The 72,089-nt window shown below is 43.5% G+C and overlaps 1 protein-coding gene across 1 annotated transcript; it reads left to right on the plus strand.

The window, feature by feature from the left end:
* Positions 1-11,468: 11,468 nt before the first annotated feature.
* On the plus strand, positions 11,469-59,831 carry LOC126482406 (mediator of RNA polymerase II transcription subunit 15-like). The gene is made up of 6 exons (XM_050106527.1): positions 11,469-11,657; positions 17,960-18,047; positions 40,395-40,446; positions 40,525-40,636; positions 43,250-43,320; positions 59,524-59,831. Exons 1-5 carry the CDS (start codon positions 11,575-11,577, stop codon positions 43,266-43,268), a joined length of 354 nt encoding a protein of 117 aa, XP_049962484.1. The 5' UTR covers positions 11,469-11,574; the 3' UTR covers positions 43,269-43,320; positions 59,524-59,831.
* The last annotated feature ends 12,258 nt before the right edge of the window (positions 59,832-72,089 follow it).

A 72,089-nucleotide genomic window follows, 5' to 3' on the forward strand; every position in this document is an offset into this window, starting at 1 on the left:
ACAGAAGCTCTCCTGCGAACCATGCAGAACTAGCGCTAGCTTAGCCACAGCCTGGGGGATGTTTCCAGAATGAAATTTTCACTCTGCAGCGGAGTGTGCGCTGATATGAAACTTCCTGGCAGATTAAAACTGTGTGCCCGACCGAGACTCGAACTCGGGACCTTTGCCTTTCGCGGGCATGTGCTCTACCATCTGAGCTACCGAAGCACGACTCACGGCCGGTCCTCACAGCTTTACTTCTGCCAGTATCTCGTCTCCTACCTTCCAAACTTTACAGAAGCTCTCCTGCGCACACTCTGCTGCAGAGTGAAAATCTCATTCTGGAAACATCCCCCAGGCTGTGGCTAAGCCATGTCTCCGCAATATCCTTTCTTTCAGGAGTGCTAGTTCTGCATGGTTCGCAGGAGAGCTTCTGTAAAGTTTGGAAGGTAGGAGACGAGATACTGGCAGAAGTAAAGCTGTGAGGACCGGGCGTGAGTCCTGTTTCGGGAGCTCAGATGGTAGAGCACTTGCCCTCGAAAGGCAAAGGTCCCGAGTTCGAGTCTCGGTCGGGCACAGAGTTTTAATCTGCCAGGAAGTTTCATATCAGCGCACACTTCGCTGCAGAGTGAAAATCTCATTCTGGAAATATTCTAATATGGCTTGTAATTGTAGTACATTTGTCAACACCTAGGGTGACAGCACCATTTTTCTGTATGTGTGTATGCTTGTTTCTGTTTCACATAGTTGGCCCACATGGTACAAGGTAGGTTTGGGGTATGATCGGGATAGAGCTTGTAGATGGACCCACCACACGTTATGTCAGGGATAGGGCACCACGCGTTATGATTGGGATAGCATTCGAAGGTCAGTCCGTTCGCCATATGTGTGAGTGTCTGAAGATAGATTCACTGGTAGTAGGTTCGGAGTATGGTCTGCCGCTCCCCCTCCCCCCTGCATGGAACTAATACACTGATCGACGCTATGAGACGTTTTGTTGACACAACAACTCATCGAGAGTGGTGGTTTGGACCTCGAGTAAGTAGCTAAAATGCGTTGCAGTTACGGAAAACCTGGTAAAATTGCGAAACCGATGGAGAATAAGTAAAATATGTGAAAATACGACAAGAAATGAGGATGCATGAGGGTACTTATATGCTCGCCTCGTTGTATGAAAACAGTTCCAGTCCACTGCCAGTGGGATTGATAAGTGATGGTGCATACTATTCGTGTTCTATGCGTTTAAGTCCTGCAGAACACCCCTTGTATCTCATGTGGTCATACACTGTGCGTCACAAAAATGAAAGATGCTGCGTCCAAGAATTTGGAGATCTGGATGACTACCACCTAGGGCACTGAAGCATACACATCCGGTATGAGGTTCAAATGGTTCAAATGGCTCTAAGCACTATGGAACTTAACAGCTATGGTCATAAGTCCCCTAGAACTTAGAACTACTTAAACCTAACCAAGCTAAGGACATCACACAACACCCAGTCATCACGAGGTCCGGTATGAGGACTCGGTGCCCTGGGTCTCTTTGAAAATGGAACATCAAGTCTTATGCTACCCTGTTACTGTGGAAGGTGAGATTAAATGTAGTGATCATCATCTTTGGACAGCTGCTTCGAAACATTGCACAACTCCGCAAACTTTTCCTGTTTCCATATGTTCTGATGTCTTCCACATTTTTGTCCAAAAGAGACACTGCCTCTGTCTTTTATTTGAGCCATTCCATGTGTTGTTGGAGCAAACTTATTTTATACCACGTGATGTTCAACTTTCTGTGAGAGTGAATGGGTCAAAACATGTTAATGTTGGTTTAGCACCTGACACAAATCTGAAAATCATGGTAGAAAAACAAAATGTATGGATGTGTACACAGTTGTAGTCATACACTGCTTTGATGTACGACAGGGACAACGTATCGAACTACTTACGAAACAACAAGGAAAGAACTCTCTGTTGTGATTGATAGTCTGTGGGATATGATCTTCTCCCAGTTCAGGTGACAAAACTTTACACAGGTCCATCGAAGTGACTTCAATCACTGTCCACCTGCTCCAGTGGACCAATAAACATACATTTATTGGGATCACCACATATGGTCGATGTCAACACATAGATGGTATTTGTTTCCAATATGTCGGAAAATACAGACACTGTAAAATCTTATTGAGTTCTCTACCGGGTGGCGTTAGCGAAGTTTTTATAATTAGCAGTTTTATTCTGTTGGATGTTGCAAAAATAACGAGGAGAGAGAGAAAAAGAGAGGGAGAGAGAGAGCGAGAGAGAGGGAGGGAAGGAGGGAGAGAGTCACTGTGCTGTCAAAGAAAACTCAGACACCATTACATTGTCGTATTTCTAGCGTGGTAATTATAAGAATTCGAGAAAGGAGATTAGGACGTGTGCAGGGTGATATTTATAGACTGTCATTTGATTCGGTAAATTATATGTGTTATGCTTCTGAATTTCCTTGTGTAGGCAGTGTATACTCCGCACAGTTGCAAACTTCCTCCTACCTAGTTAGTGACTGAAGGTGAACTCGATAGCCTTCTAACTGTGGAACAATGTTGTCTGAACATTATCGGGTTTCGAGAGAATTAGCAGGGTTCTGTGATTTGGCTGGGGTGACAGTTCTTCTCGCTCTGGCAAACGCCAACTATTGTGCAAGAATGATGTAACTTAAATAAAAGACGCGAGGGCTTTTTGACTGTAATTAGGCCCTTTATTCCTCGACGAATATGTAATGATGATGATGTCCTCCTCGCCGTGTCCGGCGACAGCGACTCCGTCAGTCTTCTCTGTCCTTGTTGTGGTAGGCTCGGATGTGGCTCGCGAATCCGAATTGCGCTTTGAATATCCTGTTGCATGAAGCACAGTGAAGTTGCCCAGCAGAGTTGTAAGTATACGTGTAGGCAGGCTTGAGCTGAGATTTTCGGAGCTCTCTTTTAGCATCCAGGTTCATTAGACGCTTTTGCTCGAATTGTTCGATGCTCTTATGTACAGTTGATCGCCACTCCGATCGGCGCAATGCTAGCTCCTCCCAACGGTTGCTTGGAATGCCACAGGCTGCAAGGTGGCGTTTAATGGTGTCTTTATATCGCAGGTGTTGACCACCTTTCCTCCTCTTCCCGCGCGAGAGCTGCGAGTAGAACACCGCTTTAGGTAGCCTACAGTCATCCATGCGTACCATGTGACCACTCCATCTCAGTTGATGTTTCATTATTAAAGCTTCAATACCAGCCAGTTTCACGCGGCGCAAAATCTCCATGTTTGGGACACGGTCTTCCCATTTGATGCGCAGAATTGATCTCAGACATCGAAGATGAAATTTATCTAGCTACTTAATGTCAGCTTTGTAACAGCACCAGGTTTCCGAGTCATAGAGTAAGGTGGAATATACTACTGCTTTGTAGACTGCAATTTTTGTTTGTAGTTTGAGATCATGCGATTTCCATACTCGGTCATTAAGCTTACCGAAGGCTGAGGCTGCGCTGGCTATACGCGCTGCGATTTCCGTTGTCAGGCTGTTGTCACTTCTAATTTGGCTTCCCACAGGTATTTGAAATTTGACACATTTTGCAAGGGTTTGTTATTTATCTGGAGTCATCTGCATTAAGACCTCTAAGTGGCTGTTTGAGAACTTGCGTCTTAGTGATACTAATGGCTAAGCCAAATCTTCTGCAGGAGGCATTTAGCAGATTTATGTAAGTCTGAAGAGTTTCGCAATAATTAGCCATCATGCATACATCATCCGCGTAGAGAATCTCTAAGATGGATAGTTTGGTTACGCGACTTTTTGTTCTGAGGCGAGGGATGTTGAAGACACTTTTGTCTGTCCTTGTGTCGAGACTAATTTGATTACTACAGGCTTTGGTCGCGTCTCTCATAACAACTGCGAAGTAAAGTGAGAAGAGTGTGGGAGCCAGAATACAGCCTTGTTTTACACCACATGTCACGGGAAACTGTTCTGAGAGCTTGTCCTCATGGTGAATTTTTGCCATCATGTTTTCATGAAACTGCCGAATCAAACTGACAATTTTGTCAGGGCACCCAGTTTTCTTTAGTATGATCCAGAGAGCTTCCTGTGGGACACGATCAAAAGCTTTTTCCAGGTCTACAAAGCACATGAACAAAGGCCGATGTTGCTCTAAGCTTTTCTCTTGCATTTGTTTGACAACAAATATGACATCCACTGTGCCTCTGTTTGGGCGAAAGCCACACTGGGTCTCTGGTAGCAGTTTTTCTGCAAAGTGTGTTAACCGGGTGTTAATTATGTGGGCAAGGACTTTTCCCGCTGCTGAGAGAAGAGAAATGCCCCTGTGGGAGCTGCAGTCTGATATGTCACCCTTGCCTTTATAGATCTTGAAAATACAAGCATCTTTCCAGTCTTGTGGAATCATTTCATACTCCCAAATCCTTAAGATAAGAGCAAACAATGGTTTCTTGGTGTTTGGCCCCCCATATTTATATAGCTCTGATGGCAAGTTATCTAATCCTGCTGTTTTGTCATTTTTCAGCTTAGCCAGTGCTGAAATGAATTCATCGTAGGAAGGGGCATCCGCAAGTTGTTCCTCAACTGGCAGGTCTTCAAGTGCTTCTATGTATGAAATATCGGTTGTCTGATGGTCGGGATTAAGAACGTCATTAAAATGTTCCGCCCACCGAGACAGGATGTCACTCTGTTGCGTCAGCCATATGTAATAACGATGGCGTGGCGGGAAGGTTTTGTTACTGGGAAGATGTTGCAGGCCGCGCGAAACGACACCCAGCTGATGTGAGTGTGGACATACCATAATTCCTCGGGCTAGTATACACCTATAAATGATAATAACGCTACTTGTCGGTAATCGTATGATGTTGGAACATAAAGGTACTGTGGTTAGAGTTCCGACATATCACCAGACGTGTATGGCAAGTGATCAGATCACTATTCCTGTAAGAAGTTACGTATGTCTAACCGTAAGGCGAGGATAGCTTTGACATGGGTAACTATCATTTCAGCTCAATGACGAGTGCATCCGACCATAAGGGTTGACAGATTGACTTTGACTTGGTAAACAGCTGCACAGTATAGCAATGTAAGGGTTCAGCTTGACCTGCTACAGTGTACAAACAGGGCAGGGAATACAGCTGTAACATCATGGACACACAGAACGTACTCACATGTTCTTTGTCGCACTGTCGACTGCAATGTTTATTGCAGTACACCAACCCGTATCACTGACGTCTTTCCAATCCTTTAGTTCACTGGAGCGCTGTTGATCATCACACAGTGCCTGTGCTTTACAATACTTGTTCAAAACAAACTTGTTGAGATGCAGCACATTCTGAAAGTGCTGACTGAAAATGTCTGCTGCTGTTCTCGAATTTTATTTGCTCGAAGGCTTAAATGTCAAATAATTTGCTAGAGCTGAGAATCAAGACACATAGTCAGTCTGAGTGTGAACATACCGTGATTTTTTCAGACACTGTGCACATGTAAACGATAATTGCATTCCTCGTGTGAAATGTGTGTGTTTTGGAGTCTAAAGCTACTTTGGTCACTGTTCCGACATGTGTAAAGAAAATTATGTGGGTAGGACTATGTCTGTCCTTAAGGGGGGTACAGATTTGATGTGGAAAACTACGATATCAATGCGTCAGTAGCGGTAACGGGTATGAAAGATTTTACATGGAAACATATCCAGTCAAGGGCGATATAGATTAACATGGGAAATTGATATTTCCAGAGCCACAGTTATCAAAAGGATGTATTTCTGACAGTTCTCTCATTGTTGAACGTCAACAGATTGGTGCTGTGATCGTAATATTTACTTGTAATTACACCGATAAACATGCCGCTGGTGTCCAAGGACAACTCTGCTTGGTACCTGTGCACATGAGAGAGGTAGCCAGTGGCCGGAATGAATGTACATTTCCGGCATACAGAGCGAGCCGCCGCTGAGCCTGCCAAACCAGATAATTGGGGTACAACTGTGCAGTTGACCTAACCATGTCGTCCTATCGACGAGAGAGTATCGATCTTGTTGTAGTCTCATCGCCACTGCTGTGTCTTCGTTGACACTGTAGAGTCTCTTGCTATGGGAATCAAGGGAGAGGATGTTGTTTGGTGGCTGTTATCCTCTTTCTACAACATAACTACATGCATATAATAACAGGATTCTTTATTAACATGAATAGTAAGTTACTTATCTTTAAGAGAGTCCGTGTATTGTGGTACAAGCTCTTCTGTAATAGTCCTCTTGCAGACAATGTCGGTATTCTAGCTATTACATACTTTAGTGTAGCTATGGGTAAGGTACGCATCCCGCTATGTACACTACTCTGGTCGCAACTTACTGACAGAGGCCAGCTTGGAGTGCGTGCTAGTGCGCCAACGACTGAGCGGCTGACTGAGCGTGCGACTGCACTAGTGACAGAGACAGTGAGCTAATAACTGAGACTGAGGCCCACCAGTCAGTGGCGGCGATCTAAATACTTCTGCCTGAGAGGACGTTGATGGCCTGTTGCTTTCGAGTCTGCCTTTGGCCTCTCTCCTGATAGGCACTCTTCATCCAGCGCCTACTACCGATCTTCTTGCTAACTCTTTGCCACCCAGTGTGCTGGCTACAGCTGACGCCAGCACATTCATATCCCTGCGAATTATCACAGGAGGATAGGCAGGATTCTGAATGTAGAGATGAGCTGGGAGCCGTGGCTGTGGAGAACAGTGTACTCCTGACCATACCCCATCAACTGGCTTGTGAGGCAGTGAAACATCTTCCTGAAAACTGCTGCCAGGGCACATGTCCAGGCCGGGGAGTGTGTCCTGGAGAGATGACGACGATGTGGCGATGGTGGGTTCAAATGGTTCAAATGGCTCTAAGCACTATGGGACTTAACATCTGAGTTCATCAGTCCCCTAGACTTAGAACTACTTAAACCTAACTAACCTAAAGACATCACACACATCCATGCCCGAGGCAGGATTCGAACCTGCGACCGTAGTAGCAGTGTGGTTTCAGACTGAAGTGCCTAGAACCGCTCGGCCACAGCGGCCGACTGCGATGGCGGGTCCAGGTCCATTGCGTCGGAGAGCAAGGACGGCAGGGACGAGGCCGCATCATCCATCTGCTCCACATGGGGTGCCTTGGTGGCACCAGCAGGCGGCTGCTCAGGCCGCTTGGTCTGGTGAGGCTGTGAATGCAGAATCACAGGGAAAATGACATGTATGAATTTGGTTCTGTTGGCGGCGCTGCAAACTATCGGGACCTGCAATTAAATACATAAAAGAGCCAATGTGTTCCTGGATCGTGCCTCTTTCCCAGCGCCCACAGTTGCCTTAAACCCTGAAAAGAACAAAGATCGCGTGGCACAAAGCGATACTTGCAGGCCATTGGTGGCACTGGATGCTGCGTTGGTGGAGCAAAGGGAGGTGCGAAGCTTGGCCATCTGTTGCTTAACGGTGCATACAAAGGGTTCTGCTTCACTGTTGGACTGCAAGTGAAATAGAGAACTTGTTTGATAACGAATGCCATTTCGCTCACAAAACTGTTCAAAATCATGTGAAATGAACTGTGGCCTGTTGTCTGATACAAGTACTTCCTGAAAGCCGCTTGAAGTGGTCGTGTGGTTTGAGGCACCATGCGCGACACTCTGACGTCATCTGTTCAATGCGGGCATCCATGACCTGACAGTGCTGTCGCGCTAAACTGTTTAGTGCGAACAGTTCCCCAATGTTGTGCGTGGAGCAATCACAACACATCCTTTTGCAGCGCTCTGGAATAAGCACACGCGATTAGCCACTGGCATTTTGAACTAGAGGTTATGCTGATATGCAAAATATCGGCGCAAAACTGCTTCTGGTTATTGTTCAATGAACGTGGCCAAGACGTGTGAATGTAATGCAACAAAGCAAGGCGTCTGTCTTGTGTATCAATTCTGCGCGAAAGCACAGGAAGAAGTGTCGACTTGCAAATCTACCGGCTTGGCAGGGTCAAAATGCAGTAAACATCTGCCAGTAAACAAACCATTTTTGAGTTTCTGAAATGCTTCATGAGAGTCTTTAGTCCACACGAAAGGTACATTTTTGCGACGCAAGCGATACAATGGAGCCGCGATCTGAGCGGAATTCAGTATGAACCGAATGTAGTATGTCATCTTGCCTAGTACTGATTGCAGTTCACACACATTGCGAGGAACGGACAGGTCACGGATTGCAGACAAATGAGATTGGGGGGAGTGCACACCCTGACGGTTTATCACATGACCTAAGTGCTGTAGTTCAGTTTGGAAAAAAAAAAAAATCACACTTTTTGAGACGACACTTGAATCCTGCTTCCGACAACACTCGAAAAAAGAGTATTCAAATTCGCAATTTGTTCCTCTGGTGTACGACCTGAGACGACAGGATCGTCATTCAGTCAGCTTTTCCAAGTAACGTTCAAAAATGCCGGGTGCAGAAGCACTGCCAAAGGGCAAACGCAACTACTTGAGCAGTCCTAAGTGTGTATTGACAACACACACTTTCTGTGACCCTTCATCCAATGGAATTGGCAAGTAGGCATCATGCAAATCTATCTTAGAAAATTAACGTCCTGCACCAAGCCTGCTCATGAGTTCCTCAGGACGATGTAATGGATAAGTGTCAGCTACTATCTGTGGGTTGACTGTAGACTGGAAGTCAACACAAATGCAAATGTGACCAGAATGCTTAGGCAAAAAACCGAGAGGACACTAGCGTGAACGGGAGCAATTACATCATTATCTCGCAGTTTGTAAGTGGCAGGCAAACTACACTGTCCAAGTACTGGAATTTCTCATCCATTGTAAGCAGTGAGGTGCTTGCTAGATTCAGAAAGGCGTGGAGAGCCTAGCTGTTCGTATGTGGCACGATTAAGCAAAGTTACTGAGGCACCTGTGTCTAACTGAAAGTTCACCCGACAGCCAGCAATTTGCAAGGAGACAAATAGATTGTTTGCCCACCCAGTTAGCCGTGTGGTCTAACATATGGCTTTCCAGACTGGGAAGGAGTGCCTGGTCCCCGGCACGAACCCGCCTGGCGGACTTGTGTCGAGGTCCGGTGAGCCATCCAGTCTGTGGATGGTTTTTAGGCGGTTTTCCATCTGCCTCGGCCAATGCGGGCTGGTTCCCCTTATTCTGCCTCAGCTACACTATGTCGGCAATCGCTGCACAGACAAGTTCTCCACGTACACGAACACCACCATTACTCTACCACACAATCATAGAGGTTACACTCGTCTGGTGTGAGACATTCCCTGGGGGGTCCGCCGGGGGCCAAACCACACAGTAAGCCTGAAAGAGTGGTTCGGTGTGGGGCGGCAGAGGGGTTAAGTGGACTGCGGTAGTCATCGTGGGGTTGTGGACCACTGCGGCTGCGGCGGGGACGGAGCCTCTCCATCGTTTCTAGGCCCCCAGTTAACGTACAATATAATAGTTTGTTTGAATGTCGTCGCACAACACTAGCGCGAGAAGGAGGCACAACCTTAATCTTACTTTTGTCAGATCCTGTTGTAGGTTTTGAAAACACACCTTTCACTACATGTACACGAGTCTGATTTTTCTGGGAGCAGGCAAAGCTGGCGTTTTTGTGCCGTTGCAAACAAACCGCTTGGACATAGCCTTTTTTTTCCACACGTCTAACACGTTGCGTTACGTGATGGGCAATCTTGTCTTTTATGGCGAGCAAAACATCTAAAGCAAGACTTCACTAAATTCACAGGCCTGTTTACTTGTCTACTTGGTTGTCCGCGCGGCTGTGTACGTGCTCGTTGAAGTGGCTGCTTGGGACTGTCGTTAGCAATGGCCGCCTGGACCCGATAAATCGGGGCCTGGTCAAACTTATCAGTCACTGTGGCACCCGAATCATATTGCTCTAAGGTTTACAATACTTGGGGACGTGATGGATCAGAATACTTTAGGGTCTGTTCCCTTATTCTACTATCTGGGACATTGAATGTTATAGCATCACGTATCATGAGATCACTATAAAAGTTGCCACAACTACATTGTCTGTTAATTCTGTGTAACATTGATGGTATGTCTGTTCCAGCTTTTTCTGCAAGCGAAACAAATTATACCTTGCTGCAGCTTCTTGGACTTTCTGATCATAGTACTTGGTTAATGCAGCGATTACTTGGTCATAGCTGAGTTCGTCAGGAGACTCAGTTGGGAATAGTTTTTGTATTAATCTGAACACTGGGGATCCCACAGTCGAAAGGAAGTATTCTAACTTTACGGTATCTTCAACATGATGAACTTGACAATGTGCTTGGAACTGAGTCAGGTATTCAAGCCATTCCTCTTCTATGTTGTTTAACTGTCGGAACGGTGGTATGCTGGTCGGCAGCATTTGTTGGGCTGGTTGGTTGGTTGTGCAGTTGGCACAGCTCGTGCAGACAATATTTGTTGTACCGTCGTCAGCAAAGCAGCAGTTTGTTTGGTTCTGAAACTGAAAAGCTTGTGTTAGATCCATCACACTGGCCGTCGGCAATTGAAGCGGGGGCAGGGGATAGAGGGGGCGGGGTAACCATGTTTACCCAAACACGCTATAGCAAAACGCAACCAAGCCACTGAAAAGAGAAATTCGATTAGTTCTGCGCACCGTGCAGAGTGGCCGCGTAGTTTGAGGCGCCATTTCACGGATTGCGCGGCCCCTCCTGCTGGAGGTCCGAGTCCTCCCTCGGGCATGGATGTGGGTGTTGTTCTTAGCATTAGTTAGTTTAACTAAAGTGTCAGTCTAAGGACCAATGACCTCAGCAGTTTTGTCCCTTAGGAATTCACACACATTTGAACATTTGAACATCAGTTCTGTGGCTCCCTCCCTGGAATACATGCAAGACACTACAACAACTGAGCAAATAGAAACGAGCACCCCTGCATGCTAAAACACAAGAGAAGCAAATAAAATTTTCTGCCAAATTGACTAACTTCGATCGCAACTGAATTATCCTCGTCGCCACTGTTGTCCTCGTCCATGTGTTGTGGTACAAACTCTTCTGTAATAGTCTTATTGCAGATAATATCGGTATTATAGCTATTACAAACTTTAGTATCGCTATGGGCAAAGTACATGTGTCGCTTTGTAGCCGTGTATGATGTTGTACATACTGTACCAACCTGACTTGTCCTACATCGTTTGTGCAAAATATGTACCTAAACACGATTTACAGGACTAATAAAGAAATACAAATAACAATTTATGTGTTGCGTCAATTATGATAACATGTTTAATTAAACATTAGCGTATTTTATATGTATGTTGTTGCTAGCGATATGTCATTTTATTAAGACAATATAGCCATTACGTATGAGACAATTTTTATTAATATTTTATTAACCCCCCCCGCCCCCCCCAAACACACAGACACGATGGCTTATAGCACCATTCACAGCACGAAATTTTCGGTACACCCATAGTAAAATAAGTTTTAGCGACTTTCTAGCGACTTTTGATATTGAATGTAGCGACTCGGGTTCTTTAGAGTTGGCAACATTGGGTGGGAATAGTCAAGTAGTGCAAATTGCAAAACCTAGCCAGTTGTGTACTGTGTAGTGTGCTGTTTCCGTTCGCGTAATCTTAATTGCATCATGGACGTGGTCCAATTTTTAGAGAGAGAACAGACAATGTTGTGGCGCTCGCCAGCGTGTCGACTGTGTACTATTATGCAACTGTGAGTTCATTTCGCCATCATTTAATAACTGTGTTTCAGTCTTCTGAAACAGTAGTAGGCTACTTCATATTATCTTTCTCAAAGTTTCGCCTAAGACTGTATTCGTTTAACTTTTTGAACTTGGATAACCTGCTACCTACAACCCCTGCTTCATCCGTAATATATGCTTTAAAATTGGTTTTGCCATGGCAGGCAAATTGTGCACACTTTATACTCTCAGCAGTTTCTTCATGTGAAGATAATTTTTGTTTGTTATTGACTGAAATCACAGCATCAAGCTTACCGAAAGAACTATTGCATTATTCAGAGCGTAGTGAATGATCTTACCACAACAAGTGTTGTAATTTTATTCTAAAGGAACATTTGTAGATTTTAAATGTAGAGAATGCAATCGATGTACCCGACTTAATTATTTGCCGCGGCCATTAAAATATTCCACACATTATTTAAGCCGAATCAACCGAGCATGACCTTGCTGTCAATGATCGTATTACAAAATTTTGTTAAGTTGAACTATTAATCTGTTTTTCCGCCGGTCGTTGTGTTGTGCCAGCAGTGAAACTTGCATGACATATTGTATTTATTTGTACGATGTGAAGGATTTGTGTGCATTTTAATACCACAGGGAAATACTTGTGTTCTCTGTGTCTTTTCTTCCCACGCGCAAATGATCTGCCAGTTATTTTAAACAGCAGAAGTCTACTGTGTTGACCACATTACTATAGCTACGTAAACTAGAAACTTGTTAGGCCTACAGCCTGTGAATGCTAGTCTCACCGTTAGGACTACTCTGCAAATGAGCTTAAACCTAATTGAACTGCCAGCTGTATCTTCCATCTGGTAAACAAATTGGCTTGCTCCTTTTATGCATTGTAGTATGCTCATAAATCCAATATCATTGAGAGATGGTCATTGGACCTGTATCAGCAGTATGAACACGTAAAAATCTGCTAGTGAAAAATTCTAAATAACAGTGCACTAACCTACATCCTCATATAGCTGTTCAACCCTTGGTCTCCCTATACAATATTTCCATAAATACTTAAATTACCAAGTATTTCTTCATACCTGATGCTGTGTCCTATCAACCTATCCAATTTTCTGTTTTTTGTACCTCATCATTAGTTATCTGATGTACCCACCTAACAGCATTCTCTGGTGACACCACCTTCCAAAATCTTATATTCTCTTCTTGCGTGTACTTTCATTGCACATATGCGCTTCCGTATAAGGCTAAACTCCAGGTGGGTAGTTTCGTACATTCAAGGAAATTTTATATTTTATGGGAACAGTCTTTTCTTGCTATTGCCAGTCCACGTTTTGTGTCCTCTTTACTTCTCCATTGTCTAATTTGCTGCCTAAATAGCAAATATTCAGTGTCTTATTTCCTAATCTCAATACTGCAATGCAATTCACACTCCGCCACCCATTATCCTTGTTTTATGTCGAGTGAAATGGCAAAATGGTTAAAACTTGCATTTGGAATTACAACAGTTTAAACCCACTTCGGGCCATCCTTGATAAGTTTTCTATGATTTCTGAAAGTTGCTTCAGCCAAATGCTGGGATGGTTCCTTTGAAAGTGCATACCAGATTTCCTTCACCTCCCCTAAATCAACCAACCTTGTTTTACTTTTTTATATTCCTCTTGTAGCTTCTTTTGAAGAATGTACATTCTGTTCAACCGAACTTCCTACTCATTACTCTAACAGCACACCTTGAAGTTTTTATTAGTTCTCCCTGAACTTTAATTTCATTTCCAGATTTTAGTAGAATTTTACTTCGGCAGTGGTGGTGTAGTTTGATGATGTTAGCAATGACTGGGCATGAAGTAAATAATTAATGCTGTTCCTGCAGTGAACAGATATTTAGGAAATCCACTTGTGATGGAATTATATGGGATCTAATGGCAACAAATAGACATGATGTCTTTGGGGTGTCCACATCAAAACCACTATCAGTGACCATGATATTGTTATGGCAGTGATGATTACCAAAACACAAGGAACAACTAAGACAAGCAGAAAGATAAATATGATTAGTAAAAAGAGAGAAAAATCAGTAGTGCCATATGCAATGAGGAACTTTATGCTTGCAGCACAGGGCAGGAGCATGTAGAGGAACTCTGGTTCACATTTAAAGGAATAGTTGACTATGCACTGGATATATATGTACCCAGTAGAACAGTTCATAATGGGATGGAACCTCTATGGTATACAGCTACTGCAGAGAAACTTCTGAAGAATCAGACGTTAGTTCATAATAGGTGTAAAACAAAGATTAGGTCTATAGATAAACATGTTAGGCTGTGAAGAAAGCAGTGTGGGATGCCTTCAGTTACTACCATGGCAGAATATTGTGAAGTGATCTTTCACAAAACTCAAAGAAATTCTAGTCCACAAAGTTAGTGTCCAGTCCCTAGCGAATGTGACATGAACTGAATGAGGGTAGCAAAGCAAAAGCAGAAATGCTCAACTCCATTTTCAAATGTTCCTTTACAAAGGAAAACACAGGAGAACTGCCCCAGTTTAATCTTTGTATCACTGAAAAGATGAATGAAGTAAGTATTAGTGTCAGTGGTGTTGAGAAACAGCTGAAATCATTAAAACTGAACAAAGCTTTGGGGCCAGATGGAATCCCTGTCTGATTCTATACTGAATTTGTGACTGAGTTAGCTCCTCTTCTAACTATAAACTATTGTAGATCCTTCGGCCAGAAAACTGCACAGTTCTTGGAAAAAGGCACAGGTCACTCCTATCTCCAAGAAGGGTTGTAGAATTGATCCAAGAAACTACTATCCAATATCCTTGACACTGATTTTTTGTAGAATTTTAGAACATATTCTGAGGTCAAACATAATGAGGTATCTTGAACAGAATTACCTCCTCAATGCCAACCAGTCTGGATCTCGAAAACATTGATCATGTGAAACTCAACTCTCACCTCTTATTGTCAAAAGTCCGATCCCACGCGTCGGCTTTGACCCGTGACGTAAGGGTGTTGTCGTGTGTGACGGCGCGGAGTTTGAGTGTGGCTGTCTCCAGTTCTGTTTTATCTTATTTTATTTACTTTTCTGATCTGTTCGTTCCGTCTCGTGAAATTTTTTTTTTTTTTTAATTGAAAAACACTTATTACTTATTTTAATTATGTTTCCTTGAATTTCTGTTTTAGTTTATTATATTTATCTTTCTGATCTGTTCATTCTATCCTGTGAGATTTTTTTTTTAAAAAGACAAAAAACACTAATCAGCTACTGAAGCATCTTTATCTTCTATGGGTTGCAGGGGTTACGACCCCTGGGGAAGTGGGTGGGTATTCATGTGTGTTTGTTTTTGTTTCCACCATATTTGTGACGTCATGGGTCAAAGCAGACGGGTGGGATCGGACGCTTCCGTATTTCCCAAAAGTACAATCATGTGGGACATCAAGTGAAATTTGTGACTGTATTGAGCACTTTTGGGAGGGAGGACACAGCATATTATTTTGGATGGCGAAGTAACTTCAGGTGTGCCCTAGGGGATGTGTTGGAACCCTTGCTGTTCTTGCTGTATGTTAATGACCTTTCAGATAATATTATTAGTAAAATCAGACATTTTTCAAATAATCCAGTTATCTGTAATAGAGTACTATCTGAAAGAAGCTGCAAAAAAATTAAGCCAGATCTTGATAAAATTTCAAGTGGGTGCAGAGATTGACAACTTGCTTTAAATGTTCAGAAATGTAAAATTTGCACTTCACACACACACACAAAAAAAAGGAAAAACGCAGTATCCTGTGACTATAATATCGATGACTCACTGTTGGAATCATCTAACTCGTGCAAATACCTGGGTACCACTTTGTAGGGATAGGAAATGGAATGATCACATAGGTACAGTTGTGGGTAAAGCAGGTTGGAGACTTCAGTTTACTGATAGAATACTGGGGAAGTGGAAACAGTCTACAAAGGAGATTGCTCACAAATCACTTGTGCTACCGATTCTAGAATATTGCTCACGTATGCGAGACCCTTACCAGATAAGACTAACAGGGGATATAAAAAATGTCGTGTGGCTAGGGCCTCCCGTCGGGTAGACCATTCGCCAGGTGCAGGTCTTTTGAGTTGACGCCACTTTGGTGACTTGTGCATCGATTAGGATGAAATGATGATGATTAGGACAACATAACACCTAGTACCTGAGCGGAGAAAATCTCCGACCCAACCGGGAATTGAACCTGGGCCCATAGGATTGACATTCTGTCGCCCTGACCACTCAGCTACTGGGGGCAGACACAGGGGATACTGAACATATACAGGAAAGGGCAGCACAGTGGTCATGGGTTTGTTTAATCTGTGGGAAAGTGTCTGAGATACTGAAGGTACTGAACTGGGAAGCTCTTGAAGACAGACACAAACTATCTCGCAAGTCTGTTGAAGTTTCAAGAACCACCTCTAACTGCTTACTCCAGGAATATACTACAATCCCCTACATATTGCCCACATACGGATCAAGAGGATAGGATTAGAATAATTACTGCGCGCACAGAGGCATTCAATCAATCTACACTCCATTTGTGAATGGAACAGGAAGAAAGCCTTATAACGGGTAGAATGGGACATACCATCTGGCGTAACCTCACGGTGGTTTGCAGAGTATAGATGTAGATGAAGGTGGGAGACAGGTTCTTGGTTGTACCTTTATCTGCTCAATAAATAAGTTATGTTTGTGAAGTGAACATTTCATAACAAAATGTTTGCATTCATATGAATATTATCTAATTCTCAGAATTCAGCAGTTGTTGCCAACATCAGCACACTACGCTTCTGCTGCCATAAGTAAAACTAACCCAAATTTCTCATTGGGATGCTTTACAACTTGGTCGAAGCAGAGATTGAATAACCTGTGGGATAGAGTAAAATCTCGTCTCGTCCTCTCTTCAACTACCAACTCCCTTTCATGACTTTTCACTCCTTGTTTCTGTAAAAGTTGTAGAGAACTTTACGTGCCTGTATTAACGTAAGAATTTTACTTGTAATTCACAGGTATCCTTCTTACAACTGGCGGCGAAAAAAAAAGTCTAAGTGATGACAAAGAGCGCACTCGCATTTAAGAAGCCCTGCTTGGTGTTTAAATTGAAATCCTCTGGCTGGCGTAATCTATTGTGAAAACTCACAGCATTGCTGTGGGATAGTTGGCCACAAGCAACCATGCACACAAGAAATGACCCTTGTTCCTCCATTTTAAAATTTAATTGCCAAAGTTTGGTACTTTATGCCATGCAATAATAGCCCTCAGTGAGACAAATGGGTTAGTAACAATATATTTTATGGAAGTGATATCTTGAAAAATGTGCTATTTGAGACACACTGTCAGCTCAAAGGAAATGTGCTGCCGAGCATCCAAAGGAAGATGGCTGAAAACATGGAGCAGACAAAGGCAGAATTTACAAGTGTTTTTCTGTTGTACTGTTTCACATGTCCAGGTCTGGAAGTCAGTTCAAGGAACAGTTTCTAATACATAACTCTGAAAGTACATGATCAACAGAAAAAGCTAGACTGTAGATTATGTAATCAAAAATTCTCAGCTTTGCGATAATGATAAGTAACAGATAAAGACTAAAGCTAGTAACACATGCTTGATGCAGAGAAGACTGTACAAATTTATAGAAAAGCAGAAGTTCATGCTGCAGCATCCAATGTGTGCAGTGAAAATTACTGTTTCAAACAGTAGTCAGTGTTTCCTTGTTTGCCTGATTTAAGTGGTGTTGGTAAACATTTTCCTTGCACTGTGACTTGAGTTGGGACTGCAGGCAATTTGCTGTGGTCTCCATTCTTTCTCTTGTGTAGTTTGCTGAAGCTATTCCCTGTGCGTAGTGTTCCTTGTTTCCATTTATTTTACTTTCTGTGTTAGTTTCTCTGTTTGTCTTGGCAATCAGTGTACTAAGTTTCAGAAGGCTCTTGTGCTTCCTACATACTGGAGTGTAACACTAAGACTACAATGTAAAAATGTCTTCCACTTTTTTGCCATGTGTTTGTATTTTTTGATCAGTTATTCCAAGCAGTTGTGCAGTATTACAGTATATCATATCTATGAAAGTGAGTCTCTGTGTTAGCCAGCCAGTGTGGCCGAGTGGTTCTAGGCGCTTCAGTCTGGAACCGCCCGACCGCTACGGTCGCAGGTTCGAATCCTGCCTCGGGCGTGGATGTGTGTGATGTCCTTAGGTTAGTTAGGTTTAAGTAGGTCTAAGTTCTAGGGGACTGATGACCTCAGATGTTAAGTCCCATAGTGCTCAGAGCCATCTGAACCATCTTCTGTGTTACAGTGAACATACGCTTCAAAGGTATGGTACATTAACCACAATGAGCAGTCCTGAAATAGAGAACTATATGTTCCAAAGAGCAACATCACAGGTAAGCAGTATGTAAGTAGATTTAATGTGTAATACCATTCATTGTTTCAATTGAAAAGCTACAAATAATGTCTGTGGTACCATTAATATTTTGTGAAGATAATTTTCCTTGACAATATTGCTCACTAATTTTTAGCTGGCTAAAGATACGCCACAGCATACTGTTATTCCACTGATACACTGTCTGATCGAAAGTATCAGGATAGTCACATGTAATGTGAAATTGACCAGCAGATGTCATGAGAGGCAGACTTGCCATTATAAAGGGAGACAGGGAGTATTGTATTGGCAGTAGGGAAGCAGTAACTGCAGACGAAGTCAGTCAGGAGAACTCGGCAATATCGAATATGGACTAGTCATTGAATGTCACCTGAATACTAAATCCATCAGGGAAATTTACAACACAATTAGACTGTGGGTAACGTGTGACTTTGAAGTGGGGACAGGAATAACAGTTGTGAAATGGGAACATGAAAACAAACACAGCTAAACCAATACAGGCAGACTTTGTGTACTAATGGGCAGGGACTTTCAAACTATGCAGAGTGCATTTGTGAAAAAAATGCATAAAATTGGTGTAAGGACTCATTAGTCAGTTCCGAAGTACTAAGAGAAGTCAAGCTAACACAGTGACAACTATGGATGAGGATTTAAAAAGAATTGAGTAGAATGGTTGAGCAGCTCTTCATATGTAACAAATTCGTTACCGCTGCTAAGCAAAGCTTGAGGTGGTGTAAAGAGCCATGTGTACTGCTAACGTGAAGTGCAGGATGGGTGATGTAATGGGACAAGTATCTATCTTGTTTTGGGTGTGTTCTTCTTTTTGCACTAAAGAAAATGTTAATGTGAAAGGATATGAACACATTTTACAGCATCGTGTACTGTGTAAACGATGATTGTATCAGCATGACAATGCACTCTCTCATAGAGCAGCATATGTGAGGCAATGCTCTGTGGACAACAGCATTTCTGAAATGGACTTGCCTGCCCACAGTCCCAACCTAAAGCATTTGAAATACCTTTGGGATGTGTTAGAATGTTGACTTTGCTCCAGACCCCCAGTGCCTAGTATCACTGTCTTCTCTGCTTCTGGCTTTTGAGGAAGAACAGGTTACCATTACTCCTGACATTCTGGTGCTTCATTGGAAATGTCTCCAGCAGATTAGAAACTGTTGCAAAGATGAAGAGTGGACACACCCCATCTTAATTTCCACTAATAGGTAGATGTCTGGATACTTTGGATCTGATTGTGTATTCCTTTGGGATGAATTCAGTTGAATAACAACCTGCCTGTGTACACAAATTGAATTAACAGCAGAAAGTCTTTGATATATATAGTAGACAAAAGTGGTGAATTTTTCAATATGTTGGTTATCAGAGCAGAAATTTGTGTTTTATGCACCAGAAGAGGAAAAGAACAACTCAAATAAGCCATGCTTTTCATTGAATGATTTAGCTATTATTATTATTGTTGTTATTATTTCATTTTTTACCAGTTTTGGAAAGTTGGAAGGTTGTGGAAAGTTGGATTATGAGGAGAGACTTGCAAGCTAGCAAAGGTAATACAAGGCATGAAAATCTTCTTGAAGTATAACAGGAGCAGTTACATATATAAGTATTGTTACAAAGGAAAAACCCAGAACAATTAAAAATGACAAATGAGAAGGTTGTGAGAAAGTTTCCTGAAGATGGATAAATGAATAAAAAAATGTGAGATGTGCGTGAATGAAAGAAATGATATTTAAAAACAGTGGTATGTAACCACCAAGAGGCCAAAAATCTGTGTGTGTTGCGTATGAAACTGCCACATCTTTCCATTTCTTTTTGTGTACAGAACTGTTCCCGATTTCATATACCTTCAGTATGTGACACTGCCTTACTTTCCATTTCCCTTTACCCTACCCGATTCAGTCAGTTGCACTCCCCTTTGCAGATAGTTACTGCTAACCTGAAAACTACGGCAGGCTGCTTATGCAACAGATAGGTGTTGAACTTACTTTTAATTCTGTTCGTAATTCCTTCCAAGTGATACCATACCGCATTTCAGATTTTCAGACACTGCTACCAACTGATAAAGAAAAGGACTTAAGTTATGCAAGTGGTTGCTTAAAAAGCTCATAGGTGGTGAACTTAGCCAGACATTGTGTTTCATGAGTGAGTAATAAATCTTGGTTTTACTTTTTGGCCATCTGAAGCAAGAGACTAATCGCTACTGGTCCTCTGAGGACCCTCGTGTTGAGCATCCAATTCCTTTGTGATAAAAAAAGTCCGAGTTTGCAGTGTTCCTGGTTATTGAGTTATTGTCTCAATATTTTTTGAAACTACTGGCAATAAAGGCATTTAATTCCAAATTTTCAAAAACTGCTTTCATGTAGAACAACATAGCAGGCAGTACTGGTACTGCTGTTTCCAGAAAGATGGAGATGCATGCTAAGAGTCTCATCAAACACTATCTAGCATTTGTGAAACCACACAATAAGCAAAGGTTTGTCACTCCCTTGTTTGTCAGACTTGTCTGTATGTGTTTTTTACCTGTGGCGATACTTAAAAGGAAATATGTATAAAGTAATGCTATAACTGTAATTCACTGGAGGAAAACATGCTGTAGAGTACTGAAAGAACTGATATTACAGTTCTGCATTAAGTGAATTTGCACAAATACAAAACGTGTAGCGGAGAAGGGTGACGATTTTTTAGCATAAACTATAATTTTTTGAAGTATTTTTCTGATTTTAAATAATTCAGTTTTTGTAGTGCTAAATGCAGTTATTATTTATATAAGACAGTTTCTATCTTGAGTGAGCTGTATTTTTATTGATCAGTAAGCACATCATCTCACAATGAGCGATGGTTTCTTGTCATTGGAGCAAATTATTAGTAGTTGATGGCAGTAGGCCCTTGAAACTAGAAAACTGAGGGTTGTAACTTAAATAGTGGCAACTATTTATTCAGAACCGATACAAAAGAGTTACCTGTTTGCACCTTGTACTGTTCTTCAAAGTAGTCACCAGCGTTTTGTTGAACCCGTTGCGAGCGATTTGGAAGGCGTAGTATACTGTTAGCAGAGCCTGTTCTGCTGATGGTGCGAATGGAGAGGTCTAAAGTCAGGGTGATTCTCGTGTATGACTGTGATGCTATTATCCTAACACATTATGTTCCTCCATGGCAGACCGTTGAAGCACAGTATTACTGTCCGTTTTTGGAGCATCACCTGCGACCAGTATTGCGAAAGAAGCGGTGACACTTTCTGCGCAACCCACCCATCATTTTGCATGACAATGCGCAGGCACATACAGCGCAAGCTGTGGCTGCTCTGTTTGGTCGATGGAACTGGGAAGTAGTGTACCATCAGCCATACTCCACAGACTTAAGTCCTTGTGACTTTGATTTGATTCCAAAGATGAAGGAACCACTTTGTGGCATTTGCTTCCGAACTGTTCCAGAGATTCGACAGGCAGTAGACAGTTCCATTCGCACCATCAACAGAACATGCGCCCCCTGCGGGTTCGGGGGTTAGAATAGGCCCGCGGTATTCCTGCCTGTCGTAAGAGGCGACTAAAAGGAGTCTCACATGTTTCGGCCTTATGTGATGGTCCCCTCTCGGGTTTGACCTCCATCTTTCTAAATTTATCCGAAGAGCGAGCCAATTGGGGAAGGGCGCCTTACATGGTGCACTGTATCCGTCGTGCAATTAGACCTTTAGCCGGATTTCTCGTCGTTGCAATGGTGTTCCGCTCGTTTTCGATCTCTTGGGCGAGGATACGTCCCTGGGTGCGATTACCACGCTGCCCTCTGCAGTGTTTCTTTTCACTGCGACGACGACCTTGGACATTTTTGCACCTAAGATCCAGCACGGTAGCCAGCCCGTTGTGGTGGGGCCGCCATGTACCCTCTTGGTTGTAGCCCCCTGACAACACAGGGATCGCTCTACTGATGCCTGCGCCGTTAACTCCCCACGTATGCCAAGGAGTAGATGCCTATCCGCCTGGGGTATCGGGACTCCCGGCAACGGCCATCCTGCCAGGTGGCCTTTGCTGTGGCTGGGTGGCGCCCGTGGGGAGGGCCCTTGGTCGGAGTAGGTGGCATCAGGGCGGATGACCCGCAATGAAGCGTGGTACATCATCTCTCGCTGGCGGCCAGCAGTCTCTAAGCGTTCTCGGGCTCAATTTAATGCTCAGAAGTACGATCCGAAAACGTTCCCCTCCCTGGCCACGCCGTGGGAAGAGCGTAAGTCTCAGGATGGAGGTAAGTTATTCGCCCCGATTCTTAGTTTGTACGAGAGCTGATGGGGAGTCTTTTCTCTCTACAAAGCCTCAGTTCTTCGTCGAGCATTTAGAGGACAAGTCTGGGGAGGTGGAGGGCTTGTCTAAAATGCGCTCTGGGTCGGTACTGATACAAACGGCATCCTCCGCCCAGTCACGCAGGTTGCTTGCTTGTGACAAGTTGGGGGATGTTAACATTACTATTACACCACATAAGAGTTAAATATGGTCCAGGGTGTTATTTTCCATAGGGACCTCCTTTTGCAGTCTGATGACGAGCTGCGCACCAACTTAGAACGTAGAGGTGTTCATTTCGTCCGGCGCGTTCATCGGGGTCCGAGGGACAATCAGGTTGCTACCAGTGCCTTCATCTTGGCCTTCGAGGGTGATACGTTACCGGAAAAGGTCAAGGTGATGGTCTACCGATGTGACGTCAAACCCTATATCCCTCCCCCGATGCGGTGCTTCAAGTGCTGGAAGTTCGGCCATATGTCTTCCCGCTGCACTTCCAGCCTCACATGTCGAGATTGCGGACGCCCATCTCATCCCGATACTCCATGTGCCCCGCCTCCCATCTGCGTCAACTGCGGGGAGCACCATTCACCTTGCTCGCCAGACTGCAAAGTCTTTCAGAAAGAGCGCAAAATCATGGAATATAAGACCCTGGACCGGCTGACCAATACTGAGGCCAAGAGGAAATATGACAGACTCCATCCTGTGAGAATGACATCTTCTTATGCAGCTGCTACAACACCTGTGCTAGCCCCATCAGTTTCGAGACTTCCAGCCAGCTCGATAAGCAGTAAGCCTCCTCCTGCCCCCTTGCCAGTGGGGGGCTCTACCCACCGGGTTGCTCCTGCGTCACCTACCTCAGGGGCAACACCATCCCCCCCCCCCCCCCCCCATCAGGGACGTCCGTCCCTGCTTCTAAGCCGGAGAAGTATCCAACTTCTTCGGCTTCTCACGCTCGCAAGGGGTCCCTCGGGTCCCTCCCTTCCCAGGTTTCCACCAGTGGGAAGGCTGACGACCGACAGTGGCGTAAGTGCCCGCAATCAGCTGGTCGACGGGCTTCACGATCCTCCTCAGTCCCGGAGACTGAATCGGTGAAGCCCTCCCAGCCAGTTAAACCCAAGGAGCAGCGTGAGAAATCAAAGAAGAAGAGCTCTCAGCCCAAGGCACTCGCGGTGGCAGCCACCCCACCGCCACCTTCCAGATCTGCGTCTGAGGACGAGGTGGAGATCCTGGCGTCCGCTGAGGACCTCGATCTCGCCGGTCCCTCAGACGCCATGGATAGCACTAGCACGGGTGCTCAATCGGAGGCAGCAGGTGACCCAGCGGCGTAATCTGCCTTCCCAGTCCCATCACGCCTTTGTCCGCCATGGGCACTACCATCCTCCAGTGGAACTGCAGCGGTTTCTTCCACCATTTAGCTGAGCTCCGCCAACTTCTCAGCCTTCGACCTTTCTTCTGCATTGCTCTCCAGGAAACTTGGTTTCCAGCGATGCAAACCCCCGCCCTCCGTGGCTATCGGGGTTATTATAAGAACCGAGCAGCTTATGAAAGGGTGTCTGGTGGCGTCTGCATATATGTCCTTCACACTCTGCACAGCGAGTCTGTCCCTCTCCGGACGCCTTTAGAGGCTGTCGCTGTACGCGTGTGGACGCCACAGGCTGTTACCGTCTGCAGTCTTTACATTCCACCGGATGGTGATGTCTCGCAGCCTGTCTTGGCTGCACTGGTCGCCCAATTGCCGCCACCTTTCTTGCTATTGGGCGACTTCAACGCCCATAACCCTCTGTGGGGTGGGTCAGTGGCCACAGGTCGGGGCGCCATCGTTGAGCATTTATTGTCGCAGCTCGATCTCTCGCTGTTAAATGATGGTGCCTTCACACACTTCAGTGTGGCGCATGGCACCTACTCCGCCATTGACCTTTCCATCTGTAGCCATAGCCTCTTACCATCTGTCCAATGGAGTGTGCATGACGACCTGTGTGGTAGTGACCACTTTCCGCTCTTTTTGTCACTACCACAGCGTCACTCTTCTGGGCGCCCTAGCAGATGGGCTATGAATAAGGCTGACTGGGATTTGTTCTCCTCCACTGCCGCTTTTGAGCCTCTCTCTACTGATGACATTGATGCGGTGGTTCAATCGGTCACCACCGGCATCGTTACTGCCGCCGAATCTGCCATTCCCCGTTCTTCTGGGTCTCCTCGGCGGAAGGCTGTGCCTTGGTGGTCGCCTGAGATCGCTGAAGCGATTAAAGATCGCCGGCGGGCGCTCCAGCGTCACAAGCGACGTCCCTCCTTAGCGCACCTTATCGCCTTCAAACGGCTGCGTGCGCCAAGGCAAGAAGGAGTGCTGGGAGCGGTATGTGTCCACCATTGGCCTCCATGTCACTCCCTCGCAGGTCTGGGCCAAGATTCAACGCGTCTACGGCTATCGGACCCCTGCCAGCGTCCCTGCGCTCTCACTGAATGGAGCCGTGTGTACTGACTCCGACGTCATTGCAAATCGCTTAGCAGAGCATTTTGCTATGAGTTCCGCTTCTGCGAATTACCCCCAGGCCTTCCGCTCCATTAAAGAGCGGCTGGAACGTCGGAGCCTTTCGTTTCGCACCAACCACCCGGAATCTTACAATGCTCCATTCAGTGAGTGGGAATTTCGCAGTGCCCTAGCTGCTTGCCCTGATACCGCTCCTGGGCCAGATGGCATCCACTGTCAGATGCTGAAACACCTTTCAGTGGACTGCCAGCGGCGCCTTCTCGATCTTTACAACCGTCTTTGGGTCGAGGGGGAGTTTCCGTCGCAATGGCGGGAAGGCATGGTCATCCCCGTTTTGAAACCTGGAAAGACCCCTCTGGAGGTGGACAGCTACCGTCCCATTAGCCTCACCAACGTTCTTTACAAGTTGCTTGAATGGATGGTGAGCCGGCACTTGCATTGGGTACTGGAGTCTCGGGGCCTTCTGGCTCCGTCTCAGGGTGGGTTCCGTAGAGGCCGCTCCGCCACCGACAATCTGGTGAGCCTGGAGTCGGCCATCCGTACTGCTTTTGCCCGCCGTCAGCACCTGGTCGCTGTCTTTTTCGACATGCGGAAGGCGTACGATACGACATGGCGTCATCACATTCTTTCTACGCTTCATGGATGGGGTCTTCGGGGTCCTCTGCCGATTTTTATCCGCAATTTTCTGTCGTGTCGTACCTTCCGCGTGCAAGTCGCGGCCTCGTATAGTTCCTCCCACGTCCAGGAGAACGTTGTGCCACAGGGCTCTGTTTTAAGTGTCTGTCTGTTTTTAATAGCCATTAACGGCCTTGCTGCGGCCGTGGGAAATTCTGTCTCCGCTTCCCTGTATGCTGACGACTTCTGCCTTTACTACAGCTCTACTGGCATCGCAGCTGTTGAACGTCAGCTACAGGGCGCTATCCGTAAGGCGCAGTCTTGGGCTGTAGCGCATGGGTTTCAGTTTTCGGCAGCCAAGACCCGCGTTATGCATTTCTGCCGGCGCCGAGCAGTCCATCCTGAGCCGCGGCTTTATCTTGCCGACGAACTCCTTGCTGTGGTGGAGACCCACAGGTTTTTGGGGGTGGTTTTCGATGCCCGGTTGACTTGGCTGCCTCATATCCGGCAGCTTAAACAGACGTGTTGGCGGCATCTAAACGCTCTGAGATGCTTGAGCCACACCCGCTGGGGTGCCGACCGCTCTACCCTGTTGCGGCTCTACCAGGCGTTAATCCAGTCCCGTCTGGATTATGGGAGCCTGGCTTATGGCTCAGCATCCCCATCTGCGTTACGGGTGCTGGACCCAATTCTCCACAGCGGGATATGCCTTGCCACTGGTGCTTTCCGCACCAGCCCTGTGGACAGCGTACTAGTGGAGGCCGGTGTACCTCCACTGCGGGTACGACGCCAACAATTACTGGCTGCTTATGCTGCCCATGTTTTTAGTTTGCCCGGGCATCCAAATTACCGTGTCCTGTTCCCGCAGTCGGTCGTCCATCTGCCGGACCGTCGGCCCCGGTCGGGTTGTCCGATCGCTGTACGCGTCAAGGAGCTTCTCTGCGGGCTTGGGTTTTTCCCTGCTCCACCTCCTTTCCAGGCGCCTCTGCGTACACCCCCGTGGTGTGTTCCTCGCCCTTGCCTTCGGCTCGACTTGGCACAGGGCTCGAAGGACTCGGTCCCTCCAGAGGCCTTCCGCCGCCGCTTTTATTCCATCCTTGCCACGTATCAGGGCTCTGGAATTGTTTACACCGACGGTTTGATGGTTGCTGGTCGTGTCGGGTATGCGCTAACTCTAGGGGACCATTCCTAACAACGGTCCTCGGCGGCTGGCTGCAGCGTTTACACTGCTGAGCTAGTCGCCATCTTTCGAGCCCTAGAGTATATCCGCTCCTGCTCAGGTGAGTCCTTCGTGATCTGTAGCGATTCCCTGAGCGGTTTACGAGCTCTCGACCAGTGTTTTCCTCGTTCTCGTCTGGTGATGGCTATCCACGAGTCCCTGCATACTCTTGCGCGTTACGGCCGCTCTGTGGTCTTTGTGTGGATCCCCGGTCATGTCGGTATCCTGGGCAATGAACATGTTGACCGCCTGGCGAAAGAGGCCACGTGTAAACCATCTCTGGATGTTGGCCTCCCAGAGACTGATCTGCGGGCAGTCCTCCGCCGAAAAGTTTTTGCGCTTTGGGACGCTGAATGGCGCGATTGGATTACACCCAATAAACTCTGTGCCATTAAGGAGACGACGACTGTGTGGCGGTCATCCCTGTGAGCCAACCGCAGGGACTCCGTCGTCCTTTGTCGGCTCCGCATTGGCCACTCCCGGCTAACACACAGTTATTTACTGCGCCGGGAGGACCCTCCTCTGTGTCGCTGTGGGGCAGCTTTGACAGTGGCCCACATTCTGTTGGCCTGCCCCCTTTTAGCTGTGGTCAGGCAGACATTTGCACTGCCTGGTACGCTCCCTGCCCTTTTAACAGACGACTCCACTTTGGCTGACTTAGTTTTACGTTTTATTCGGGCAGGGGGATTTTATCATTTAATCTGAGTGTTTCTGTTTTATTTTATTGTTTTGTGTTGATTCTGGCCTTTGGCCTATGATTTTCAACTGATTTTTTTAAAATGTGTTTCTAAGTGGTTGGCTTTTCCTTTTTTATTTCTATGGTCGGCCAACCACCATCACACTCTGTGTGGTTTTAGTTCGTTTTGTCTTGTCCTTGTCTCAGTTTCTCTTGTTTTGTATCGTCTGTGATCTCTTCTGTTCCTCGTTTTTATTCTCTGTGGGTGTTCTTTGTCTTTGGAAACAGGGACCGATGACCATAGCAGTCTGGTCCCTTTACTCCCCCCAAACCAACCAACCAAACAGGGATTGCTCTGCTGATGCCTGCGCCATTAAGTCCTCACATATGCCAAGGAGTTGATGCCAGGTGGCCTTTGCTGTGGCTGGGTGGCACCCATGGGGAGGGCCCCTGATCAGAGTGGGTGGCATCAGGGCAAATGACACACGGTGAAGTGTAGTACATCATCTCTTGCCGGTGGTCAAACAAGAGTAGAGTCTAAGCATTTACGGGCTCAGTTCAACACACAGAAGTAAGACCCCAAATCGTTCCCCTCCCTGGCCACATCATGGGAGGAACGTCAGGCTAAGGACAGCAGCGGCTCTTATTCGCCACAGTACGTTGTATGTTAGAGAGCTGATGGGGAATCTTTCATGACTGTGAGGCCTCAGTTTTTTGTTGAGCATTTAGAGGACAAGTTTGAGGAGGTGGAGAGCTTGTCCAAAATGAGATCTGTGTCAGTCTTGATCAAAACAGCATCCTATGCCCAGTCATGGGGGTGACTCGCTTGTGACAAGCTGGGGGATGTTTCTGTAACTATCATGCCCCATAAGAGCTTAAATTTGGTCCAAGGTATCATATTTCACAGGAACCTTCTTTTGCAGTCTGATGATGAGCTGCACACCAGTTTAGAGTGGCGAGGTGTACATTTCGTTCGGCATGTCCACTGGGGTCCGAGGGATAATCAGGTTGTCACCGGTGCCTTCATCTTGGCTTTCGAGGGTGATACATAACCTGAGAAGATCAAGGTGATGGTCTACCGCAGTGATGTAAAGCCCTATATCCCTCCCCTAGTGTGGTGCTTTAAATGCTGGAGGTTCTGCCATGTCTCTTCTCACTGTACTTCCAGCGTTGCATGTCAAGATTGTGGACGCCCATCACATCCCAATACTACATGTGCCCCACTTCCCATTTGTGGAGACCACCATTCGCATTGCTCGCCTGACTGCAGGATTCTTCACAAAGAAAGGAAAATCATGGAGCAAAAGACCCTGGACCAACTGACCTACACTGAGGCTAAGAGGAAATTTGAGTGCCTACATCCTGTAGGTATGAATCACCTTACGCCGCTGCTACAACAGTTCTAGCCCAATCAGCTCTGCCAGCCCCCGTCACCTCTCAGAGCTGGAAAACTACACCTGTCCCCTTGATGGTGGGGGCACTTCCGCACTTCCATCCCTGTTGCTCCTGCACTACCTACTTTGGGAACTACACCCCCCCCCCCCTCTCAACCATCTGGGACATCAGTCTCCACTTCTGCGCCAGAGAAGCGTAAGTCTTCTTCGGCTCCTTTTGCTAGGAAGGGGTCCCTTGGGTCAGTACCTTCCCAGGTTTCTGCTAGTGGGAAAGATGACACCCGCCAGTGGCTGAAGAGCCCACAAGCAGCTGGTCATAGGGCTTCACGCTCATCCTCAATCCCGGAGACTGAATCAGTGAAGTCTTCCCAGCCAGGGAAACCCACGGAGCAGTGAGAGAAATCCAAAAAGACCTCTAGACCAAGGGAATTGTGGTGGCACCCACACCACCACTCCCTACAAGCTCTGCATCTGTGGATGAGGTGGAGATTCTGGCGTCCGCTGAGGACCTAGATCTCGCCGGACCTTCATACACAATGGATATAGACTGCTTAGCCAATAATTCGGTGGCAGCAGGGGACCCTGAGGCGTAAACCTCATTGAATGTTCCATGCCTTCCCAGTCTTACGATGACGTCACCCTCCAGTGGAATAGCGGCGGTTTTTTCCACCACCTGGCTGAGATACAGCAACTGTTAAGCTTTACAACTGTTTTTTGCGTTGCCCTCCAGGAAACCTGGTTCCAGGCAGTGCGGACCCCTGCCATCCATTGCTATAAAGGATATTACAGGAACCGTAGTGACTATAATCGAGTGTCGTGGAGTTTGCGTTTATGTCTTAAACTCAGTCTGTAGTGAACGTGGGCCCCTTCAAACCCCTCTTGTATCTTCCTGCAGATGATGCAGTGCCCTTGAATGTCTTAGCTGCACTGATTGATCAACTCCATAAACCTTCCAACTTTTAGGAGATTTTAATGCCCATAACCCCTTGTGGAGTGGCACTGTGCTTACTGGCCGAGGCAAAGATGTTGAAACTTCACTGTCGCAACTCTGCCTCTTTACCGGGGCCGCCACACATTTCAGTGTGGCTCATGGTGGTTACTCGGCCATTGATTTCTCAATTTGCAGCCCAGGACTTCTCCCATCTATGCACTGGAGAGCACATGATGACCTATGTGGTAGTGACCACTTCCCCATCTTTCTGTCACTACCCCAGCATCAGGCATAGGGATGCCTGCCCAGATGGGCTTTAAACAAGGCGGTCTGGGAAACTTTCACCTCTGCTGTCACTGTTGAATCTCCCCCACACGGGATCATCAATGTGATGGTTGAGCAGTTGACTACAACAATTGTTTCTGCAGCAAAAAACGCGATCCCTCGCTCTTTAGGGTGTCCCCAGCGAAAAGCAGTCCCATGGTTGTCGCCGGAAGTCGCTGAAGCAATGGAGCATCGGGGAGCTCTACAGTGGCAAAAGCGGTACCCTTCCCTATAGCACCTCATAGCCTTTAAACAGCTCTGTGCACACATTTGCCAACTTATCAAATGATGGATGCAGAAGTGTCGGGAGAGATACATCTTGACCATTGGGTGCCACACGTCACCTTCCCAAGTCTGCGCAAGGATCAAACATTTTTCCGGGTACCAGACCCCAACAGGTCATCCTGGTGTTAACATAAATGCCGTGTTATCTACCGCCGATGCAATCGTGATTGCCAAGCACTTTGCTTGAGCCTCTGTGTCAGAGAATTAACCCCCCCCCTCCCCCCCTCCAGCCTTTTGCACTCTCAAACAGCAGCCGGAAGGGAAAGTCCTCTTGTTCACTACATGCCACAGTGAATCCTATAATGCCCCATTTACAAAGTGGGAGCTCCTCAGTGCCCTTGACATTGCCCTGACACTGCTGCTGGGCCATATCGGATCCACAGTCAGATGATTCAACATCTCTCATCTGACTACAAGAGACATGTCCTCATCATCTTCAACCGGATCTGGTGCGATGGCGTCATTCCATCGCAATGGCGGAGAGCACCATCATTCCGTCGCTCAAACGCGGTAAAAACTCACTTGATGTGGATAGCTATTGGCCCATCAGCCTCACCAACGTTCTTTGTAAGCTGCTAGAACGTACGGTATGGTGTGTCGGCATTTGGGTTGGGTCGTGGAGTCCAGTGGCCTACTGGCTCCACGTCAGGGCGGCTTCAGTGAGGGTCGCTCTACCACTGATAACCTTGTGTCCCTTGAGTCTGCTATCCGAAAGCATTTCCCAGATGCCTACACCTGGTTGCAGTCTTTCCTGATTTACAAAAAGTGTAGGACACGACCTGGCGACATCATATCCTTGCCACATTATACGAGTGGGGTCTCAGAGGCTCGCTCCCGATTTTTATCCAAAATTTTCTGTCGCTTCATACTTTCTGTGCCCAAGTTGGTGCCTCCCTTAGTCCTCCCCCTCCCATATCCAGGAGAATGGGATCCCGCAGGGCTCTATATTGAGTGTATCTCTATTGTTAGTGGCCATTAATTGTCTAGCAGCAGCTGTAGGGCTGTCCATCTCACCTTCTCTGCACGCAGACAATTTCTGCATTTCGTACTGCTCCACCAGTTCTGGTGTTGCTGAGCGGCACCTACAGGGAGCCATTCACAAGGTGCAGTCATTGGCTCTAGCCCACAGTTCCCAGTTTTCGGCCGCAAAGTCATGTGTTACCGTATTTACTCGAATCTAAGCTGCACTTTTTTCCGGTTTTTGTAATCCAAAAAACCGCCTGCGGCTTAGAATAGAGTGCAAAGCAAGCGGAAGTTCTGAAAAATGTTGGTAGGTGCCGCCACAACTAATTTCTGCCATTGAATATATGTAGCGCCACAAAGGCATGCTTTGTAGGCACAAAGATAAATACTGGAGCCAAAACCTCTGTGTCAGTAAATAAATTAAAAAAAAAAAAAAGTTGGAAGACGAGCTTTTTTCTCTGCCCCGAGTTTTGACCACTGCATTTTCATACATTATCCAACGAAGTAAATACAAATTCTGTATTGTTCATCTTCAAATGTAGCAGCATTTCAATGTACTACAAAAATCCGACTGGCAAGACTGTTTGGGATGTTTGTCAATATGGGTAACTCTACGTTCTGAATTTTTTCCTACCTGTGAGAAGAGATGGTTGTTAATAGGAACTTTTATGAATCGTGAATCACATGCAGTATTCTCTTCACCATAAGAATAATACGAATATAAACATTTTGCCATGTATTGTTTCACGTTTGCTGCTATCTCATTTACGTCCTGCCTGCCTAATAAACTATGAAACTAGAGTGAGACAACAGCAAACGCGGAAGAATATACATATCATGTCATGTTTATATCCCTATTATTCTTATGCCTAACAGTGATCGTCAGAAATGAATTGACTAGATTTTTAAATTTAAGATGACTCTAATTTCTGTGCAGAATGTAATGTACTAAACAGGCGCCTGCAAAGATTTTCAAACTGAGAAAAATTTTCGCTAAACTCTCGTTCAGAACATCTTCTATCATACGCAGTCTATTATTTGGTTCTTGTTGATCATTATCAAAGAAAGCAGCAGTGGAAGTAACAACAAATAGCAGTCTCTTGCCGTTGTTTCACTAATGAGACGATTCCTCTCTTTTTTAAAAAAAAAAATTTGTAAGTGGCGGTAGCGCGCACAAAAGCAAGTCATGCCACGAGCGGCAACAGGCTGTAAACACTCGTTATCAGAATGCGATAAACAATACATGACACAGTACAATGAATTTTCAGCTTAGAGTGACGCAAACATCTACAGCAAAGAGAACAGCACTTATCAGATCAAAGAAAAATAAGCAATCAATTCAAACCAGACGAAGCACATGAAAAAGGAAGGGTACCCGTATAAATACGGGCAGAGCGCCTGACGCATAGCAATGGCTACCTGGTAAAGCTTAACTGCTAAGCTTATGACTCGAACCAAACTACTGTAGCTGTATCGTCATTCATTTGACCTAAATTGTGTCTATATTACAATGGACCAACTTTGTTTCGATTTAGAGGTGCAGCCTAAAACTTTTCTCTCCCCTTGAATTTAGAGTCTCAAATTTCAGGTGCGGCTTAGATTGGGGAATTTTTTTTTTCCTTGATTTCGAGTCTCATTTTTCAGGTGCAGCTTCGATTCGAGTAAATACGGTAAGCACTTCTGTCTGTGACATACCGTTCATCTGGAACCAAAACTTCACCTTGATGATGATCCACTCACTGTAGTGGAGACATATAGATTCTTAGGTCTGGTTTTTGACGCCCAATTGACTTGACTTCCTCACCTTCATTAGCTTAAGTGGAAGTGCTGGCAGCAAGCACCTCAGTGCCCTGCACCGCCTGAGCAACACAACTGGGGTGCAGGTAGCTCTACATTGCTGCAGCTCTACAGAGCCCTTTTACAATCCCGCCTTGACTATGGTAGTCTGGTTTATGGCTCAGCGGCGCTCTCAGCATTGAATTTACTTCACCCAGTGCACCATTGTGGTGTTCGCCTAGTGACAGGATCTTTTAGGATGACTCCGGTGACCAGTGTCCTGGTGGAGACCGGAGTCCCTCCATTGCAGGTCAGGCGTGCACAACTGCTGGCCAGTTACGCTGCACACATTCGTAGTTCTCATGCACATCTGAATTACCATTTTCTTTTCTCACCCACGGCGGTTCTTCCAATTGCAGTTTGTGTCCGATCCCTTCTTTCCGAACTGGAGTCCTTGCCTTTACCACCTATACTTGAGGTCCATTCATGTACAGCTTCACGGTGTACACCTAGGATGTAGCTTTGCCTGGACCTTTCACATGGCCCTAAGGACTCAGTTAACCCCGCGGCTCTCCACTGCCACTTTCTCTCGATTCTTGACATGTACCGAGGCCATAAAGTGGTTTACACCAATGGCTTGATGGTTGATGATTGCATCAGCTTCGTGTATGTCCATGGAGGACATATTGAACAGCGTTCCTTGCCCGATGGCTGCAGTGTTTTCACTGCTGAGCTGGTGGCCATATCTCGTGCTCTTGAGCACATCCATTCATGCCCTGGGGAGTCGTTTCTTCTGTGTACTGACTCCTTGACCAGCATACAAACTATTGACTAGTGCTACCCATCTCATCCTTTGGTAGTGACCATCCAGGAGTCTTATCTATGCCCTGGAATGGTCCAGTCATTCAGTGGTGTTTGTGTGGACCCCAGGTCATGTCGGAATACCAGGCAACGAACTTGCCGACAGGCTGGCCAAACAGGCTACACAGAACCCGCTTATGGAGATTGGCTTCTCTGCAACTGACCTGTGTTCAGTACTATGCCGCAAGGTTTTGCGGCTTTGGGAGACGGAATGGCATAACCTCAGTAAGCCCAACAAACTGTGTACTATTAAGAAGACTACGAATGTGTGGAAGCCCTCCACATGGGCCTCTCGCAGGGACTCTGTGATACTCTGTTGGCTCCGCATTGGCCACGTTTGGGTGACCCATGGCTACCTCCTGCGCCGTGATGACCTATGACCCACCTCAGTGTCAGTGCAGCGCCTGACAGTGGCCCATATCGTGGTGAGCTGTCCTCCTTTGGCTGCCCTGTGACGGACTCTTCAGATACTGGACTTGTGGCCATTAATTTTAGCTGGCAACACCTCATCGGCTAATTTAGTTTTATATTTTAAATGTGATAATGGATTTTATCATTCTATATAAGTTTTTGCGTATGTCCTTTGTCCACTTGTGTTCTCCACTCTAATGCTTTTAGGCTGGATGTTTTAATGTGCCGCGGAGTGGCTGGCTTTTCATTTTTATTCTCATGGTTGGCGAGCCATGGTCATATGCTCTCTTGTTTTCATCCCTTCTACCTGTTCCTTGCTTATCTCTGTGGTTTTCGTTTCTTGCTTTGTCCATAGCAGTGTTGATTGTCCTTCTGTCTTTCTTCTGGTTCTTCTGCCACTGTTATTGTGCTGTACATCTCTTTTGTTCTTTCCCGAGTGTAATTATTTTACTGGGAACAAGGAACTGATGACCTCACAGTTTGGTCCCTTCCCCCCTTCCTTTAAATCAACCAACCAGCCAACCATCTGTACATAGCCCCTGCTCCCAACCTCTTGTCTCATGGCTCATATCCCTGAATAGACCTAGATATAAGACCTGTCCCATACATTCTCCCACCACCACCACCACCACCACCACCACCATCGCCAAATCTGTTTGGTCACAAACATCACCTATCCCATCAAAGGCAGGGCTACCTGTGAAAGCTAGTCACGTGATCTACAAGCTAAGCTGCAACCACTGTGCCGCATTCTGTGTGGGCATGACAACCAACAAGCTGTCTGTTCGCATGAATGGCAACCAACAAACTGTGACCAAGAAATAACTGGACAACCCTGTTACTGAGCACGCCGCCCAACATGACTTTCTTCATTTCAATGCCTGCTTCACAGCCTGTGCCACCTGGATCCTTGCCACTAATACAAGCTTTTCTGAACTGTGCGGGTGGAAACTCTCTATGCAATATATACTATGTTCCCATAATCCTCCTGACCTCAATCTTCATTAGTCATTGTCCTTACACATCTAACCCCTTCCCTGTTCTGTTCCAGCACTACACAGTCCTCTACTCCACCAATGCATCCAGTTTTTTACTTCTCTCGTTTTCCTCTACCCCCCCCCCCCCCTCTCCCCTGTCATCTGTGTAACCTCTCAACTGCACTTAGCTGCCCTACTCCCTACCTCATCCCTGCATGCTCCTAGCAGCACTTTCCTGCCCCTCCCCCCACCCTTACCCTGCTATCCCTCCCCGCCCTTGCTGCCTCCTTACCCCCCACCTGGTTGCCTCTCCCTGCTGCTCACAGTCTGGCTCCAGCTACCAGAGACTGGTAGAGTGCGCTTGTGTGCGTTTGTTTGTTTGTTTGTTTGTGTGTGTGTGTGTGTGTGTGTGTGTGTGTGTGTGTGTGTGTGTGGGTGGGGGGGGGGGGCATTCAGCAAAGGCCTTGTTGTCCGAAAGTTAACTTTCTGACATCTTTTTGTTCGCGACTTAGTGTCCGCACCATGTGGGGAGTAACGGCTATCCTTTTCATAATATTGTTACATTCCATCCCGGATTTTCTAGTGTTTAGTTGTATAATGTAACCCACTATCTGTGGTAGACGCAAGACTCCATCCAAGCAAGAGAGGTGCCATTGTCGTAAAGTTTTGGTTTCACAAATAAAATTTTTTTGTCCACATAAAGACTTTGGCAGGGTCACAGAATACACCAGACTGGATAATTTTTCTTGGTTAGATCTTCTTGGACTTCATGTATTAGGTCTTGTATCATGTGTAGTACAGAGAAGCTTTTTATGAAAGCCAAAAAGAGGGGCAGTTAAAATTTCTGGAACGAGGAGGAATGGACGGTTCTGTAATTACAGGTGTTATCCCTATCTGCAGATTAAGTTTTGGGTAATAATTCAATATATCTTAGCCTCTGAGGAAGTATACTCTGGGTCACTGAGTTGTTGCAAATATGATTTAAGTGTAGTATTGTCAAATCAGCACCAGAATGTAATACTATGTTGAAACACCATATTAACCAACAGAATTATTACCTTTTTAGTGATGCAATGACTTTTTTTATCTCCTCGTGAGCTGCATTTTTAAAATAATATTCGTTGTTGCCACATTTAGTGTTTTCCTGGCATATTCTTGCTATAAAAAAAGTTGTGGCTAATAACTCATTTTGTTGGAATAAAGAAAAAATCAGCATAATATAAACATGCAACATAGCCAAATACAAAGAAGCAAAGAGACCGCACTGAATATGTACAGGGTTATTACAAATGATTGAAGCAATTTCACAGCTCTACAATAACTTTATTATTTGAGATATTTTCACAATGCTTTGCACACACATACAAAAACTCAAAAAGTTTTTTTAGGCATTCACAAATGTTCTATATGTGCCTCTTTAGTGATTCGGCAGACATCAAGCCGATAATCAAGTTCCTCCCACACTCGGCGCAGCATGTCCCCATCAGTTAGTTCGAAAGCATCATTGATGCGAGCTGCAGTTCTGGCACATTTCATGGCAGAGGAGGTTTAAACACTGAATCTTTCACATGACCCCACAGAAAGAAATCGCATGGGGTTGTCGGGAGAGCGTGGAGGCCATGACATGAATTGCTGATCATGATCTCCACCACGACCGATCCATCGGTTTTCCAATCTCCTGTTTAAGAAATGCCGAACATCATCATGGAAGTGCGGTGGAGCACCATCCTGTTGAAAGATGAAGTCGGCGCTGTCGGTCTCCAGTTGTGGCATGAGCCAATTTTCCAGCGTGTCCAGATACACGTGTCCTGTAACGTTTTTTTCGCAGAAGAAAAAGTGGCCGTAAACTTTAAATCGTGAGATTGCACAAAACACGTTAACTTTTGGTGAATTGCGAATTTGCTGCACGAATGCGTGAGGATTCTCTACTGCCCAGATTCGCACATTGTGTCTGTTCACTTCACCATTAAGAAAAAATGTTGCTTCATCTCTGAAAACAAGTTTCGCACTGAACGCGTCCTCTTCCATGAGCTGTTGCAACCGCGCCGAAAATTCAAAGCGTTTGACCTTGTCATCGGGTGTCAGGGCTTGTAGCAATCGTAAACGGTACGGCTTCTGCTTTAGCCTTTTCCGTAAGATTTTCCAAACCGTCGGCTGTGGTACGTTTAGCTCCCTGCTTGCTTTATTTGTCGACTTCCGCGGGCTACGCGTGAAACTTGCCCGCACGCGTTCAACCGTTTCTTCGCTCACTGCAGGCCGACCCGTTGATTTCCCTTTACAGAGGCATCCAGAAGCTTTAAACTGCGCATACCATCGTCGAATGGAGTTAGCTGTTGGTGGATCTTTGTTGAACTTCGTCCTGAAGTGTCGTTGCACTGTTATGACTGACTGATGTGAGTGCATTTCAAGCACGACATACGCTTTCTCGGCTCCTGTCGCCATTTTGTCTCACTGCGCTCTTGAGCGCTCTGGCGGCAGGAACCTGAAGTGCGGCTTCAGCCGAACAAAACTTTGAGTTTTTCTATGTATCTGTAGTGTGTCGTGACCATATGTCAATGAATGGAGCTACAGTGAATTTATGAAATCGCTTCAATCATTTGTGATAGCCCTGTATATATATTTTCTGAGCGTATGAAAATAAATTCTGAAGTCTGAGTGTTCTTTCTGTGTACCGTTTTTTAATCAACATTTTTTTACATGTCATTTAAGCATCTGTATGCTACCTCTGAAAGTCAGTAATAATATTGAAAATGAGCCCCCCCACCACCACCATCTTGACTTCTGGAAGTGGCCATCAGACTTCTTTGTTAAAGAGCCAGTACTGACAGTGGTGACACTTTGGGCTGCATATGTACCGTTCTTATTACTATTTGGTAACCTACATAAATTAGTATTTTATCAGTAACCCCCTGATTCTTTAAAGAATCGAACTACTGTTATAAACAGCTTCAAACTTCTGATTACTTTTCCATGTATTAAATGTATGATGTCAACCATATGAACTAGAAAAAGTGTGGGAAAGGTTTGAAATTATGTTAAAAGTTTGTTGGAAGCCACAAAATATTCTCATTTTCTAATATTGCACGAATATTGTCTGGGTATTAATGGGATGTACATTACTGTTCCTGAAGACATATACAGTTTAAAATTATGGAACCTTTCACATAAGACTATATCTCTTAATGAGTAGATTGTCAGCATTTTAAATTTTTAAATTCTGCCAGTACTTGTATGAAACATTGAAAACAGAATTTTTGTTACCTCTGGGTAGCCACTAGATAGGCAGCCTGCAACTGGGTCCAGGTTTTGCCCCTTGGGATAATCGCTTAGTAAAATGGTTGAGTGCCCAACAGAACAGCTATAATAAGAATGTGGTAAGTTGGCCACCAGACTCCAAGTACTGGTATTATGTCATCACCATTAGGAACACTTGGTGTCGATTGTTCCCTGGTCGATTGTTGCTTTGCTCAGCAGCCCCTATGTAGCCTTATGAATTGTTATGTTGTTGGTGTGACCAAAAGTGTCTCCTCAACAATTGTTCAGTGCACCCATGCTGAGTGCTATTCATCGGCAATAAAGTCTGGAATTTGTACACCAGTACTGCAGTTGGACATTCACTGAGTGATGAGATACAGTCTTCTCAGCTGAATCACATTTTATACTCCTTTGGACAGATGGCTGTTGACATGTATAGTGTGAAACATTTGAAAGCGAACACCCTACAACATCTGTCAGACAGGCACAACCCAGAGGCATTGTTGGATGATCTTGTCATTCTGGGAGCCACATCGGATCAACAAAAGTGTACATCTACCCTTGGTGAATATGTTCACCCTGACATAAAGTTTGTTTCTCCTCTGCACAATAACATCTAACAGTAATGCATCACATAGTTCGCAGTGTGTGTGTGTGTGTGTGTGTGTGTGTGTGTGTGTGTGTGAAGAGCACCAGGACGACTGCCCATGGGAGTGTAGTAGGCAAGACTCCATATCCCTCTTGGTACCTTCCAGAACCTCATTGGCTCTTTCCCTGTACGTTTCACAGCAATTCACACTGCTGAATGTGGTTACTCAAGCTTTTGTCAGGTGGTCACATTAATATGACAGGTAAGTGTATTTCATTGCATTACGCAGTTATGAGACACAATTACTAATGTTTACTAAATGTTTTTCTGGCATTTTCTTCTACTAATTGTATTGTGTACAACAGCCATAATTCAATTTTGTATTCCTTGCTACAAATTTTTACTGCATTTGAAGATGACTGTCTGTATAATGTGCATTCATGAATCTGTGATACTTCTGTTTGAAATTTATACCATAGCAAGCTGATGGGTAAGAGTTGACTATGTCCATGAGTTGTCAGCACTGAAAGACAAATAAGAAAAAAATCTCCCTCTTGCATCTCCTAACCTCTCAGTGATGGGACTACTTACCTCTTCGTCTGAGATAAATTGCCAACTACACTTACTCGTTGCTGAATTCACCAACATTAATTAAAATTAAGCACATCTTAAAATATTACTGTTTCTGTAAACATTTGTTTTTGTACTGAACAGGAAAACTATGCTCTTCAGATGTTCTTAATTTTAACTGACACATGAATACCATCTGTAAAATGTGCTACAAACATAGTTAGTAGTAAAGAAGTGGTAAATTAAAACATAATGCCTGATGCTGAAGTACAGTGAAAGTGTAGTGAGCAATAAACTGATTTCCTTTGATTATTTTGTCAGCATTGTCAGTGAGAGTGAGTCTCAGAAAGGTTGAAATTTTGTGTAAAGTCTTTTGGAAGTAACTGAGTGCTTTCATTCTCAGATACTAGACGGTATAGTCTGGATAATTTGTATGCTTTGATTTACACTGCCCCAAGACATACACAGTTTCTAACATTAATATTTGTCTTATTCTGTTAAACCTGTAATTTAATATTATACACTTTAAATTTTTAAATTCAGGTGATAATCATATGAAGTGCTGAAAATAGAAGTCATTAAATATGCAACCTCCAACTGGAACTGTGTATCTTTTCAGACGTTCAGTAATATAGATAAGTTTCCCCAACTTTATTTTGTCATTCTGTGCTTTACTATTTAGAGAATGAGAAGGAATCACTGACAAAATATAAATTTTTTTCAACACTCTGTTTCAGATTGAATATATGGAGTTACTTGCAAGATTTGTTTTTCATATCGGACAATTTTGTAAGTAAAAATATATGTTGCTAAAAAGTGTTGTAGTCTTTTTTAGTGTGATATTGATTTGGTCATTTTTCTTTTTAGCTCAAAAGAAAGGACGCGGGATGGCTGGCTCTGATGGAGGAGCAGCACAAACAATACTGGATCCCATAAATCTAATGTTAGAATGGCCAAGGCAAGATTACACTTATTTAAGGCAAGTTGTAATTAATGCTTCAGCAGTTTCAAAAATATTCAGACTTGCAGTTTCTCATTTGAAATTTCAAAACTGTATTAAGTGGAAGAGAAGTACACCCCTAAAAAATTTCAGGAAAAGGACCACTGGAACAATGCGTAGAGAAAAGTTGATGCTCTTTGATTTTGTAATTGTAAAAGGCATTTTTTATTCTTTCTAATATTAGTTAAAAACTCTCATGTCAAAATAACCGCAATGGAGTGTTGAATGGATTTTTTACATTGTTCTGGGCAAGATGCGTACTCTGATAAGTCATGGCACCTGTACCTTGGGTAAAATAACTGGCATATGGGCCCGCATCTCGTGGTCGTGCGGTAGCGTTCTCGCTTCCCACGCCCGGGTTCCCGGGTTCGATTCCCGGCGGGGTCAGGGATTTTCTCTGCCTCGTGATGGCTGGGTGTTGTGTGCTGTCCTTAGGTTAGTTAGGTTTACGTAGTTCTAAGTTCTAGGGGACTTATGACCACAGCAGTTGAGTCCCATAGTGCTCAGAGCCATTTGAACCATTTGAACTGGCATATGGGTATTGTTGCCACATTGCCATGAGTAAGGTAATCCATTGGAGCCATTTTGTTTCCTGATTCCGTGTATTGAATACTATGCACAATTAAAGCTTCAACTTTTGTAAAAAGGTGTCACTAGTCACGGGCCTGTTACAAAGTTCTAACACTGTGCTAGTGTCCTCAAGTACATGTAACAGTATTTAGAGACATTCTTGTTTTTTTTTTAAAATGGAACTAGTGTTTAACTAATTAGCTTATGTTGGTGTTATATTTTAATGCCACTTTGCATTTTATTATATCAGACGTAATCATCCAGTCTGACAAAAGTCAGTCAGAATCACAGAGCAAAAATGATAGTAAGGATGAAAACTTGGTTCTGAAGGGAAAGGCATCTTTTTTGTCTTATCTCAAAACTGTAAAACACATTTTATAGGCTCTTGTTTGTTACACACTGTTTAACTGCTAGTTTCAAAACATTCCATGCAAAGATAATTTTGAGCATCGATACTCATTGGTAATTTGTTGCAAATAAGGTTGATGTGTAATAAAGCACTGATTCTTTCAAATAATTAGAAAACATCCATAAAGCTGATAGGCCTGTTGTACTGCGTGCTTGTGGTGACAACTTATCACCAGTAAAATCATTCAGCATTGAGTTGTGCTTATGCAGTACCATACTAACAATTGCTGCACCAAAAATGTAGCAGTGAGAGGCATGAATGATAAGATCTGAAAACTGGAAATGAGGAATAATGAGTGGGGCAGTTAATATGTTAAAACTAGAACAGAAGCATATTGGAAACACAGTAGGTCAGGGTTGACAGAAGAAATAGTGGAGAGTAAGGTGAAAGAAGCAAGATACCACAAGAGCCAGAAAAATGCGGACAGTAGGAAGACAATGGAAAAAGTAACTTATGATAGTGAGAGGAATGATGGAAAAACGAGAGGGAATGCAGAGAAGCTAAGGAAAGACTGTTAGTTTCTTGTTTCATTATTGTGATAGTTGTAGTTCGAATATTATCTCAGATTAGAGAACGATGACACAAGCAGTATGCCGTGCTCTTCTTGAGGGCAACCATCTAAATATTTCGTGAAGTTTTAAAGTGGGCTTTGTTTTTTAATTATGTTGTAGAGTAATTTATTATTCAGTTGCTGTTTAAAGTGCTGTAGTTTTGTAACAATCAATCTCTTGAGGAACAATGTCAGATAGAAAATTAAGATAAAATTTCCTTCTTTTATGTTTTAATATTTCTAAAATTTAAAAACCTCTCTCACACCGGCCTGATTTAGCTTCACTGATCAGGATGGTAAAAACATGCATATATTAAGGGAATTTTCATTGACAAAGCAGGCTTATCACATTCACACAGTTCTATCCTGATTAAATTGAGCTTAACTTAAATTCCATAAGGCAGTGAAGCAATTTCGAAGTCTTGGTGCGATGAAAATTGTTAGTCGATCTCCTGGAAACATTTGTAATAATTATTAACTTTCGGTGATCACATGGGGAAGACCGGAGATCTGCTGGTAAGACCGTGTTAGCCTATTTATTTGAAGTAACTGGATATCTTGAGCATACAAAACTGCAGGTTCGTCCAGTGTAAATCAGACGTTCCCCACTGATCCCGTGCAACACAGCGTAGTAAGCAGACACTGTCAATAATAAACATTTAAATAATACACGAACACACTTACTTTAGTTTAGTTCATGTATTAAATTCCTTCTCATACAGAATCTAATCAAGATGGCGACTAGCTCAACAATACATACATATACATCCTCCTTTCACGACTAATTGGCAAGAAGTCCACATTCTTTTCATAAGAGAAAACATAGATAGCAGAGAAGCTATTCCATGGAGTAAATGGACGCTCCAAGGAATAATTGGGCTTGAAACTACTTTGCATTGATAATCGGTAAGATAAGAAGAGATATTTCGAGATATGTACTGAGTTATATAATTTATAAAATTTCTGAAAATATTGCGGAGAGACCGCTGCAAGAGACATTACAATGTCTTATGAAGGTTCTCAGTTGTTTATGAAAGTGTGATTCTGTCTTATTATATTTCAGGCCCAGGATTTACCTCTGATGGGACTGGATCCACAGACTACAGCCACCATCTCAAACTCCTGCCGATAATTGTAAGTTGTTCATGGGAAGATGTCCAATTAGATGAGAATATAGGGTCTTAAGCTCTTTGCCTTATATCGTGCCTACCAAAAAAACCAAGATCCATGATCGGGCAAAACTGTTAGAAATTGTTGGTTCCTCAATGAAACCGTTAATAAATGCATATGATTCCGGTGTACAGTTTAGTATGATTGTGGATGTTGTTAACATGGAGTGCAGTGCAGTGCAATGCAGTGAGAACATGTCACCTGCTTCAGTTGTCGAGTTAGCAGAGTGCACACAACCTAGCACTTCCCACACACCTAGACATCAAAGAATGTTCTGGTGGATGTCATCCAGCTGCAGTCTGTTTCGCAGTCTCCTGATCCACCCAAAGAAAACATTTGCACGCCGAAAAATACATGACATCGACGCAGGATGCCTGCAAAACCAGGACCATCAGGTTTGGCAACAGTAATTGAGAATGTGTGCAAGAAGAGAGTTAAAGTACTGGAGGCCCAATCACACATGATGAAGGCAGAACATAAGAAGGAACTGAGGATTAAACATTTAAAGATTCTGGCCCTAAAAGAAAAACTAAAATACTGGAAGAAGAAACACACCCATAGCATTACGGTTCCACTTTCGTATCTCCTGAAGTAGCACACTCCGTAACTAATTATTGCTCTTGCACTGATCCCCAAAGTATCGGAAATCACTGACAAAATTCCATTGCCTTTTGTAGCAATGAGAACTTGTTTTTGGTGGCAATTTCTAAACACAAATTTGTCTTCAATTTCATGTATTTTTTGATACCATACTATTGTATGTAATATTGTGTAAAGTGCTGCTACAGGCATGACTGGCTAGAATTAACAATGTAATTCAATTCTTTGCACAGTTTGTCATTGCATCAACATTTTTCTAGAAATCTACAACCCCAGATCACACAAATGATCCGGGCTACAACCTTATAGTTGCACACACTTATTTGTGTTTGAAGCAAATCATATTGTAAACAAAGAATAGTGATTAATATGTAAACAATTTAGCAAATAAACTATCCCAAACTGACATTTTGTGTTATTACACAAATGATTATATTTGTTTTGTGCCAATGTGTTTATTGCATATTCACAAGTTTAAGCTTAGCTAGGTGATAAGACTGCATTAATAGTGAGCAGAAGTGCAGTAAAATAATCTCTAATCTGAAAGGTTCTGATAATAAACAATGTGCTCTTTTAATATTGCAAAACTGTTGGACATTCACATATTTGTTGTTACAGTAGAAACTTTAAGAGATGTTTAGGATCTATAGTGAACATAATACAGAACTATCCCATTATATTTTATCCCACTCTCTTTTACTATCACACTCTCTAAATGTAATGTTGTCATTTGTTCCCAAATTTAAGTACATACACAGTAACTGAACATGTATATAAATAACAGAGAACTGCATTGCTTTCACAACCAATATGATACGAGAAATATATCTTTAATAATGAATTATCAACAGTTCCACACTAAAAAAATTCCTCAGAAAAGCAGCAGCAGGGTAATTGTCTACAGGCAGCACATCCTGTCCCTGGCAAGCCACAACCTCAAATTTCTCATCACACACCCAGTTCAGTGAGTACTTTTATGTTTCCTAGACAACAGAAAAAAAATAGATTACACACTGAAATAATGAGAAAAATTAAAAATACGGCAAAATCCCGCCACTGTAATCGTAATTTTTCAATCTGGACAATGTCTGAATTTGTTACCTTATCAGAAATGTTCATTAATTTAGCACGGCGAACTGCTCTTCCTGGTATCGTGTCATCACAATATATTTGCTCTCCAGGTAGCACAACTTCATTATCTTCAATGTCGGGGCCTCTCTCGTCACGTAACTGATTTAAAAGTCAAGAAATTTCTGGATCTTCTGGTGGTTCTTCACTGCTTGTACTCCTCGCAATAGTATGCAAGACAGCCGTACCCACAAGTATTGACATTGCTTTCTGTGGATTACATCTTATTCCTACAGATAATATGGGAAATCTTCTCTTCCCTTCTCTTCCACTGGCCATATTTTCTCTCAACAGTGTTTCTAGTTTTAATATGAGACCTGTTATATCGATGCTCTGCTTCATTTTGTGGATTTAAAAGTGCGAGTTAACAAGTAGGATCTACATGCATAACCACTATCTCCCAATAAGTGACCTTGTGGTATTTCTCTGTTTTCAAATTGAGCTCTGCGAGCGCAACCGAGAAATATGGTACTGTCATGCACAGAGCCCAGCCATCGAGCGACAATATCTCTTATTAACAAATTGTGATCACTAATGGTTTAACAGTTAAAGGAAAAATAGGATTTCCTATTGCGGTAAAGTTCCGCATTATGTCCTCCAGGAGACTGAATTATTATGTGGGTACAATCCAAGGTACCAAGAATGCCAGGAAATAGGACTAACTGACTAAAACCAAGCATTACAGAGCGCACTTCTTCTATTGTAGGAAATTTTATAAAGTGAGGAGAATTGATGCTATGATGTCTGATACATCACTGATGATTCGTTGTGCTGTTGTAGGATGTACATTACTGTTGTTCCCAGTAAGAATGTTGAATGCACCTGTTGCATATGCCCTTAAAGCAATCGAAAGTCTGTCCATCAGTGAAATAGGGTTATTCCGATCAGTAGGAAATTCTAACGTATCATTAATTTGGTTGAATAACCATCACACCGTTTCTTTTGACAGACAAAATCTCTCTTCAAACTTCCTGTGACCATGATCTTCAAAAGGGTTTCCCCTTTCCACAATCTCTCCAACACAGTTTCGGTCACGATTTAAATCGTCAAAGTATAACAGTTCTTCCTCAATGCCACCCATTAACATCAAAACACGCCGCCATCTTAATAGTGTATGCTTCTAAAACCGCGGTTATGTCTAGAAAACCAGGAAAGAACCCTGGTTAAATATAACATGGTCAAGTCCCTCATATAACTTAGATCGATGTTGGTGCACTAAAATTTTGCATCGAACAGGATTATATATCAACTTGACCATGGTTAACTGTTAATCGAGATTGTTGCACTTGGCCATCATTCTCCTAAATACTTAGTTTGTGCAAGGTGTGATGGGAAATCCTGTGTAACAACAAAGCCTCTGTTTTTTATCAAGAACTTAGAGGACAAGTTTGGGGAACTGCCAGAAATGGCCAAAATGCGGAATGGGTCAGTCCTGATAAAAATAGCATCCCCTGCCCAGTCATGTGTGTTGCTCACCTGTGCCATGCTGAGTGATGTACAACCCATAAGAGCTTAAACATGGTCCAGGGGATTATATTCCATCAAGATCTCCTCTTGCAGTCTGATGACGAGTTGTACGCCAACCTACAGCGACAAGGTGTACACTTAATCAGGGATGTGTAGTGGCCTAAGGACAACAGGGTTTCAACCAGTACCTTCATCTTGGCCTTTGAGGGCACTTGCCTGAAAAGGTCAAGGTGATGGTCTACCAGTGTGATGTTAAACCCCACATTCCTCCCCCTATGCAGTACTTCAAATGCTGGAAATTTGGGCACATGTCCTCTTCATGCAGTGCCAGCCCCACATGTCGGGAATATGGACAGCTATCAAACACGAATGTTCCTTGTGTCCCCCTTCCCATTTGTGCTAATGGTGGAGAGTACCATTCCCCCTGTTTGCCGGACTTAACCATTTATCAGAGAGAGGAAGATAAATGAAATATAAGACCCTGGTTAGGCCGACCTACACAGAGGATAGAAAAACGAATTCCTCATATGCTATGGCTGAGACGAGATAACCCTTTATGAAAACGGCATTCCCGTTAGCTGTGCCTCTTAAAGTGGACTCCCAGTGCTGCTGACTACACATGCCCCCTTGATGGTTGGGGGCACACCACCTCCTATAGCTCCTCTAACATCTGCTTCGGGAGTAAGGCCCACACCCCAGCCATTGGGGACATTGGTCCCCACCCTCAGCCATAGAAGCAGCAGCCTCCTCTGGCTCCCCTCACATGGAAGTGGTCTATTGGGACCCTACCTTCCAAGGCTTCTGTTGCTGCGAAGCCAGATACCAGCCATTGGCTGAAGTAGTCACAAGCTGCTGATCATAGGGCTTAACGATCATTGTTGGTTCCTGAGACAAACTCAGAGAAGCCCTCCCAGCCAGAGGAACCAAGAGAGACGCGAGATGAGAAAAAGAATAAGCCTATAAAGAAGAAAGAGATCCTAGTGACCCCCACACCATCAGTTCTGACAGGCTCCAATTATGAGGATGAGGTGGATATTTTATTATCCACTGAGGACCAAGATTTGGTCAGCCTCATAACCAATGGATGCAGAAACCACAAGCTCTCAATAGGTGGCAGCAGGTGACCCCGAGGCGTGCACTGGCTCCTTAGTCACTTCGTGCCTTCCCAAACTACAGAAAGTGTTGTCCTCCAGCGGAATTGTGGTAGTTTGTCCAACACCTGGCTGAGGTATGACAGCTCTTAAACAATACACCTGCTTTCTGCATTACCCTTCAGGAAGCCCGGTTTCCAGCAATGCGGATCCTGGTCTTTCGTGGCTGTCAGGGGTATTACAGAAATCATAATGACAGTAACAGCATGTCAGGTGGAGTATGTATATATGTATGTACATATGTCAGTACCTCTGTCTGTAGTGAACTTGTGCCCCTTATATGCCCTTAGAAGCTGTGGACATCAGGGTGAGGGCAACGGAGGTAATTACCTTCTGCAATGTCTGCCTTCCTCCAGCTGGTGACATACCAAAAAATGTATTGGCAGCACTAATTTCTCAACTCCCCCCCCCCCTCCCCCCTCTCACCTCCTCCCCAATTTTCTTACTTTTGGATGATTTCAATTCCCTTAACCATTTGTGGGGTGGAACTAAGATTACTGACCGTGGTTAAGATGTTGAGAATCTGCTAACTCAAGTCGACCTTTGCCTCCTATATACAGGTGCCCCCACTTATTTCAATGTGGCACATGGCACATACTTGGCCATTGATTCTGTTTGCACTCCTGGCCTACTACCATCTATACACCGGAAAGCTCACGACGACTTATGTGGTAGTGACAAGTTTCCACTCTTTTTGTTCCTCCCCCAGCGTCTCTCACATGGACGCTTGCCCTGATGGGCTCTTACCAAGGCTGACTAGGATGCTTTTGCCTCTGCTACCACCATTGGATCTCCATTGTGTGGCAATATAGACCATTGTTTCTGCAGCTGAATTGGCAATCCCGTGTTCCTCAGGTCGCTCCCAGTGGAGGACAGTGCCTTGGTGTTCGCCGGAATTGCTGTTGCCATTGGAGATCGTAGACAGGCCCTCCAATGTCACAAGCAGCACCCATCAGTGGAGCATCTCATTGCCTTCAAATGGCTCCATGCCAGTGTTTGTTAATTAATTAACAGACAGAAGCAGGAGTGCTGGGAACATTATGTGTCCACCATTGGAACACAAACCTCTCATTCCCAAGTTTGGACTAAGCTCAGATGCCTTTATGGATATCAGACCCCTGCAGGTGCACCTGGGATTTCCACACATGGAGCTGTTTATACCAGTCCAGACACAATTGCAGAGTGTCTTGCCAAGCATTACATTCAAACCTCTGCACCTGAGAATTACTACCCTGCCTTTCATACCCTAAAACAGTGGGTGGAATGACAATGCCTGTCTTTCACTACATGCCATCCTGAGCCATATAATGCTCCATTCAATGAGTGGGGTTTCTGTAAAGGCAGACAAATGTCTGCTTGTGTCTGTGTGTGTGCAGATGGATGTGTGTGTGTATGCGAGTGTATACCTGTCCTTTTTTCCCCCTAAGGTAAGTCTTTCTGCTCCCGGGATTGGAATGACTCCTTACCCTCTCCCTTAAAACCCACATCCTTCCGTCTTTCCCTCTCCTTCCCTCTTTCCTGATGAAGTAACCGTTGGTTGTGAAAGCTTGAATTTTGTGTGTATGTTTGTGTTTGTTTGTGTGTCTATCAACCTGCCAGCGCTTTCGTTCGGTAAGTCACATCTTCTTTGTGTGTGTGTGTGTGTGTGTGTGTGTGTGTGTGTGTGTGTGTGTGTGTGTCCCTCCCTCCCTCCCTCCCTCCCTCCCTCCCTCTCTCTCTCTCTCTCTCTCTCTCTCTCTCTCTCTCTCTCTCTCTCTCTCTCTCATAAAACAAAGATGTGGTGACTTACCGAAAAAAAGCGCTGGCAGGTCGATAGACACACAAACAAACACATACATACACACAAAATTCAAGCTTTCGCAACAAACTGTTGCCTCATCAGGAAAGAGGGAAGGAGAGGGGAAGACGAAAGGAAGTGGGTTTTAAAGGAGAGGGTAAGGAGTCATTCCAATCCCGGGAGCGAAAAGACTTACCTTAGGGGGAAAAAAGGACAGGTATACACTCGCACACACGCACATATCCATCCACACATACAGACACAAGCAGACATATTTAAAGACAAAGAGTTTGGGCAGAGATGTCAGTCGAGGCAGAAGTGTAGAGGCAAAGAAGTTGTTGAAAGACAGGTGAGGTATGAGTGGCGGCAACTTGAAATTAGCGGAGATTGAGGCCTGGCGGATGACGAGAAGAGAGGATATACTGAAGGGCAAGTTCCCATCTCCGGAGTTCGGATAGGTTGGTGTTGGTGGGAAGTATCCAGATAACCCGGACGGTGTAACACTGTGCCAAGATGTGCTGGCTGTGCACCAAGGCATGTTTAGCCACAGGGTGATCCTCATTACCAACAAACAAATAACCAGAGCCACTTCCTCGTCCCCTCAAACCCAGAATCCCCCACAGAAGAACCACAAAAGTGCCCCACTTGTGACAGGATACTTTCCGGGACTGGACCAGACTCTGAATGTGGCTCTCCAGCAGGGATACGACTTCCTCAAATCCTGCCCTGAAATGAGATCCATCCTTCATGAAATCCTCCCCACTCCGCCAAGAGTATATATATATATATATATATATATATATATATATATATATATATATATATATATATATATATATAAAAGAGAAAGGCATGGTGTAGATCACTTGGTTGTTTGTTGTGCTATTGGGTGTGTGCAGGGAATTGAGTCCTATGAATATCTGTGTTTGTTTATATTTTGGATCCAGAAAAGCAAGAGGAGAACTGGCAATCTTAAATTACACTTTCTTCCTGAAACGATTTTAAAGGTGGATAGAGAAGATTCTTGAGAGGGAAGCCTTTTCAGGTGGCCATGCTAGGTAGCTGACAGAGGAAAAGATGTCTTACGACAAGTAGAGGTCAGGGATGTATTGGAAAATAGAAAAGAAGCATGCAGATGACTCCCTGGCTGCAGTAGAAAATTGCAGATAATTTCTCACAATCACAAAATGAACATTCACTAGTAAATATGGTTTGTTTGGTTAAAGATTAATTCTTCGATCTTCAGGTATACTTAATGGGAAAGTGGGCATGATTTTTTTATGGTTTTACTCATTATGTACCTGTAACTTGTCAATTCACACTGGACATTCACAGAGTCTGCCTTCATGCTTGTTAGCATCACTGTCTTGCAGCTGCAAAGGAAACTTCAACTCAATTTAACTACAAGAATTCATTTGAAATGAATTGCAGCATTTACTCAGTGAAAAATATAGGCAAATTATTTGCAGATAAATACCACTTCCTTAACCCACTATATAGAAAGAAGTATACTACTCTGTTGATTACACATTCAGGGGATTTCAGCAATAACAAAAACTGCGAGTAGCCAAACATGGATTATCAAATCTGAGGTTTACCACACGCCTTATATCTTGCACGAAATGTATTGCAGTTTAGCGTGTTTCATTCTGATATCTTACTTTTTTAAATATTGACATTAACTCGGTTTGTAAAAAGTATTTTAATTGTTGATAATATAGTTCTTGATGTTCATAGCAACTCATTCCAGCAACCAAGGAATTTTGGCTTGCATGGTCCCATATGTGAAATAAATAAATATCTAATGAATCTCAGTTGTCTTCTGTGTGCTGAGCTACTGAGGTTCTTACCTGAATTAATGAATGCTTTCCTAGGTTCTTCCCAAAAAGCAAGACTAATGGGAAAAGTGGAAGTTCTTGACAGTTTCCCTTATTTACTGTTTCACGTAACGGAGTTAATTCTAGTCAATATGTTATTTTCAGAGAATTAATCGAGATAGATGTACAGGACTTAAAGAAGAGAAGGAAGGTTTGGTGAAGAATTCTTCAGCATATTTTAAATTTGAATATAATAAATTTCCACAAATTGGCACAGATTTGTAAAGTATTACCAATGCATGAGAAACTCTGTTTGCTCTTTTCTTGCAGTATATCCTACAAATTATTGATGGAGAGCAGCAGGCAGATTCTACATTCCTACATTTCCAGAAAGCAATAGACAAGGTTTCTTAAATATTAAACCCAGTACATTGTCCGGCATGGCAAGTATTCATGGAGGTAAGGTATTATCAGAAGTGCCCCAGGGAGGTGTGATAAGACAGCTCTTGTTCTCTATATACATAAATGATCTGATGGCTACGGTAAGCAGCAGTCTGCTTGCTGATGACACTGTAGAGTACTGGAAAGTGTCATTGTTAAGAGACTGTAGAAGGATACATGAGGACTTAGACAGAATTGATGAATGGCAGCTTGCTCTAAATGTAGGAAAAAAAAAAAGATAATGCGGATGAATAGGAGAGACAATCCTGTATTGTTCAGATACACTATTAGTGGTGTGCTGCTTGACACAGTTATGCTAATCAAATATGGAAGCATAATGTTGCAAAATTATACGAAATAGAATGACTGTGTAAGATTGACAGTAGTAAAGATGAATGATTTACTTTGGGTTTTGGGAGAATTATAGGAAAATGTAGTTCATCTGCCGGCTGAACATTAATGAAGGTGACAAACTGCAAAGACGCATTCCTGACTGGAAATGGAGAAAAAAGTTCCTATGAACAAGTGTCCGGAAATGCATCATTGCCATGGTAGATGGCCCTGACAAATGAAAGTTGCTGTGACCATGTGTCATGTGTTACTTGTGTGTTACATGCTGTGTGGTTGGTGCAGTGTACTGTAATCAGCAGAATGGTCTGGTATTCATGTTGGGAACAAGTCTAAATTGTGTTTGTGTGCAGCCAAGCTGGTGGAAACTGTTGAGAGGCAGTGTAGCTATAGCAAAACAAGTTCCCCCACAGACACCAACCACATTACACAACATTTCAAGCCTTTTTTGAATGGTTGTGTGATCATGGGTTCACACTAAATTTGGAGGACTGGGTTTACAGGGTACTGAGAAGAACCCAAGTACAAACTCCAGGCAAGTGGCCCGCCAACATGATGTGAGCTGAATACGATTGTGTGTATCCTGCATGACAGGTATGTGTGAACGTGTGCCTTGCATCCCGTGGAGGCCACTTCGAACATATATTGTGATATGGGTGTGATGCATATCTGTACTGTGCTCCAGGATGATTTGTTGTTGCATGCACACCAACCATTTCAGGATACATGTTCATAGGATCACTTCTCCTCCATTTCCATTCAGGAACCAGTCCATACAGTTTTTTGGTTTCATTCATGTTCACCCTGTATAAAGAAGACAGTGTATAGAGCGTTTGTACAACCCACTCTACAGTACTGCTAGACTGTTTAGGATCCCCACCACATCCTACCAAAGGATGACATCGAAAAAATTCAAAGGAATGCTGCTAGATTTGTTACCGGTAGGTTTGATCAACACATGAATATTACAGAGATGCTTTATGTACTCAAATGGGGAAACTTTGGATGGTAGATAATGATGTTTTCTCAAAACACTATTGAGCAAATTTACAGAAATGGCATTTGTTGCTGACTGGAGAATGATTCTACTGCGACCAAAAGACACTTTAAGCACCACCAACACATGATACAGAAATTAGGGTTCATACAGCGGCACATAGTCATCATTCCACCTCTCCATTTGCAAGTGGAACAGGAATCGGAATGATTAGTAGTGGTACAGGGTACAATCTCCCACGCATCATATAGTGGCTTGCAGATTACGAATGTAGGAATGTGATTCAAACAAAAACCTTAAAACTGCTATAGTATCTTTAATTGTGACAATGAGCAAAAAACTTGCCTCTCATTTTTCAATGTAGTGCCCCTGGTGTTGAATGCATGTATTCCACCACTTTGAAAGTGCATAGATACTAAGATGAAAGAATTGTTTTGGTAGCATATGTGGCCAGTCGTACACCATGGTTTTCACCTCTTCGTATTTCTGGAGTGCCTGCCTCACGCTACTTCTTTGAGTGCTCTGAACAGATGAGTCAATAGGAGTGAGGTGTGAGAAATGAGGTGGTTGTACCTGATATGCAAATTTAATTTCCTGAATAGTTTCAACTGTCACACAGGCTGTGTGCGGTCTGGCATTGTCGTGCTGTAGCAGTACCCTGAAGTCAGAAGTCCTCATCTTTTACTCCTGACTGCAGGACGAAATTGATTTTCCAGCTTGCCTGAATGAGAAGTACTCGATACTGCCACTTCCCTGTCCATGTAATGCTCCAGAATTACTCCATTTGTACTCCTGAAGGAAATGGGAATGACTTTTCCAACAGATGGTTGAGTGTGGAATCTTTTGGGTTTCATCGATGAGCTGTGGCGTTATTCCTTGCTTGACCTTTCAGTTTATGGTTGGTGGTCATGGACCCAAGTCCCCATCGAATGCAACAGTTTTTCCCAGAAATGCATCACCTTCGAAGTGAAAACAGTGCAAAAGCCCTTCACTGGCATTGGCACAATGATTTTTCAATTCGGCAGTCAGCTGACATGGCACCCATCTTGCAGAAACCTTATTGAAATGCAGTACATCGTGAACAGTATTCTGCACCAAACCAATACTGATCTTCACTCTTGTGGCTGTTTCATTCAGAGTTACATGTCTGTTCATCTTTACAAGCTCCGTCACTACGTGGTGAGGCTGTCCTGGTCTTAGGGCATTCTCTGCAAAAGTTACACTGCTTTTAAATTTCCTTCACCACTCACACCTGCCACAACTACAAACAGGAATCACTGTACTGTGCTCTCATTCTGTGATGAATTTCAATTGGTTTGACACCTTCGCTACACTTTACAGATCGCTGCTCAATCATAGTGCATGTTGACAATGGCAAAGCCGTCTTATTGTGGATGCTGCTGCTTTTCCTGCTTTGTTACACCTTTCTGCCACCTGTCGGGTTGCTTTCTGAATCTTAAGGAACACTACTGCCATCTACCAACTCCATTACACACATTTTCGATATTTTATGGCACTTTTAAGGTATTCATTTGAATCACCCTCGTAGGGGATGGAGTGGAAGAGGCAGTACTATTTGGAGTCAGTTGTCCAGTGTTGTGTGAATACATAACAGCACTGTTCATCTGCTCTGTCTGAGACAGGTCTGCCCATGTCGAAAAAGTCAACAAGACAGTAAGTGATATGTGCAGGCTTATTACTGGATGTCTCAGGCCTATGCATTACTGTACTTCACAAGATACTTCATTGTGTAAGTTTACTGACGTGCTTGAATGATACATTAGAAGTTGTCTTCTCTCGTTGTCCAGTTGATTGTTACTAGGTCTTTGAGTGGACTTCAAATAAATTTACATAACACCATTACAATAGATTTTCAATTTTATGCATACTTATTATCACTCTCCCAATTTGATAATGATCACCATTTATTTATTGAAGGTCATACTTGTAATAAGACAGATCAGTAAACCACAGAGACTTCAGTGAGTGTAAATAACAAAAATAATTGGTAGTAGTACATGGTCCACATAGAATTAATGTCTGCTAAAAAACTTTAAACAAATGACCATATATAACGCTATTGCAGAACTTTAATAAATGGCTGATGAGATACATTTGACTGTGTTCTGTGGTATCTTGCTATAGACTGACTGTGTGACATTTATATAGCGATTGCTTAACACAGATTGCCCGTGGTATTGTCCACAATGCTTATTGAAACATGTGTAAGAAGGTTGTTGCAAAGTGTTAAAAGTGCATAATTATTACATTTTCAGTAGTAAAGTAAAATGTTAGTTTATCATTATTGGCCCTTGTTGACAGCCAGAATGACAGTTAATACATACACGCATCAGAGGATAACATTATTCTGTTTAATTACAAGTCGTATATTTTTCAAACAGCGTAAGTGATAGGTTCTGCTGTATGTAGTATCTAACAGAGCAAGGTGGGCTTAACATACTTATCCTTATTCTGAACTTGATAACACTATTATTTTTTACTTTTCTGATCTCTTTTCATTAGTGGTATGTAAACAATAGCTACCCAAAGCAACTAATTTGTTTTCCACCAGTATTTCACTAAAATTCTTTATTCACTGTGTAATTTACTGACTGCTGATGACAGTTGTTTGTTTAGTTCTTGTGGAAAAATTTTGTTTTAAGAAATGTTCATGATGTCAAAATTCAAGTATATTGAAAATTGTTTTTAGATTGAAACAGCTTATTTGAAAGCCCTTGTTCTCCTCTTTCAAGTAAGCGTCCTGTTTTTCCTGGGCACTTAATGTTTCAAGACATTTGTACTCGGATTTAAATTTGTGTTCCTGAATATCCTATGTTAAAATGATACTTCCAAAATTGTGTTACAGTTCTGCAGCCCAAATTTTTCTGTTTTCAGGAATATGTGCTTTTACTTAAATGACTGTGTTTCGTTAACTTTTCCAATTAGAAAACTTCATCTCCTTGAAAATTTCTATCAAACATTGAGAATACCTGTTGTTATTAAAGTGTCACTCTCATAAAGTAGTACCTATTATTTTGTCACTTTCTAGTTATGCAGCTTTTAGGGAAACAAACTTACTTCGTTGCCATTTTTATCTTTTATTATTTCTGTCTTTTATGTTAATAACTAAAATATAGCTACTAATTCTATATTTCAAAAAGTTGTAATTTTAGTAATATACATGACCATAAGTAGGTGTTGCACCCATAACTGCAGTCAGTCCATGCCTGGTAATTGGAATGCTAATTTCAATGTCAGTAAGTAATAGTTGGACATTCAAAGCGTATAGTTCATTTGTCAGTCTGTTGGTGAGTGTCCAGCATGTACACTTATTTTGCCAATTAATACCACTTGTGAAAAAGACCGTTGTCCCAAAAGTGGAGCATGCAAAACAAAAAGGACTGTAAAATATCTCCAGAAAAATCCTCATTGTCATAAAATGTTAGTGGCAGAGACTCAGAAACTGAGACAAAAAATTAATTTCTCAAGTAGAAAAAAAACCTTGGCCCTAATGAGTTAATGAAATTAGATCAGTCATCTCTCATGGCAGCAATATTCTTTGTTCAACCTTCCATATTATAGATTATCCCCGTTGTATACCTCTACACCCAGTTCTACCAAATAAATGACTAAACTCTTGCTCCTGTAGTCTGATCCCTGTATTTTTCCCCCTCATGGGAGACTTTGTGTTTCGGTGTTGATTAGATGACTTTACTAGTAACTTGTAACTAAAAAGTTGTGTGTGTTATATTGAGGCTACACAGTGTTCTCTTATAAAAATATGTGAAGTAATGTTGATGACAATATGAAGCTATCACTCACCAGCTTCAACAGAACTATTAATCTTCTTATATTCATTTGGTTGGCTTCTGTATCACCCTCAAGGAAATTCCGTGCCTCTGTACTTGGAAGAGAAATACACCCTCCAGAAAGCAGACAGAAGCAATACTTTCAGAAATACTTCTTCTCCAATAAGTAAATGAGTAAATACATATTGTATAATGCTGTATTAATTCTTTACAATACGAAAGAATATAAGGGTTGTATTTTATACAAATTGTCAGTAGCTTTTTCATAATGTACATAAAATTTAAAAAATGCATATGTAAATGCTTCCCAGCATAGAGATTCTAACAGCTCATGGGAATGTAGTTCAAGGCATGGGAGAATGATAGGAAGGCTGTCTGTCAAAATATCAGCTGGTTTTTTTATGACTTTACATGGCTGCAATCTTAAGAGTTAATTGAAAAAATACGTATGTATATATATATAATGGAAGGAAACATTCCACGTGGGAAAAATTATATATAAAAACAAAGATGAGGTGACTTACCGAACAAAAGCGCTGGCAGGTCGATAGACACACAAACAAACACACAAAATTCAAGCTTTCGCAACAAACTGTTGCCTCATCAGGAAAGAGGGAAGGAGAGAGGAAGACGAAAGGAAGTGGGTTTTAAGGGAGAGGGTAAGGAGTCATTCCAATCCCGGGAGCGGAAAGACTTACCTTAGGGGGAAAAAAGGACAGGTATACACTCGCACACACGCACATATCCATCCACACATACAGACACAAGCTCTCGGGATTGGAATGACTCCTTACCCTCTCCCTTAAAACCCACTTCCTTTCGTCTTCCTCTCTCCTTCCCTCTTTCCTGATGAGGCAACAGTTTGTTGCGAAAGCTTGAATTTTGTGTGTTTGTTTGTGTTTGTTTGTGTGTCTATCGACCTGCCAGCGCTTTTGTTCGGTAAGTCACCTCATCTTTGTTTTTATATATAACATATGTATATATATATATTTATTTTAGCAACAGATTGGCGAATTCAATTACAACATTAAAATTTTTTATGCATTAAGTCATGTAAAAAGAGATTTTTGTTGTGAATTACATATTCTATTTTGGTATCCATGTTTTTCTGGTACAGTAGAGTCCTGTTAATCCAAACTAATTCGGAGCGGACCTTGTTCAGATTATCAATTTGTTCGGACTAGCAGGAATTACGGTGACGAGTTTCTAGAATGAAGTATACCAAGCAGATAAGTAGGTACACCATGGTAACTAATGGGAACAAGTTTGGGAACAATGGCCCACTCTCACTCCCTGCCCTTGTTGTTGTGCATTGTTGAAACCTTTTTAGCATTCTGGGTCAGTGCACTGTCAGTTGGCTTGCAAAGCACTTGGTTATGTTAGATATCAATTGCTGGCACACATAACAGTTGTATTGTATTGTATTGTATTGTATTGTATTGTATTCGTTCAGGTGTAGTGGTGTATGTATTTTCGTCATGAGTAAATGGAAACATACAACGTTATTTCTCAAAGAAAAACTGAATGCTTTTAAACAGATAGACAGTGGTGAGAATGTATCTAAACTGCCAACAGAACTGGGTGTTGGTAAAGCAATCGCTTCTAATTGATAGAAGAACTGAGTGAAGCTACTACAAATGATAGACAATCCCCGGATGTGATGAAGCTAATGAAGAAGATGTAGATGAGTGGATGCAGAGGATGGGGCACGTGTGGAAAACCTGACAGACACTGCTGTGACTCAAGACTAGGAAGAAGGGGACTGCTGTGGCGGAAGTGATAATGAACCTGAAAGCGACAAAGGAGAGCTGGTGCCACAAAGTGATGCAGCAGAAGCCTTTGACCCCGTGCTACATTATTCGGAGCAACAGCCAACTGCTACACCTGCTGATTTGATATTTGAGACAATGGCACAACTATGCGTCATATAGCACACTGTCTTCATTACACTGAAAAACAATGGCTGAGTTTTTGTCATATAAAAAGTAGGGATAAAATATCGACTGTATTTTAGTAAGTTTGACAGCTTTTCTTTCATTGTTGTGAATTGTTTAAAACTAATGTTTTCTTGCCAATTTGTCTAATACACGTTTACTGTACTGTGTGAATTAAAATACTGTGTATGTACAGTAGTTTACCACACAGTTTTCTGTACTTAGATTAACATTTTTCAAGTTTAGATTTACCGAACGTTCGGGTTAACCGAACATTTGGATTATCGGGGTTCGGGTTAGCGGGACTCTGCTGTATTTTAAGGACAATTTGTAATATTATAGATGGACATTCATGAAATTCTAATATGGGCACGATTTCCAGTTAATATAAAATTATGTAATGTTGTCCATTGACATTGGTAAACACAGATGTTTTAACACTTACCAAACTACTTGTCTACAGGGTATTAAAAGGGAAGTAATATTTGTTACAAGCTGCACATGTAATCCTGTCAGACATATAGCATTTACATCCTGGAGAGATCTCCATGCAACGTCTAGTGGTAATTCTGTATTTTATAAATTTCACCATAAAAATTATCTAAAAAGTCCATCAAATCATTTTCATTCTTCAGGAGTAGCTTTTGGTACAATGTTACTGTCTATTTTTAGCATGTTAATACTTCATTTCATTTCAGGTGTCAGCTTGGAGGCCGACTGGCTACTGGCAGGTAACCATGACTTCTATATCTGCCCCAATGCAGGGGCAGCAGCCAGGCAGCTAGAATGCATCCCATCAGGTTTGAAGCACAAGATCCCACAAGTAGCAACACCAGTACATTCACAACTGCTGGGCAGCTCAAATCAGGATACCTGTTATTTAAATTATCACAATTAATCATGCTGCTTTATATATTTTAATGTAAAATAAAGAACTGGAGACTGGGAGTTTTTGTATTAAAATTGATATCTTTATACAAAAATAAAAGCGGAGTTATAAATCAGATTATGATTTATTACACATTTTATTATGATTTATTACACATTCTGCCATGTTGCAGCTCATGAACAGTTGGTGATATATTACTTACATTTAACATTAATATTTTAATACATAAATGTGTTTTTTCTGATTTCTTAGAACTGCCATCTTGGCCTCTGTTACCTTGACAACAGTATTGCTTAAAGTAATACTAGAGGGCATTGTTTAGCAGTTATACAGTGATATCTAAATATTTTATTATTCTCATAATTTAATGTAATTATTTGGTAGTTGCACATCTTGTTATGCCAGCATGTATATAATAATAATTTTTTTTCTTGTTCTTTTGCTTATTGGCTGGAAGGTACTATGAATGTCTTTGTAACTCATACCAGTGCTGCTAGGTGGCATTTCATCATCTTTTAATCTGTAAGCTCAGTAATTCTAACATAAAAAAGACTACTTGTCTGATCTATAACTATTTATGTAGTTATCTAAAAACAAAGATGATGTGACTTACCAAACGAAAGCGCTGGCAGGTCGATAGACACACAAACATACACACAAAATTCAAGCTTTCGCAACCAACGTTTGCTTCATCAGGAAAGAGGGAAGGAGAGGGAAAGACGAAAGGATGTGGGTTTTAAGGGAGAGGGTAAGGAGTCATTCCAATCCCGGGAGCGGAAAGACTTACCTTAGGGGGAAAAAAGGACATGTATACACTCGCACGCACACCCATATACAACCGCACATACACAGGCACAAGCAGACATGTCTGTTTGTTTGTGTGTCTATCAACCTGCCAGCACTTTCGTTTGGTAAGTCACATCATCTTTGTTTTTAGATATATTTACGTAGTTGTATATGCATACCTAATTTATACATTTCTTAGGTGTCCAGCCAGGCCACATCGTAATTTCTCAACAGTATCTTAGCAAACACACACTGCCGTCATCAGGTGGTCCCTGATGAATACTGTGTTGCTCCTCCCAGCGTCTTGTTTATGCTAGCTGTTACCGATACTACTGCTGTCAGGCACGGGTGCAATCATCCTCATCCTCCTCCTCCTCCTCCTCCTCCTCCTCCTCCTCCTCCTCCTGGGACTGTGTAATTAAAGAAGCCATTGAAATCAGACTGAAAAATGCTCTAATCAATAAAGGTAGTGGACTACAACTAAGTCAGGTGTGGAGCCCTGCACTCAATCTGGAAAGGGAGAGGCATTCCAAGATGGTTGCATCTGTGCCCTATAATGGTAGCATGGGCACTGCAGGCCAGAGTGCAGACTGAGGCGCCGCTTCCCCCACACAGCCACCATCCACTGCAGTGGCCACAAAGACAGCGAGTGTAGTGAGTTGGTGGAGGAGGTAATGGCCAGGATACATAGTATGCCAAGAGGAACAGCACAGTACTCAAGGATCATCTGAAGGTGGCAATGTGTATGTTTGCTGAAATATTGTGGAGAAATTAAGGCATGACCTGGCTGGACACGGGAAAATTCTATAAATTTGAAGTATGCTGGGAAAATGTAGGACCGCATATTCGTACCTACGTTACAATAACTTATTTTGTAAATTCTGTGTAACATCAATATATCACATTTTCTAAAGTATTAACCACTGGATGAGGCTGATGTAATCTGTTTTTGGTGTGAAATTTGCACACTATTTAACCCATGGCTCTGCAGTCATCAGTCAGCCATTTATCATCATGTTGCCAAGATGGATAGATACTACTTTGCCACTTCTTTATGCTTTCCTGACACCATACTCACCAAGCCTTCTGTTAACTGTGCTATTTTTGTTCTTACAGTGCTCATTTTCTGAAGATGATTTCTACATAATGTCAAAACCAGACATTAATAAAATATTATTGCAGTCTAAACTTATTTTAATCCAGTAAAAATTTTTTGCCAAAATATAATGTGCTCAAATCTCCAGAGTAAAAAATATACTGATTTTAAAAGATTCTGAATTGGGTACCTGCAATCTGAGATAGGAACTAAATGATTGGAAATGAATATTTAATCATGAATATTTAGTTTTTTAGGGACATAAAAAACCTTACACCTGAAGCCTATAACAAGATTGTAGTAAAAGAAATTGCTACTTATCATAAGGTTAAGTTGCAGACAGGCACAACTAAAATACACTTACACATAAGCTTTCGGCCACACTCTTCATTGGAAAAAAGAGAAACACACACCATTCATTCATGAAAACAAGCACACTTCACACACACATGACTGCCAAGTCAAGTAGTTCAGGCAAGAATGCAACTATCACATGGGATAGTAGTAGGAATCTGGAGGGGTGGGGAAGGGGAAGAGACAGCAGTGTACTGGTAGGGGAAGAGGAGTGCTGTCTGGCAGAGGGTGCAGGGACTAGAATACCAACAGGTGCAGTGTCAAGGGGTTGTGTGGCAGGGAGGGGAGAGAAAAAAGGAGAGGTAGCGTGGAAAGATGGGTAGGTGCATTGGCAGAGGGTGGCAAACAAAGTGTAGGAGACAGGAATGGGGAGTAGGTGATAGAACAGGGGGGGGGGGGGGGAACTGTTGGGTGGAAGGTGTGGGGACAGTATGTTACTGTTGATTGAGACCGGGATAATTATTGGAACGGACAATGCGTTGTAAGGATAACTCCCATCTACGCAGTTTAGAAAAGCTAGTGGTGGAGGGGAGGATCCAGATGGCTCAGGTAGTGAAGCAGCCACTGAAATCAAGCACATTATGTTCAGGTGCTTTCGAAATGTGGTGCTACAGAAGAATGCTGAAGATTAGATGGGTAGATCATATAACTAATGAGGAGGTATTGAATAGAATTGGGGAGAAGAGGAGTTTGTGGCACAACTTGACAAGAAGAAGGGACCGGTTGGTAGGACATGTTCTGAGGCATCAAGGGATCACAAATTTAGCATTGGAGGGCAGTGTGGAGGGTAAAAATCGTAGAGGGAGACCAAGAAATGAATACACTAAGCAGATTCAGGATGATGTAGGCTGCAGTACGTACTGGGAGATGAAGCAGCTTGCACAGGATAGAGTAGCATGGAGAGCTGTATCAAACGAGTCTCAGGACTGAAGACGACGACGACGACGACGACGTGGTGTTCAGCTGCATGTTATGAGTCGCGCATAGGCACAACAAAAAGACTGTCCCAAATAATAGCTTTCGGCCAATAAGGTCTTTGTCAGAATTAGATGGCAAACACAAAAACGTACACAATCATGCAAATGCAACTTTCGCGCACACGCACATGCACACGAGACTGCAGTCTCGGGCAACACTGCAAGTAGCAGCACTGGTGCATGATGGCAGTGGCTACTGGGTGGGGGTAAGGAGGAAGAGGCTGGCCCGGGGAGGGGGAAGGATAGGATGGCGGGCAGTGATGTGCTGTTGGGGAGCTCGGAGGGACAAGGTGGAAAGAGGGTAGGGCAGCTATGTGCAGTCATGGGCTTAGACAGAGGAAGTGGAGAGGTGGGGGGGGGGGGGGGGGTAGTGGAAAAGGAGAGAAGTAAAAAGACTGTATGCAATGGAGGAAATGAGGGCTGTGTAGTGCTGGAATGGGAGTGGACAAGGGGCTGGATGGGAGAGGACAATGACTATAAAAGGTTGAGGCCAGGAGTGTTAGGGGAACGTAGGATATATTGCAGGGAACGTTCCCAGCAGCACAATTCAGAAAAGCTGGTGTTGGTGGGAAGGATCCATATGGCACAGGCTGTGAAGCAGTCATTGAAATGAAGGATGTCATGTTTGACAGCTTACTCAGCGACAGGGTGGTCTATTCGTTTCTAGGCCACAGTTTGTCGGCGGCCGTTCATGGGGAAAGACAGCTTGTTGGTTGTCATGCCCGCATAGAATGCAGCACAGTGGTTGCAGCTTAGTTTGTAGATTATGTGACTCGTTTTCACAGGTAGCCCTGCATTTGATGGAATAGGTGATGTTAGTGACCGGACTGGAGTAGGTGGTGATGGGAGGCTGTATGGGACAGGTCTTGCTTATAGCTCTATACAGGGATATGAGCCATGAGGTAAGAGACTGGGAGCAAGGGTTTTGCAGGGATGGACGAGTATATTGTGTAGTTTCGGTGGACGGCAGAATACCACTGTGAGAGGGGTATTGTAATGGATCTGGGAGATGTTATTTTTTACCGTATTTGTTGGTACCGAATTGTAAATGTTTTCTTATATTTTTTGTCAGAATTTATTATAATTTGTCTTATTATATGTTAATTTACTTCTGTTTTTGAGAGTGAAAGCATATTGATTACGATTAGTAAATGTATCGAAGAATAGCAAAGAGACTGATTACAAGTGGAAGCTTGTGTGTTGTGTAAAATATCTTTGACGTTGGAGTCGTCTTTGACTATAGTCAGTCGGCAGTGAACTCTTGGTGTGTGTTGACGGAAGAAGAATGTGAAGGTCGCCGTCATAAGTAATTTTGAATTATGTTACTATTTTTTTGTATTAACTATAAAAAAAGAGATTTACATTTGAAGAAATGGTATTTGAAACACCAAAATGAGGCAAACACATTGAACCACGTCTTTTCTGCAGCCGACAAAGATGCATTGTGGAATCATACTTAGACCACTGAATCCAAGACTAATATCGCCTTGCAAACGTCTAACGGAAAAGACACTGTCATGAAATATGACAAATTTAAGTAAATAAAAAATAGTGACCATATTTTCAACTTATGTCTTAGCCGGGATGCCATATTTCAGTATGAAGGATAGTGGGCAAGACATTCCTCATTTCAGGGCATGACCAAAGCTAGTCGAAACCCTGGCAGAGCATGTAATTTAGCAATATACTGAGGGTCTCTCTGAAGCCTTCACAAACTGTATCTACCCTCCCAACCTTGTACAAAAACAAATCTCCTGTGCCATGTCTTTCCAGTGTCCCACCAGCTCCCAAAGTCCCACCATGTGGCCACAGAGGAGCATTCCCCTTGTAACTCAATACCATCCAGGATTGGAGTAACTGAATTATATCCTCCACCATGGTTTTGACTATCTCTTGCCGTGCCCTGAAATGAGAAACGTCCTGCCCACTAACCTTCCCACCCCTCCAACAGTGGCATTCTTCTGTCCACCAAACTTGCACAATATACTCATCCATCCTTAGACAACACCTGCTCCTAACCCATTACCCCATGGCTCACACCCCTGTAATAGACCTAGATGCAAGATCTGTGCTAAACATCCTCCCACCACCACCACCACCACCACCACCACCACCTACTAGAGTCCAGTCAGAAACAGCACATATCCCATCAAAGGCAGGGCTTCCTGTGAAACCAGTCATGTGATCTACAAGCCAAGATGCAACTACTGTGCTATGTGGGCATGACAACCAACAAGCTGTCTTTCCCCATGAACGGCCGCCGACAAACTGTGGCCAAGAAACAAGGGACCACCCTGTTGCTGACCGTGTTGCCAAACATGACATCCTTCATTTCAGTGACTGCTTCACAGCCTGTGCCATATGGATCCTTCCCACCAACTCCAGCTTCTCTGAATTGCGCAGGTGGGAACTTTCCTGCAATATATCCTACATCCCCATAACCTTCCTGGCCTCAACCTTGGTTAGTCATTGTCCTCTCCCATCCAGCCCCTTCTGTCACCATTCCAGCTCTACACAGCCCTCATTAATCCATTGCACCCAGTCTTCTTATTTCTCTCCTTTCCTATTATCACTCTTCCCTCCCTCCCCCCCCCCCCCACCCCCCCACATCTCCATTTCCTCTGTCTAAGTAACCAACTGGACATAGCTGCCCTACCCTCTTTCCACCTCGTCCCTCTGTGCTCCCCAACAGCACATCATTGTCCGCCATGCCTACCCTACTATCACTTGCCCCCCCCCCCCCCACCCCAGCCTTCTCCTTACCCCCATCCACTCACCGTTCTCATCATGCACCGGTGCTGCTGCTTGTAGTGTGACCTCAGTTGCCTGAGACTGCAGTCGTGTGTGTGAGTTGCATTTGCGCGAGTGTGTATGTGTGTGTTCGCCGTCTAACTCTGATGAAGGCCTTACTGGCTGAAAGCTATTATTTTTGACAGTCTTTTTGTTGTGCCTATCTGGGACTCAGCATCTCCACTATTTGCTGAGTGGCAACTATCCTATTCACAATATTGTTACATTCCTTCCTGGGTTTTCCATTGTTTGATTTGTGCAATGATTGTAGCAGAGCTGGTAAATGACATGGCAGCTTTCATACGTGGCACGGCCCCTGATGGGGTAGAATATAAACCTGTGACAGTATTGGAATGGGAAGCACTGGGTGGGTGCATGGGTGGACTGGGCATGCCGTGAATCTGGATCTTCCACATTGGTATGATCCTTTGGGTTAGTGGATGGGATTGGGAGTTGCATAGGGATGGACTAGGATGTTGTGGAGGTTGGGTGGGTGTGAGAACACCATGTTACAAGGCATGGGAAGGATCTGTGGTAGGATGTCAGTCATTTTAGGGCCTGATGATAGGTAATCAAAGCCCTCGTGAAGGACGTGGTTTAGTTGTTCCAGTCCAGGGTGGTATTTGGTGATGAGGAGGAACTCCTGTGTCGCTGGTTCTTCAGGGTGGTGGGAGTATTGGGGGTGTAAGGGGAAATGACACGGGAGAATCGTTTGCGGACTAGGTTCAGGGGATAGTGCCTGTCTGTGAAGGCCGTGGTGAGACGCTCGGCATACTGGGTACGGGAACTCTTGTCACGGCAGATATGCTGCCTCAGGATGTGTAGGAGGGATTTTTTGGTGTGAAAGGGATGACTGCTGTCAAAATGCAGGTAGTGTTGGTGGTTGGTGGGTTTAATGTGGACAGAGGTGAGGATGGAGTCATGAGAGAGGAGATAGCCAATGTCTAGGAAGGTGGTATGTTGGTTTGAGGAGGACCTGGTGAAGTGGATGGGAGAGAAGATGTTGACGTTTAAAGGAATGAAGATAGGGTATCTTGACCCTGAGTCGAGGTTCATTGGTGATATCTTCATGATCTGGACTCAGGGCTATTGTGGAAGTGTTCTAATTGTGTCTGTCTGCAACTCAAAGTGTTATCTTTATGGTAAGTAACAATTTATCTATCCCTACATTGTTTATATCCCTACATTGTTTATATCCCTACATGGAGTTTCCATTGTTTGATTAAGTCTACAAGAAATGTGGCAAGTGTCACAATAGTGCTTAAATTTTGTCATCCTCTGTCAAATACCTATCGTCTGTGTTGGATACCAGATGCAGATAACACTCTACAGATCAAGTCTCCTTAAGTTTCTGTTGGGATTTCCAGTGCAGATGGTTTCATGTAACTCATGAGAAAATTCCACCTTGTACATATCACAGAAAACTATGTACTGCTTCTCAAGGTGGCGCCACTAACATACATACAGACGGAAATAAAATCACTTTCCAATTGCAAGCATCACTCTGCAAGATCTTGTACAGGCCGAAATATTAATTGGTTCCTTAACTGAAAATATTCAGTTAGGATCGTCTACTGTCTATGTGATTTTGACCTCAAAGTTGTGAAACACATTGTGTATCACTGTGTGTGTCACACATCTGCGATTGAAATCTCCTTTTACTTTGTATGTTCCTGTCCAGAGATGGTTCGGTGGAAGCTCTTGATTCAATTTTTAATACATAAATCAAAAAAAGTTTTGCGTCACGTCGGTTCCAAGAGTTCCAGAATCTGTACAGAAAATTGGAATAGAGATGAACATAGTTGTAATGGCAACCGGAACAGTCGCGGGGTTGAAGTGACGGAAAGTGTGGCGGGGCCTGCAGAGCAGCCCGCGAACAACAACACAACGGGAGAGGATGGACACGACCAACGAAGGACAGTTCGAATAACAAGAAGCCGAAACAATGGAGTCAAAAGAAAACCTAACAACCACGTCCACTCATACACAGAACAATAAAGTAAATAAGCTGTCTAAGGCGAGGTGATGTGTCCAGAGACAAACTCAAGATTAGACTCGCTGGCTGACCAAGAGGCAGGCGCTTAAATACTCTATTGGGGGCGCCGCTATTGGCTGCTGGAACTACGCATTCCATTGTGGTGCTCTCACACTAAATGCGGGCCAGGAGGCGCACGCCGCCACAACTTATGGCGCGATGGTGCAGAGACCCCTAGGGGTCTTCGACGTCCACGACATCTGGTGGGGATTCAAATTCCACGGCGTGCAGTACCAGAAACATAAACATCATTTCTGCCCTTTTTATTGCTCATGAAAACTGCCCATTGTATGTTGTTCCACCATACAGCGTGACCTTCGGAGGTGGTGGTGGTCCAGATTGCTATACTCAGTAGCACGTCGCCTTGCTTGATGCATGCCTGTATTCATCGTGGCATACTATCCACAAGTTCCACGAGCCACTGTTGGTCCAGATCGTCCCACTCCTCAATGGCAATTCGGCGTAGATTCCTCAGAGAATTGGAGGGTCACATCATCCATAAATGGCCCTTTTCAATCTATCCCTGGCATGTGCGATAGGCTTCATGTCTGGAGAACATGCTGGCCACTCTAGTCGAGCAGTGTCGTTAATCTGAAGGAAGTCATTCACGAGATGTGCACGATGGGGGTGCGAATTGTTGCCCATGAAGGTGAATGCCTCGCAAATATGCTGCCGATATGGTTGCTCTATTGGTCAGAGGATGGCATTCACATATCGTACAGCCATTACGGCACCTTCCACGACCACCAGCGGCATACGTCAGCCCCACATAATGCCACCCCCAAAGCAGCAGGGAACCTCCACCTTGCTGCACTCACTGGACAGTGTGTCTAAGGTATTCATCCTGACTGAGTTGCCTCCAAACATGTCTCCGAAGATTGTCTGGTTGAAGGCATATGTGACTCTCATTGGTGAAGAGAATGTGATGCCAATCCTGAGCGGTCCATTCAGCATGTTGTTGGGGCCATCTTTACTGGGCTGCATGGTGTTGTGGTTGTGAAGATGGACCTTGCCATGGATGTCAGCAGTGAAGTTGCCCATCATTCAGCCTATCGTTCACAGCCCTTCGACGGCCTGAGCGAGGCATGTCATTGACAGTTCTTGTCTCTCAGTATCTCCTCCATGTCTGAACAACATCGCTTTGGTTCACTCAAAGATGCCTGGACACTTCCCTTGTTGAGAGCGCTTCCTGGCACTAAGTAACAATGCGGACACGATCGAACCGCGGTGCTGACCGTCTAGGCGTGGTTGAACTACAGACAATAAGAGCAATGTACCTCCTTCCTGGTAGAATGACTGTAACTAATTGGCTGTCGGACCCCCTCGGTTTAATAGACGCTGCTCATGCATGGTTGTTTACATCTCTGGGCAGGTTTAGTGACATCTCTGAACAGTCAGAGACAGTGTCTGTGATACAATGTCCACAGTCAACATCTATCTTCAGGAGTTCTTGGAACTGGGGTGATGAAAAACTTCTTTTGATGTGTGTATATAGCTGTTCAGTTTCATCATATCTTTTTTTTCTTCTCACAAGGGAACCTCCCCATCGCGCCCCCCTCAGATTTAGTTATAAGTTGGCACAGTGGATAGGCCTTGACAAACTGAACACAGATCAATTGAGAAAACAGGAAGAAGTTGTGTGGAACTATGAAAAAATAAGCAAAATATACAAACTGAGTAGTCCATGGGCAACATAGGCAACATCAAGGAAGTAGGAAGCTCAGTAGCGCCGTGGTCCCGTGGTTAGTGTGAGCAGCTGTGGAACGAGAGGTCCTTGGTTCAAGTCTTCCCTCGAGTGAAAATTTTAATTTTGTATTTCCAGACAATTATCAGAGTTCAGGCACTCACACATAATCAACATCACTCTCCAAAATTCCAGGACATGTTCAGATTTGCTTGGACATATGAACGATTTGACGGTCTACACACGGAAAAATTTGAAAACGTTAAAAACATATGTTTTGACAGAGCACAGAGAAAACTGTGCGACTGTGAAACTGTTGCATTCATTTGTTGCAGTTTATGTGACACACTCTTATGTTTTCATCACTTTTTTGGAAGTGATTATCACATCCACAAGAAAACCTAAATCGGGCAAAGCAGAAGATTCTTTTTACCCATTCGCCAAGTGTGCAAGTTAGGTGGGTCGACAACATATTCCTGTCATGTAACGCTCATGCCGTCACCAGTGTCGTATAGAATATATCAGACGTGTTTTCCTGTGGAGGAATCGGTTGACCTATGACCTTCCGATCAAATGTTTTAGGTTCCCATGGGAGAGGCACGTCCTTTTGTCTACTAATCACACGGTTTTGCGGTGCTGTCGCAAGACGCAGACACTAAACTTATTACAGTGAACAGAGACGTCAATGAACGAATGGACAGATCATAACTTTGCAAAAATAGTAATTAAACTTTTCGCTCGAGGGAAGGCTTGAACCAAGGACCTGTCGCTCAGCAGCTGCTCGCGCTAACCACAAGACCACGGCACACTTACGTTCACTTACTCCTTGATGTTGCCCATGGACTACTCAGTTTGAATATTTTGCTTATTTTTTCGTAGTTCCACGCAACTTCTTCCTGTTTTCTCGATTGATCTGTGTTCAGTTTTACAAGGCCTATCCACTGTGCCAAATTATAACTAAATCTGAGGGGGGTGCGATGGGTAGGTTCCCTTGTCAGCATTACGATTACTAGGACATGAATTCTTTTGCAAATATGGAAGCTCATACCCAATGTGAGATGGTCTTACCTTTAATCCAATGAATTTTCTTCCATTCTTGCAAATGTAAATCACACCACATTGCTTTTAAATTTCAAGAAATTAAAGTGTTACATGCCATTTAGGCACACAACATTTCACACTTCTTGTGTAGTATAAGGAAAGATGATTCTGATGGAATAATATTAAGGAGGGATGTTTGTGTTCGTGTCTGCAGACATTAAATGGGAGGTGTGGAATTTGAGAAAAGACGTGATGACAGTTAATGGCTTCACCTGCTGTGGGCAGGACTTTTTACATTTGGGCATTGTGACTTGTCAGTGGTTTGACCGTCAAAGAGCAACCACACTCTCAAAGAATGAAAACTAAAGACAAGATGGCTTTGTGACAAATGAAATATATTGTAATCTTGTCATGTTGAACCTTTGAGGCATATATCATATGTAATGTTGTGTTCTATTCAAATTCTCGAGTCATTCTAATGAACTGTACACCTGTTCAAGAAAATGTATGTTTGTAAAAGGGAAGTAGTGGACGTGCTTTTTTGTGGTATGGGTAGAAGTTTTCTTCTTTTGTTCCAGTAAGAGCTGCATGAAGTCAGGCCTTTCCTCTAATACACACAGGTTTTGGAGCCACTGATTAGCATGACCTCTACTTCAAGAGAATCAACTATGGAGACCGGAATAAAAAGAAAAGATAAAAAAGGCAAATGTTACATTGGGTGACAGATCTCAAGAAGTGTTCTGACTCAGCTTCATCTACAAGGAGTGAGCCAGCAACTACATAAAACCCTAAACTAACAAGAAAAACAATTGAAAATTAGTAAGAAAATTAGGAAAAAATCAGTATTATTCTCCCATGTGTTCCAAAAATTCTTATGTACTGAGGAACTGGAGAAACTATGCAAGGTAGATAGGTAGTGGTAGGTTGAGGTTTAATGTGCCATCGACCATGATGTCATTAAAGATGAAAATTGTGTAAGGGTGGGAAAAGAAATTGACTGTGCCCTTTCAGTGGAACCATCCCGGCTTTCAACTTAAGGAATTTAGGGAAATAAATGAACAGTTAAATCCTGATGACTTTGTAAGGATTTGAACCTCTGCCCTCCCATGTTTGAGTCCTGTGTCTAATCACTGCTCCACCTCACTCAGTATAAGTACATTTATTAAGGTAGTGACAAACCTCCATGTACTACACTGTTACGTCTCACACTGTAGAAATTTAGCAGTGACTGTCCTATATGTTCAGAGTCATTTTCAACATATTTAATTTAACTTTCTTTATTTTGATGTTTGGAAACTGTATCTGTTGATGCTAATGGTGACGGTGGCATCTCAGTGGGGAATATTTCCACATTGCTTCCTCAGACTGCACAGCTCAAACATGACACTATTCTTGTATCCTTAGAAGAATGAAAACTGGGCAGTAGTAAACCGCTGATTATTGCTGACCATGTTAAACTTCTATACTGAATTCTTTTTAATGTTTATATTCCTTTCTGTTAGTATGTTGCAAAGCTTTCATGACCTCGCAATGTTATGAGGATTATTCAGTTACATATTTTGTATCTGACAGACCATTTAAAAAATGCATCCCCTTCAAATAGTTCCATCAC

Source organism: Schistocerca serialis, chromosome 5, assembly GCF_023864345.2.
Source record: "Schistocerca serialis cubense isolate TAMUIC-IGC-003099 chromosome 5, iqSchSeri2.2, whole genome shotgun sequence".
Taxonomy (NCBI): domain Eukaryota; kingdom Metazoa; phylum Arthropoda; class Insecta; order Orthoptera; family Acrididae; genus Schistocerca; species Schistocerca serialis.

Excerpts from the sequence above, each read along its gene's own strand:
- LOC126482406 (XM_050106527.1), top strand. The coding sequence starts at position 11,575 with ATGGACGTGGTCCAATTTTTAGAGAGAGAACAGACAATGTTGTGGCGC. Across the intron at positions 18,048-40,394 it reads TCCAAAGAGCAACATCACAG|ATTGAATATATGGAGTTACT; the intron begins GTAAGCAGTATG and ends ACTCTGTTTCAG. Across the intron at positions 40,447-40,524 it reads TTTTCATATCGGACAATTTT|CTCAAAAGAAAGGACGCGGG; the intron begins GTAAGTAAAAAT and ends TTTTCTTTTTAG.